The sequence below is a fragment of the Phalangium opilio genome, unplaced genomic scaffold, assembly GCF_054372755.1.
Source record: "Phalangium opilio isolate 3A_F unplaced genomic scaffold, DU_Popi_V2 ptg000090l_1, whole genome shotgun sequence".
Lineage (NCBI taxonomy): Eukaryota > Metazoa > Arthropoda > Arachnida > Opiliones > Phalangiidae > Phalangium > Phalangium opilio.
Genome location: NW_028324195.1, coordinates 3858066 through 3930154, shown reverse-complemented (window position 1 = coordinate 3930154; position 72089 = coordinate 3858066). Strand labels below are relative to the sequence as shown.

Here is a 72089-nt window from a genome sequence, read left to right as displayed (position 1 = left end):
ATGAAGGCTCTCCAAAATTCAATGAATGAATATTTATTCAGTTTTCACATAGGTGAATCCCTTTAAATCAGGGAGGAGCAAGTAATTGCTCACAAGTTGTACAATTGACAGCTTTTAACAAAATTATATAATTATTCAATTGAAATACATTTTATTTCCTCTGCACAACAACATGAATAATTACCCTTTTATAGGAGTAGAGAGACGTCTTATATTAATAAATTCTTTGCTTTGTTGCGTCAATTAAAACTGATTATAAACAGATTAAAATAGTGTGGGAATTTCAAATAAATGTTCGTTGTCATAATTACAATTTTTAATTTTTATTTTTCTATACCGATGTAAAAAGTTTTTTTCGAATAGGTCTAAATGGCTAAAAATTTTCGTTTACACGTTAACGGTATTTTGCATTCGAATCAACGGATTCATTTGCAACTTGTGTGAATTACCTGAATTAAAGATTTCTGGATTTCGGAAATTCTTATATGGTACCTTAAATGTAACATTGTTCATCAATTGCTTACAGTCCATATGATTTGATATTATTTTAAAAATAAAGCTCACATCTAAATAGGTAAAACGATTTTTTATGGTTGTTAGAAATTGTTCTTTCAAAATTTTCATGTAGTCATAATGCCTATTCTTTAAGAACTTGTCGCATAATAGCTGAACAAATTTTCTTTGCACACGTTCTATTATTAATAACAAGTAAGTACTATACGCTGTCCATATTTGGGCTGCATATTCAATTTTTGAGCGAATTAAGGATACGAATAATTTTCTTAAAACGATTTTTGACTTTAAGCGCATAGAAATTTTAAAGATAGCATAGAGACTTCTATGGCAATTACTTTTAAGATTAGAAACATGGAGGACAAAGCGTAGTTTTTGATCTAGTATTACTCCCAAATCTGACACGGATGTCTCACGGGATGCAGAGACTCTATTTATTTTATAATCGTATCTTATAGTCAAATTTTCCATTTATTATTGTTCGCTATACTATGCACTGTTTAATATTTAATTGTTTCCATAATTTATTGTAATTAGTTCCTAATACATGTATATACCCCCTTTCCTGTGTATAATCCCGTGAATCCTACGTGATTCTTTTTATGCACAATAAACCTCTATTCTATTCTATTCTATTATAAAGTTATTCTTCCGTGTGAACGTAATTGCACTAGTCTTTTTCGCGTTTAGGGGTAAACCATTTCTCTCGCTCCACTTATATACTTCAATAAGGTCGTCCTGTAGTAATACACAGTCAGCGGTGGTCCTGATTCGTCGATAGAGTTTATTATCGTCGGCATATGTGCATATCTCCGAATTTCTTATCAAAGAACTCGGTAAGTCATTGATAAAGATCGTGAATAATAATGGCCCTAGCGCCGAGCCTTGGGGGACACCTACGTTTTTTCTATAACAAACCTTTGTGATTGTTCTGTTAACCTTGACCACATTTAATCTGTTGCATAAATAGCTTGCCAATAGTTTAAGCATTGAGCCACCTAGACTGTAACGTTTTAGATGGCCAATAGTAATCCATGATCCATACGATCGAACGACTTCGAATAGTCCAGCATAATTGCGTCTATCTGCCCCTGAGTGGCGACAACTGGGGCTGTATAATCCATAAAGAAAGCCAAAGCCGTAACGGTAGATCTGCCTTTACAGACCCCATGTTGACTATCCACCAGAAATGGCCTGAACCAGATCTTTGAGTATATAGTTATTATTGAGACTGGTCTGTAGTTGCTAATATCTCCCTTGTACCGGTAAAAAATGGAGGTTTTCCATGATGAAGGGAAAACCCCATTTCTAAGAGCTAAGTTGTAAATTCCACGCAAGACAGGCGCAAATATGTCGCTACAGCCCTTGATAACATACGGCGGAACAAAGTCAATACCGGCCGATTTCTTTGGTTTAATTAATTTTATGGCTTTCATCACCATCGCTTCCGAAACTTGTAACTGAGATATACTATCGGTGCTATCCCATAGGAAGTCTTCTAGGCCGTAGTCAATGCCTTTGGCAACTAAGGGTTCAGTAAATTTATCTTTGAACAGTTTGGCTATCTCTAATGTATCCGTGATTAACGTATTATTGTTGCCAATGATAATTTGTGATTCTCTGGGCTTCAGACGAGATTTCGTATAATCCCATAATTTCACCGGATTTTGACCGAGATCTGAAATTATTGTTTCACTGTAGGCTCTTCGATAGCGCTCAAGCAGCTTCAGGCATTGTTTACGTAGATTTTTAAAATTGTCCAAGTCGGCTTTATTTTTACGTTTCTTGAATTTGCGATGAAAGTATCGTTTCCGAGAAAGGGCTTTCCTAAGTTCGCGAGAGAACCAAGCGGGATATTTGTAACTGGCTCTGCCTAGGGATATGGGCGTCCATGCACTTATGCATAGTTTTTGTTAGGAAATTCGCGGCGTCGTCGACATTTTTCGTATGATCTAAATAGGTCCAATCTGTGCTCCGTAGTTCTAGGTATAAATCGCGAAAGTGTCCCTTTGAGAAATTGTACTGCGGGTAAGTGGTGCCGTTGTCCATAAGTTTTGGTATTTCTATTTCTTCCATTATTGTTATAATTATGGGTGGATGAAAAATGTCGATAGGAACGAGTATCATCTGCGGAAACTACCACGTTGGGGTTCCCTGTGAGTACTAGATCTAGTACGTTCCCTTTGGCATTAGCAAAACTATTAATTTGCGCTAGGCCCAGATCAGAGGAGAAGTCAATAACGGCTGACGCAATTGGTTTTCTTGCCGCTGTACTGATATTCCCTAGCTCCCAATTTACTCCAGGCAGATTGTAATCGCCTACCATTATTATATCATTATTACTCAACTTTAACTTTTGGGACACCGCCACAAGATATGCGTTAACTGTATCAACATTGCTGCGTGGTGAGAAGTAGTGGTTTCCCACCATTAGTCTGCGCCAATCAAACCAAAGAGATTTCCAGCCATACGCACTCATCGACCAGTTCAAAGTCTTGTCGCCGAATCGCCTTAAGTCCACTATTTTTATTCACAAGTATTAAGGACCCACCGCCCCTCTTACAATCATTTGTTTGGGGTCGGTCCGCTCTAAAGCAATAGAAATTGTCAGGAACAAAGTCCAGGTCAAAAAGTACAGGACTTAGCCATGTTTCTGTTTTGCAAACAACATCTGAATTGGTTGTCAGTAACCCCGAATGCAAGAGATCCAATTTAGTCCTTAGTCCTCTTGCATTCTGGTACTTAATGGTTATTTTTCTGCTAATTTGTTTGTCTATCATTAATGTAATATTTTTAATGTAATATTTTCTGATCAATTTCATTTACACTTTGGCAAATTAAATTAAAATAGAATATAAAATAAAACCCCTATTTTATGATGTAGTTTGATCAATAGATGTCCTGCTGTTCTAAATCATTTATTTCAGTATTTAGAAGTTCGCTCACCTTACCAGGTGGGTTTGCAGGGTTTGTGGTGGAGCTTTCAAGATTCATAATTTCATCGGGTTCACGCCATATCTGTGAACTATACAATCTACCTCGAAATTCCTTAACTATAATATTAGTTGGCCAAGTGCTAGCTTTTAGCAGGGTTGGGAACTCTGAACTGTTAGCGGATATATAAAACGAAGAACACGAATTATGTTTATCTTTCATTTTCAAACAGTTTATCGATTTAAATCCATGTTCGTTAGTAAGCCAGGTTTGCAGCTGAGATGCTTTAGGATCTGTTTGGAAGCGAGTCACGAAGACCGCTTTTTTCGTTAAGAAAGTGGTCTTCGATTTCTCTACTGTGAGAAATGGCGCACTTTTAAAAGTGCCAATTAAAGCTGTTGGTTTACGCTTAACGATTGTTTTGTCATTACTCCCTACTCTATTTTGGTTTTTAGCATGCTCCAATTTTTTCCGAGGCTTACTGGACTTGCCTGCAATTGCCCAATCATTATTCTTATGGTAATGATCAGGGATACTAGCTTGATGATTCTGTACGGGGAATAAGCGCATAACACTGGTTTGGGAGCTGGTAGGAACGATAATTTCTACCTTAGAGGTTTTTGCTTTCGCTGTCTATAGACTGCGGAAGCATTGCAATTACCCCTTACGGCTGGGCGCCTTCTCCCCCCCCCTTCTGCCCCCAATTTTTCATGTGACCTGGGAGAATCCATCATAAATAAAGTTACTTTCATTTCAAACTTCCCGCTAGAAATACGAACTTCAGCGACATCTATACAAAGTCCCATAAATATTTTACTATTGAAGAATTAATTTTTTGGCACGACCGGGATTTGAACCCGCCACGTTTGTATCCACACAGGCACCAGAGTACAACGCCTTACAGACTGAGCTATTGAGGCTTAGTACCTCTCTGCGATTTTCACCAACAGTATCTCACTCTTCCCTCGACGGGCTAGCTATTTTTTTTTGCCAGAGAGAAAGAGAGAGAGAGAGGAGGGGGACCACGTGACTCTCGTTACTAGAGTTTAGAACGGTCGACGACTGCCGCGCCCGCGTCTCAATTTCTTTTTAGTGCAAGGGTGTTTTATTTATCGGCGGCACATAGCTGTTACTAGAACTACAAAGTTTGTATGAGGCGTTAATATTTAATTTCGGTTTAGGGTTAGGCTGTTTTCGGTGTTGCTAGAACGGTTGTATGCGGCGTTAATATTGAATTTCGGTTTAGATTAAGTTAACGTACTGAAACAACAACTAATGATATAATTGCGTTCACTATTATGGTTTTAATTAGATTTATATTAACGAACTCCAACAACAACTAATATTATAATTACGTTCACTATTATGAACGTATCAGTAAGTTTATCACGCTCACGTTGGTAAACTTATTCAAACTTCAAATGATATAATTACCTTCACTATTATGATTTCAATTCGATCGCTTAAAGGGGCTTTACGACCCCTCTCCCACGTTCCGAACAGCCCCTTTAAGTTAAAGTACTCAAACGAAAAAAAAAACGACTTAAGTTGATCACACTCACTTGAACAAAAAACTAATGAAATAATTACGTTAAGGTACTATTTAAGTTACGCGATTGGTATTCAAGTTAACATACTTTTTAAGTTACGCGATTTCAGATTAGTTTAACGATTACTTAAATCCAATTAGAACTAGAACGGAGCTATTTATGTTAACATAATCATAAGGTTAAGCGATTGCAGATTAATTCATATCTGCCTAAAATTTAAACTCTTCTGAGTAATACATAAGTCGACTGTTTTAACAATAAGCTTTATATCAAAAGGTGTTAAACAATTTTATTTCAAAAAATAACCCTTAATAATGATTTTGACCATGCACTTTCTAAGGTTATTTTCAGTTACAATTTTTCTTTTACAAAAATTATCATTTGAAGTTTAGATTTGCCTTTAAAATCTAATTATAAATTATTTAATTAACTTTTATTAATTTAATTTTAACTTTTAAGAGTAATCAATTACTAATCATCACTTATCTTAAGAAAAAAATTCAACATTATTTTTAATATTGAAATACTTATCTCAATCAAAATAAATTAAGAACTGGTAATATAATAATTACAAACCCTAGTTTAAAAATAAATGTCCTTGATTTCTATCACCAGAAGGATAAACAATTACCTAGAAGGCTAGAAATCAATTAAACCATGATAAAATTAATTTATCAATATCATCGCATCCCATTCTTACAACTACAAGTTCACTAACTTACCAGATCGAAATCTGACGCCTACCACGTTGTTTTAATTAATATAAAATTTAATTTAATCATATCATCATCTACTCGGATTCGATACACAAAAGACCGAGGCTTAACGTAGCTCGCGGCCATCTTTCTTGTTTACATGCGCTCGTCCAATGAGATAGAATATATATATATTAAACCTAGAGTCACAACGTGAGATCACGAGATCGACGTTTCGCGATCCACCTTTTGTCGAGAATGAATCTTTATCAAATACGGGTGGCGCCACCCTAAGAACATTTTTATTACCGTCTGCTGCTATAATCTGTGTAACAACTAATAAGCTGTCAAGATAGTTTTTAAACGTGTTAAATAAAATACGCGAGTTAAATAATAAAAACTCTAGTCCTTTTTAATCTAATAAATAGATGAAATAAAATCATAACGATGTTTCTGATTGCAAATAAACGAGTAAAAGTTGTAATTAGTTCCGCGAGAGGGTGACAGGTGGCGCTGTCATGTTTTGATAAATGTGCTTGATAAACACAATGTGTTTCGCGGTAAGCCGATTTGAATTGTAACTCTATCTATCTCATTGGGCTCGTCTAGGTTTGGAAGGAGGCTCAAAATTCATACCCCCTTTTTATGGACAAATAAGGTCTAGCTTTTTTTTAGTAGAGTGGAAGCTACGAGTCTCTACTCCTACAATACACATCCGTGCCTTCAGGCTAGGAAATAAGACTGGTATACTGGTTAAAAACCAGTTTATTAATAGCTTGGACCAGTTATTTTTTATTCATAACGTGAGACTCACTGGTCCCAATGACTAGTTTATTAATTCCTACTTTTATTAAAAGTTGATATAGGGACCACTATAATTATTGTAATTTTAACATAAATTTCGACTCCAGTTGTGCATTTTTGTATACACTCCTAGGTTGAGACTGGAGAGAGATTTTTTTTAGAACAGAACAGTGATGCCAGATTGAGGAAAATTTCCCATATCTAGGGAAATTTTGACTCCTAAAAACGGCAAAAAGGGAAATTCCACCAAAAATTTGATAAATCTAGGAAAATTCTATGCTACGAAATATTTTATTGAAAGCCAACCATCTCAACATAAAAAATTAAATAACTTCATCAAATTGACTTATTAATTACGTTGGATTCACACTAGATGGAACCAGAAGAAATATAAATAGGGAAAAGTGACTTTTCCCGGGACCAGTTTAATATTTAAGACACCAGGGGTCACTGCTCACTGGTACGGAGGACTAGTTTCGAAAAATACCTTATTCCCAAGCCTCCTAGCCTTGCGTGTAATCATAGCCCACTCGATCACGCGCATCACGACGCAAGCCGCTCGCGTTAAAAATTGTTGACTGGGATCCTAGAGTAAGAGACCCAAATGTAGCTTGGGATCCTTGAGAAAGACACCCATATTAGGTTTAGGATCCTAAATAATGAAGCCCACATATATATTACAAGATGAACGGTAACCCAAATCGAACTACTTGATCTACAATATCCAGATTGAGCCACCTACAACTGTCAAGTTCAACCAATGCCGACTCAATTTATAAAGGCCCATGCATGGTGCCTCGGGAGTAGGGGACCGGACCTTTTATCGGCCGCCTCTCCCAGAAGCTAGGTGGCGCTTTCTGTTGTATAAATATTTGAATGAATTTAAAGTTCGCGCCAAAGATATTTTGGCGCCAAAATGCATGATACCTAAAATATCGGTTTTTGCTAGCATAATTTTTAAAATTAAGTGGAAATACGACAAAATGATGATAAGAAAAATTTTTACCCTAGAAATTAACATATATCATTACAAAAATTATAGTATCTTATTAATAACCAGAATTAACTTTTGTAACAAAGTGGTTTTATCGCAATGAAAAATATCACACTCTTCCCCTTTAGTTTACATTCATTTTAACTTTTTAAATCCCGTCCCTAATTATATTTCATAATATAAGAAACTTAAACATAAACTAGTTAAATTTACTAACATTTGCGAAAATTATTTCCTCCACATCAAAAACAGTTGAGAACTCCGTTTCCAAAGAGTCTCTAACAGGCTAACAGTCGTATACTCCTCCCCCCCCCCTCAACTGCATAGCCGTAGTTTCCCTCACTCTTATTGGCTCTTACACGGCGCGAAAACATTTTGAATCCTCTGTATCGGAGAGCGCCAAGTCGCTGTGCGGCACTTTTTGGCGAATTCGAAAAAGCGAAAATAAATTAAAAAACCGAGGCATGCATGGGCCTTTATAAATTGAGTCGGCATTGGTTCAACAGTGGGCTTGGGAACCTAGAGTAAGAAACCCATATAAGGCTTGGAATCCAAGACAAATATTTTTTGTGCAACAAAAATGATAATATAAGCTTCAAATTTTTTTGTTTTTGCTTTTGCGATTCGAGTAGCAAAAGCATTTGTCTGACCCTTGCTTTCTGGGTGCCTTTTCCCCTTTTTATTCGCGTGCGGAATCGCATTGAAATTTATAAATAGTACCTAGAACCATACCTAGGTGACTTTGCAACCTCCACTGTATTTTAGTTATTTAAGAAACTATTAAGATAAGTGATGATTAGTAATTGATTACTCTTAATTTAAGTTAAAATTAAGAGGTAAACCAATTATTTTTATCGTTTTGAGGCAAATTTAAACTACCAATGATCATTTTTCTTTGTCAAAAATTGTAACTGAAAATAACCTTAAAAAGTGCTTGGTAAAATTTGTTATCATGGGTTATTTGGGTAATTAAACGATAATAGAAATATTTTATAGCGTATACTTATAATTATCTTTTTGTTTATCCAAAATTGTAACTGAAAATAATCTTGGAAAGTGTTTGGTCAAAATTATCATTAAGTTTTTCAAACGGCAATAAAATATAATGCGAATATAAAAACAAATTACTGTACTTAATTAGTTTTCTTAAAACATTTGTTTTAAAAACAAAGTTATCATTAGTGTTTATGTGAAAAAAAATCACAATAAATTAATTTCATTCATAATCGAAAGGATATTTAATAAATAAGAAAAGAATAACGGAAAATAAAATTTCCGGGGTCGTAGAAGTTTTAGCCGCTAGAGGGCGCAGCGAAAGCATAATCTGGCCGGGGCCATCTTGTTTGATTTTACACCATTTCTATAGTGAGATCGGTTAGTCATGAATTTTCTATCCTTAGTTCATTTAACTGCTTCGATAAATTGTTAATTGTGGCGTGCATTTCATCTAGAGCTTTACACATTACATCCAGAATTGAGTTAGAATGATAATGCCATGATAATTAATAGTATCGGCAAACAGAACGCCGTAATATTTAAACCTTCAGTTTAATTAATAATTACCAATATAATTGTTTTAATAAATAAGATTTCTTTTTGTGTTGTTCCATCAAGTCATGAAAAAAAGGCCTTGGTTCCTCCTTTTAAGTTAAAGGTTCTAGTTATTACAAGAAAAAACACAACAAACAAATATGTAATCTTGCTTATTCCTATTTAATATTGTAATACAAATGTTTTTTCTTGGGGTATTCCCTCGTGTTTTTCTGTGTTTATATCGATTTAGAAATTTCAGTCGGGTCGATGGTATCTTATTTATTTCTCTTCATTACCTTTTTTGTGTTCTTTCATAAATTCATGGAACATCCCCTATTCATGTTTGTATTAAACGCAACAACAAACACACAACGTTCTCTTCACTCCTTTTTGTGATTTACCATGTCTCTCGGACTCCTAGGTTTGGGGGTATTTTCCTTTTGTTTTTACCTCTCCGAGTGACGTATGTCACGGAGAGGTTGTAATTTCGACATCTCTGTCTGTCTGTCTGTCTGTTTTTACACCCCACGTGACTGCCTTCGCAGTTTGAAAATCGGAGCAAACGTAATCTCAATTTCCGGACGGCATTTCCCGGAAATTTGGAAAATTGTATTCCACTCCATTGCCTGTCTAAAACCACCAGCCTTTGCTCTTTGCCCATCCCATATGGACACCAGTCTGTACACACTGGCTTCTAATCACCATCATGTTCTGGTCATTGTCTATCACACATGGACATCAGTCTGTACACCTGGCTTCTAACACCACCATCTTCTGGTCTTTGTTTTTGTCCATCCCACATGGACACCAGTCTGTACACCTGGCTTCAAACACCACCATTTTCTGGTCTTTGTTTTTGTCCATCCCACATGGACACCAGTCTGTACACCTGGCTTCTAACACCACCATCTTCTGGTCTTTGGTTTTGTACATCCCACATGGACACCAGTCTGTACTGTACTCCAAGAAACTCTCCCAAAAAGCTAAATAAATTTTATCACTTCGATGGTTGGAAACAACCTAAAGCTTGGTCGCATTTTTGCAATTATCGTAAAGGTAGAACGTGGGAATTCACGACATGTGGAAAGTATCGCATTTGCACTTCTAGACGTTATATTGATTAGGCAAAATAATAATAGGCAGGTTTTAATTTTTACAATTTAGACTTTAGTGCAATTTATTCTCCAAGAACTTGAATAATTTATTAGCATATTACACTTGAAAATGAAATAATGTTTGTATCTATCGTTACCAAGAAATTGAAATTGAGTTTGTGTCATTTTCCAAGTTTCAAGCGGTAACTACAACGTAATTTTGCCGTACGAGTAAAAAACTTCTATTAAGTGCGTTGATTAAAAGAAAACCATAACAATATCATTGACAATATAATTAAAGCAATCCAATTAATTAAGTCTTATTTCGAATGCTAAAAAAGTTCACAATAGAGTGAAAATGTTTGACATCATAAATGCACTACTAACGTCTATAAATTAGGGTGGATTATAAGTAATGTAACACGTGTATTACAATTTGATGCTCAAAATTTATCTATTGCGTTGTGGCAAAATTAGATTTCGTATGATTCATTGCTAGATTTTGCTTCTTTAAGCAAAGAGGTTGAAGATTATTTCGGTGGTGACAGCGGCTACTGTTCCTGACAATAGTATGAAAAGAAAGTAGAAAAGAACCGTGACGCTACTCAGGTTCAAATCAGCCGTGCTTTTTGACTGTTTCTTCCACTTGACTTGTTCAATTAATTAAATGATGCCTTTCAAAATCCTGGTAATTCAATGCTTGCGTTTCAAACATCGGTTCCACGCTGTAATGAAAACATTTGTCTAGCCTCTTAATCAGTTTAATATAAAAACAGTATCGACCACAAGTGGAGGTTTTCTTGTAATTGCGGACTGCTTCTTAGCCAAGAGTTGTTGAAAACGAAGTGTAAATACTCGAAACTAATTTCGTGCTCCGAAAAGTAAAATCCTTCATTGTCCGAAAAGAACTTTTTACTCTCGGGATCTAGTTTGAGGAATTCTCCCGCTATCCAAGTCAGATAGATGTCCTCTAGGATGATAGCATTCTCCCCAAAAAGAATAGGCAGGTATCCATCACGAGTCAGGTAATCCAAAACACTTGTGACCATTTTCTCCTGATCGAGTGCGTAGAGCCATTTCTTAACATCTGGGTCCTGGGCAGCCTGTAGATACGAAACCAGTGAAGTCAGAAAAATAGAAGAACTTCTCATTTAACGCCTATTCACCAAATATTTCAGATTGTCGAAAGCTCCGCCATTTTTCACAATTATTATTGGAATTTCTGATTTGATCAAGTCCGAGAGGGTGTCGATGAATTTATAGCTTTCCGTCGTGAACTCCGTCCGTAAGAAACAACCCAAGAAAAACAGAATGAAAGTCACTCCGATCAGCCAGGACGCAGAGAGCAACCGACAAGTAATGTGGGTCAAAACAGAGTTAATCGCTGTTGGGAACATAATTATGTCTGATTATTTAAATTTAAGCAAGCGCTTAATCGCGTACGTTTCATAGGGGTAACTGGGCTCGGTTAGAGATTTAATTTTAATTAAATTGTTTTGAGGTCGCAGCCGGGAATCGAACCCGGATCGCTCACGCAGTAGACAGACATTCTACCACTGAGCCATAGACTTGATAGAAACTCCGAGTTTTTTATTATATATTTTTATCTCTAAAATGTCGGGGTGCTGTGGGGTGGGGTCGGAAACTTTTGAATTTTATCTGTGTGGTCGGATACTTATGAATTTAAATGTTTGGGGTTTCTATATTTATTTCCTTTTTATTTATGTGCTAATTAAAAAGATAACGATTTTCCCCGTTTCCTACCGCGCTCCTCATGTGTTTCGTTCTCGTTCCGTAGCTATCGCCATCTATGTTATTTTTGACTGGAACGTTTTGGCGGTCAATTCAAATGTGGGTTTAGATAGAGCTACCTTAGTGTTAAATGAGCGTTGTGCGTTTGATCATTTTAGCCTTGCTAAAGGTAATTCGAGGGGTTTATCATTATAACTAAACTTTCTCTTTCAAACGTTTCTGGGCATAAGTCCTTGTTAGAAATTGATGCGATAAGTGTGCATCGGCATAAGTCTATTTTGTAAACTCATCCAGGGGATTATCACTAAAACTATCTGTTCTTCGATTCGCCGGAATATTAGAATTACAGCATAAGTAAATTTATACGGTTATAATTTTATCACTGTTTAGAGTAGGGGATCGAGGGGCTATTAACTTTGATTTTATGCACGGTAAATCATTTAAGCATTGAAAAAGATAGCGCAACAAAGCAAGCAGTATAGCTTTATACCGGGTGTTTAAAAAAGGGTTGAAGAACAGTGGGTTCTATCATAAGTTCACAAGTGATACGTTCCTTCCATAAGTATGACACTTCCTATACTTCGAAATGCTACTGAGAGACTTACAGCTCGAGCTAGTTCTAGCAGAACGATGGAAGCGAGAATTATAGACTACACTTTCAACACGCTTATAGATAGTTTTCACACATGGAGAATTCATACTATTTACACCAAGAGGGCGGGCTACCTGGAGGACAAAAACCCGTCTGCTTTTGATCTCCAGGTTGCCCGGCCTCCTGCAGCGTAAATGCTATGAATTCTCCATGCGTGAAAACTATCTATATATGTTTCGTATCATAAACCAATAGGCATAGTCTCAATTATCATTATTATAAATCTTTCTAATAATAATAAAAATATATTATAAATATTAGTATAATTACGCATTATTAATAGCATTGAAACGCTGGAAAATAATAATTTTTCATTAAATAATTTCGCCCATCACATTTATACACGCTCCCTTTCATTTTCAAATAAATGGAAGATCCCTTAAAATGGGATTGCTACGAGCGCCATCCTCGAAAAGAAAAGAGCAAAAAGCAACGTGTCGCGTTCCTTAAACGCCCCCCTCCCAGCCAGAAGAGCGTACTCGGACCTTGATATGACGTATTATTATTATTAGTTTATTTTTGGTGAATTGAATGGCTGAAGGAATTCTTTATTATTTTTTTGACGAAGGGAGGAACGATAGTGAATGGAATAGCCGAAGCACTAGCAACGAGATCTCGTCGGTAGAGGGCACCCTACACGCTCAATAATTTGCGGCAAAAAACGTGGGGCCCGTTACTAAAGTTACAAAGTATAAATAAAACGTTATCCGGACTAATATTTGTATGGAAATTTCAAATATAACGCTACAAAACGTTTTAGGAAATGGAAATACATTCGCGATAAATTTTGGACAATGTTCGCGTAAAAAACTGAACGTAATTATATATTGAGTGAGTTTTTATTGCTCAAAATGTTATTCAAACAATTGAACAATATTTCGCATTCGATTAAAACTAAAGCCTGTGTATTTAAGATTTATACGTTACGTTTGGTCAGTAAAATTGTACACTGTCCATGGACTCAACATCAACTTTTTTATCGTGATAATCGCGCGCAATATGATCAATATATTTGTCCAATAAAATTTTAAGATAAATTTATAAGATGATGAGTTTTATAAATGTCCCCCACTTGAGCGTGTAAAGGCCGCTTATTGGCCGAAGGAATCTTTTCGGGGGAGGGAGGAACGATACTAAATGGAAAGGCTAGGTAAAAAACTTTTGCCAAGTATATAAAAGCTCCCGCTTTCTAATCTTATTTCAGATACTCCGCGATTGTCGCCTCGAGCCACAATGTCTAGTTTCGAGGAAGAAATTCTCACGCCTTCGTCTTATGAAGAAATCGCGGTAGAAAACAAACTTCTTCCATTCATGGAAGATACGGTGGTAAGTAAAAATAATCCACTTTAAGATGATTTTGAGTTTGTAGTAGTAGGCCAACGTCCACGTGTTTCAACTGATTTTCCCTAATATTTAGTATTCTATAAACGGACTTAATAACTTAAAATTAGACGTAATCTCCTAAACCAGAACAAATTAACCGTTTTTGCCGGTACTCTTTTAAGATAAAATTCGCGAGTTTTAACATCGAGTTAACTCAAAAAGGTTGGCAAATTGAGGGAGGGACGAGATTAGAGTAAGTCGTCACGGGAAGGGGTAGGCCTATTACCAAAAGGGTAAGGCTCGTAATATTTTTGAACTCGCGGGTAGCGGGCATGTTCCTATTTCCTAAACTGCTTAAAGTTAAAAGTATATATTCGTATTTAACCTTTCAGAATTTATCGGACAGCTCGAGCCCCAGCGCCAGCCAGAGCCCGAGCCAGAGCCAGCCAGAGCCCGAGCCCCAGAGCCAGAGCCAGCCAGAGCCCGAGCCCCAGAGCCAGCGCCAGACAGAGCCAGAGCCCCAGAGCCAGCGCCCCAGAGCCCCAGAGCCAGCGCCCCAGAGCCCCAGAGCCAGCGCCAGCTTCGTCCAAAACTCGAGCCCCAGTTCCGGCGCCAGCTCCGGCTCCAGCCTCCACCCAAGAGGAAGAGGAGGGTCCTGACTTGGCGCGAGGAGCGGGCATTAATGAGCCCAGAGAGGCGGCCCAAGATCCCGCTTTTTTCTTGGGAAAAAGCCAAAGTAAGTTAGCTTAACGGGGGTCCCTCGGAAGCGTTGGCATTGTGCCAATTACATCAGTTAAAATGTTTTCGTCTCTCTTATGATTAGTTGAAAAAAGGCGGAAAGGAGTTGAGGTATACGGGAAAATTTCCCACGTCGGACCCCAAGGTACATTTCACGTGGAATTTTCAGAGAATTTACTTCTTTATTAATTTCATTAATGTTTTCGTTAATCTGGCAGCCCCATTTTACGCGGATTGGGACGCTATCAAGAAGCACGAGCTTCTCGTAAGCTCGTCTCCCCCCAAGACGAGCGTCAAGCCAAGTTAATTTATTTTTTTATTTTGTTGTATCAATTAAAATTATAATTTGTTTTATTTATTTTTTTGTTTTTGTATTGTTTTTTTTCTTTCTGTATAAAGAAATATAATACAAATTGTAAATAAAACATAAAAATTGTCATAAAATATGGTGGTGCCTTTTTAGCCACATCGTAGTATACGACGAGGCTCTTAGTTTGACCCGAACCGTAGTAGTAGTAGTAGTACTTGTGGCCGGAGTTTTCGCTTTCGTTATCGTTATTTTTTAGCTTAAAAGTAACTCCATATTACTACAACCCACCCATAGGGGTAACTGGGCTCGGTTAGATTTAATATTAATTAAAATTTTCTGAACCTGTATCTTTGGGGTCGGAAACTTCTGAACTTGTATCTCTGGGGTCGGATACTTCTTAAATTGTATCTTTGGGGTCGGATACTTCTGAACTTGTATCTTTGGGGTCGGATACTTCTGAACTTGTATCTTTGGAGTCGGATACTTCTGAACTTGTATCTTTGGAGTCGGATACTTCTGAACTTGTATCTTTAGGGGTCGGGTAGTAGTAGTATTTCACCGGTTTACCCCAGCGGCGCGGTTCCTGCCCCAGTGGCGCCATATGGCTCCAGTTGGCGTGCGATCTCATGATGACTCCCCTCTTCTCTTGTCTGTCATTTGATGCAAAATTCCTCAGCGCCACGATTGTTGGAGTTTGCACCTTCTCATCAACAGGTCTTTATAAGCTACTCAGCTATCACTCATATCTTCTGCGTTTAAAGTAGGTCTCTTATCGCAGGAGACAATTCCGTACCCTTATCTTATCAGCACAAAATGTTGACTGTTAACACTAAATTTGACCTTATATGCTTATTTTTCTTAAATGTATCTAAAATATTACACTTGTGTATTATTTATCAAATAGTTAAGAGGAAGAAATTGAAGTAACTATATTTAGGCGCAAAGATATTGTGGTACAAATACCTACGACATTGTTTGATCACTGATTAGCTAAAAAATTAATTCGACTCGTATCTTACAAGCTACTTAATTCAGGGTGTAAATATTTCTTGAACGTCACTTAAATAAACATGAAGGAGCAAAGGCTAATATAGATTGTCGGCTAAGATCCAATCAGTGTTGTTGTGTTACATATAAAGTGCATATTGAACCTATAAAAGAACCATACCTAAAACTGTAACTGAAACTATAACGGGCACCAACTAAGATAAGATAAGAGATCATATAAATTTGGGAGAAGATAGTTCGAGTATCATTGTCTATACTCCTCTTAAAGAGTAAAGATTGATTTTTATAACTAGTTAAAATGTTTATTTGTGATATTTGAAATGCGAAATTCTCCAGGAATCGTGACGTCAATAGGCATAAGCAGGCAAAACACGCGAAAGTTGGTGTCCCATGTTCGGTTTGCAAACAAAGTTTTCTCCAGACGTGACACGTTAAAGCGCCATACTAAGAGTCACGACTCACGAAAATCTCCGAGCAAACGTCCTGCACCCCAAGAACTACCGTCAACGTCCACCCCGCACAAAGTTCCACGTCTTTCGCCAGTATGTGATCCGACGAATTTAGCGACCTGGAATGAGATGACCCCTTATATCCAGAATAAATTAGAGGATTCGGTTTTTGATCTGGAAAACCCCATGTATACGATGTTCAACCAGGGATTTCAGGACATACATAACTTAACGGACCGAGCGGAAGAGGTTGAAGACGCAGTTCTACCCGAAATCAGACCACCTGAATCAGAAGCCACCGACACACTCGAGGAAATGGCGGCATTAAATCACGCCATTTTTTCCGCTCGAATTACGCCAACGTTGAAAGAAACTGACCCGGAAGTGTACATTATTCGCCCTAGAACTGTAGTCAAAAAGTACTTACGTGAAAAACTAATTAAACTAATTGCGAACTAGCAAATACTGACCAGGACGTTGAGTGCTTGGCCTACCACCGGAGTCTTACACACCGAACTCTAACAGCGGAATATCCCACGTCAAGTAGATTTGTGTGTTGAAACCATAAAGCGATAAGTGGAAGATTTCCAGAAACGTGCAAGCGGATGGGCTTTAGATAAAATCCTATTCCTACAAGTGAATATTATAACGTATCTACCACTTGTAAGCGAATCATACATGGAACTTCCCAAAGAACTGGCTGCCAAGAAAGTCATTTTAAATATTAAGAACACAGACAACCGGTGATTTCTATGGTCCATTCTCGCTCATTTGCATCCGCTATCTTGTATTCATCATCCGGAACGCGTTCAGAAATATCTCCAATGCCAAGATGAACTAAATTTAACTGGCATATCTTTCCTCTTTCAACTGAATGTCAAACGTTTACAGGATTTTGAAGCTGAAAATAACCTGTCAATAAACATTTTCTGCTATGAGAAAGGTATCTTTCCGCGCTACATTAGCTCAAACAAGGTGGAAAAGGCCCGACAAGTAGATCTTATGCTACTAACACGAGGGGAAAAACGACACTACGGTCTGATTTGTAGTTTAAGCCGCCTTCTGAACAACTTTTCAAAATATGATCATGCCACCCACCATTGTCGATTATGCCTGCATCGTTTCGTGGGGCCTAATTTTGAAGCAAATCGCGATAAGCATATCAAAGACTGCAGCCTACACGGCCCACAAAAAGTAGCTATGCCCGTGGAGGAACCAGTGTGCGAATTCAAGAAATATGGGTGGTACCAAAAAGTGAAATACGTTATCTACGCCGATTTCGAAACTATCCCTCCCAAAGTGCTGACATGTACTCCCGACTCGAATCTCACGATTACAACTAAACTCTCGCACCATATCTCTTGCGGCTTTAGTTACGTAATAGTCGGTCCAGACGGTGTAACTTCTAAACCCGTGACTTACAGGAATTCGTCGGTCTTAGACCGAAAATGTACAGCATATTGTCCGCGAAGTGGGAAAAGAAAACGGCAAAGGGCATTTGCCGCAGAGTTGTGAAGAAAAAAGTACGCCACGCCCAATACCGAGAATGTCTACTGAAGCGAAAGCTGACGGTAGAAGAAATGAAGAGAATCATCAGCAGCAAACATGAACTTTTTACCGTGAGGCAGAGCAAACTCTGCCTCAATCCATGCGATGACAAGCGGTACATAATTGACGGGATTACCACTTTGACTCACGGCCACTACAAAATATCAAATTAATTTAAAATTTATGTAAAATTAAAAAGTTGAAATTTTCTTCCTTCACTACAAAATTTTATCTTTCGTGTAAATTTGTATATGTAAATATGTATAAACTTGCTAACTTTTTTTCTTTTCTATAAATTTTTGAATGTTGTTGAAAATAAAATAAATATAATTATGTTAAAGTATTCTTCTCCAAATTTTTCCTACTCTTTTCCATTTTTCATGTACGAGGAGGGGAGATGGGCCCGGCCTCCCCTTTCGTTCAAAGTTTCACAGTTTTCGTTCAAAGTTTCACAGTTTTCGTTCAAAGTTTCACAGTTTCCGTTCAAAGTTTCACAGTTTCTGTTCAAAGTTTCACAAGTTGCGTTCAAAGTTTCACTATTTCTGTTCAAAGTTTCACTAAGGGATAGATTACATCACTTCACATACAGTTTACGAAAAATGCACTTATTCTCCTAAACAATTAATTATCGTACCATCAATGATTGATAAGTCACAACTCTTACAAGGAATTGACTGATTTCCGAATTCCAAGAGCTTTATTTGTTTACATCCTTATCAGCATGATAAGGAACTGTCGGCGGGAAATTCAAAAATCGTACCTTATATAATCAGTTCAGATCCGAGTTTAATTTTTATTCAGTAGTTGAGCAGTTAGTTTCATTTTTCGTTGTTTTATGACACACAGATACATTAGGTTCTCTTTGCCCCGACCACGTCAGTGAAATAAGTCTGCCAGGGAATAAAACAAAAAGACCTCTCTCCATCCCTAAGAATTAGCCACATTACAAAATTGGTACCAAAGCCTGCTAAATGACAATTATACATTTAATAACCAACATTCTAATACGACTGACCCGAGGCAAATGCAGGTAAATAAATTAAGTGCTTTCATTTTAGAAATGGAATACCAGTACCGAGAAACCCGTCAAGGGTCGTCCCTCTTGTTTATCAGTAATGACTGGTTTAACATCAAGAGAAAAGTCGGATCAGTAATTTACTGGTTCTTGCGAGAGCCTTCACGGTTCGTGAAAGAACATTCAGGTTCTCGATAGATCCTTGAGGGTTCATGAAAAAATACGGGTTCTTGAAAGATCCTTAAAGGTTCGTGAAAGAACACTGTTAGAAAAGGGTGTTTTGTAACTGAGATGGTGTTTTCTCCGTAAAAAGGTGATAATTGACTCTTTTTAGGTATTTTTTAAAGGAACTGGCGATTCACTGTATACGTAGAAACACCTTTAGGTTTTATTAACTCTTCCAGGTGTGCTTTAATCTGAAGGGTGTTTTTGTTTCAGTTGGAAGGTGTTCTATCAATGGGTTCTTAGGAAAACGGCACGGTGTTAATTGACCCTTATTGAAATGTTTTTAAACGGAAATACAAGCCGCGTTTACACGAGCTTACACGAACCGTTGCCAACGCATTGAAAACGATTTGAAAACACGTGTAAACACAACCGTTTATAATCGAACCAATTCCGAATCGCATTGTTGTTTAATATAAAACTGTTTGAATGGTGCGGATAAAAACCTTAGGCCTTTACATAACACTCTTTTTACCTCGTATGGTGTGTTTTAAGTTAAAGGTTTTTCGATATGAGCTTAGAGCCTGAAGGGTGAAGAGAGAAATCATCTACTAATTGTACCTGCATAGTGAAACATCCTAAAAAATCCCAAAGATTTTAAAAATCAAAATTAATTTATAATTCTTCGGACTACCTTATACTAAATTTTTGAAGGAATTCATACTTATTTTGATTTTTCAATCATTGGCAAATAATTCTCGGAGAGTTCAAAATGCTGAAATGTCTTGGAATTACAGGAATTCATAAAATGACTTGAATTTTCCCTTAACACAGGTTTATACCTCTCCGAGTGACGATGACGTCACGAAGAGGTATAAAACTGGACTTGTCTGTGTGTGTGTCTGTCTATCACCACGTTCGCAGTTGGCAAATCGGAGCTACCGTGTTCGCAATTTCCGAACCGCGATCGCAGTTAACAGAAATTAGGAAAATTCTACATTACGCTATCTCCACACTTGTCTTTCGTATGGTATATACCACATACACGCAAATCTGCAACATTGGCTTCTACTACATTATCATCGTTGGGGTTAAGATGTACGCGCGATCGGCTACGGTTACGAGAAACGTTTAGCCTCCCAATGACAGGGCATCCACCAAATGCTCACGCAATTGCGCTTATTCTTATCATTTGTGAATGAATCGCCTTATATACCCTAAATTTTCAAAAATTGTGAAAACGGTGTACGCTAGAAGTCAAACGTCAAAAGTAGCTATGTATAAATTCATTTTAAGAATAACGTTTCTTAAAACGGCTTAACTAGAATTAAGGAAAAATACTGACGATTAAAAAAATTTATATCAGTTATATTTATTTAATTATTTAAGATAATCTTCTTTTCTACGGAACGACACAAGTGCAAGTTTATATAGAACGAGTAATGAAGATTGCATATGAATAGAAACACAAGGTTAATATAAAGCGAGTAGGATGAAATGATCTATTACAAAATCAAAACATTTTTTTATTGCTGAATATTAAATGAAAATATGTTAAATATGTTTTGGCATTACGATTCCTTTTGTAGTTTTGTAGCTACAAAGTTCTGTTTCATTTCAATATTCCAAGAAATTATTTTTATATTAATATTTCAAATTTGGTGTTTACTCTTTAATTCAGCTTTACTACATTTATATATAGTGTAAACTTATACTTCACGGTGAAGAGTTTTAAAAAAGTCACCAAGAGAGAAAAATTAAAAATCATTGTTATGATTGCAACCTAACACTGTTGAAATAAGAACCTCCATAAGGTGGTCATATGATATGACATAATTCCAACGGAGTTGAAACAAACGAGGGCTCTGAGACAAAATAAATCAGTGTCTGATTTGAACTAAACCGGGTTCAGAGTCGAGCTACACTGGTTCTGGGTTGATTGCAACGCGGTTCTTAGGCGATCTCAACACGGTTCAGAGTCAAACTACATGGAGTTCTGGGTCTAACTCAATACGGTTCTTAGCCGTACGAAACAGGGTTCTTAGGCTAACTCGACAGGATTCTGAGCCAAACTCGGCATGATTCAGAGTCAAACTACACAGCGTTCGGATTATAACTAAACAGGGTTCTGGGTCGAACTAAACCGGGTTCTGGGTCGAACTAAACAGGGTTCTGGGTCGAACTAAACAGGTTTCTGGGTCGAACAAAACAGGGTTCTGAGTCGAATAAACCGGGTTCTGGGTTTAACGCAATACGGTTCTTAACCGTACGAAGTGGGGTTCAGAGTCGAACTAAACCAGGTTCAGAGTCGAACTCAACACGGTTCTCAGTCAAACTACACATGGTTCCGATTACAACTGAACAAGGTTTTGAAGCACACGCCACATGATTCAGGTAGGAACCTAATACGGTTCCAAAAGAAACTAACTTGGTTCAAAGAAAAACCCCAGCTCGGATCGTAGATGAACTCCTTAAGGCTTTATAGAGAACTCATATCAAAGGGTTCTATGTAGATCAAAAAAGGGTTTAAAATAGGGGACAAGCGTTAAGAACCCTTTTCTCGGCAAAGTAGAACCTTTTTTTCTTAGAGTGTATGTCCATCCTTCACATTTATACTTATAATTCTTAAGAGTGAAACTTCGGAGTCTCCTACTGATCGAGACTGAATTATATCAAAGTATACGAATAAGGAGTGCATTCCAGCATCCATATCGCCACTAAATGGGGCTGTCATAGAATTGACCACGGTAACGTCTTTCTTTGATTTCCTAGTGAACCCTAATATAATTGAAATATAAAGTTGGTTCGTCCCTTTTAACTCAACCATCACCCGTCAACTCTATATTTTATTTTTTCAGTAGCATCAGCATCGTCGATTGACAATATTTCGAGTAATTCCTCTACGGAACCGTAATATCCGGGAGGTATAACTATGGCTATATCCCGGTTTACATTCACTCCGCTAATTATCTGTTCGGATTCACCTAAGCCGGAACCTTCCTCTGGGAATTCCTCCATTGCATCCGAAACAACACCTTCGAACGATTTATCCCAAATGCGAACTATGCACTCCCTTTTTACATTATTCCATGTTCTGGGATAGCTTATTTCAGCCAGAGCAACCTCGTGAGACCCCTCTAGTATTTGTAGTATTATCGATTTTGGTAGATACGTTCTGAACTTTCTTATAGTATTTCCTTTGAAATATTGCGTTGACAAATCAGAGGGTAATGTTATGTAGAAACTCATTTTACGTCGATTTCTTGCACCCAGGAATCAAATTCGGAACTATACCCTCTCCACCGTACGAGGAGTTCCTTGGTACTGTCAGGTTTTTTACGTTTTCGTAACACTCTTTCAATTTTAAATTTATAGTTATCACTAGGTTCAACTTTTGGTTGCGAGTTTAATCGACGGTAAACCTCTTCAGCTACCAAAATCATCTTTCTAGCCATTTATAATTGCTCTGCTTATAGCCGCACCAGCAGCACTGCTAACAAGTGATAAGAGGGGGCTAACAAAAGCATATGTTGCATAGCGTACTTAGGAGTGGGCTTCATGAAACCTAGCATTCCTTCTCAAGGTCACACACTACTAACTTGTTCAAGAAAGGGTTGAAAGGCTCGTGATTGGCCTACACTGATTACGAGGTACCACCAAAAGAAATAGCTGAGAAAAATTTTAAGAAGAAATTTTTGTTCTTAACCTCGGAACCGAATGGATGACCGCTAATAAAACTAAAGAAAATTTGAGAAAAAACCAAAAGTTTTTTTTCTGGACCCTTTTACTTAAGGTGCCATAACTTCTGTTCTATTAATTGTTTCCTAACTCAATTTAGCAGGAAAGCAAGGGCTACTCATCGGTGAAATCAACGATGCTCTATCACGAAGCATTGTCAAGTTATTAAAAATATAAAATGAAAATTATTTTTTTGGGGGGTTCCATTCCAGGCGGGTTTTGGTCATGTGGACAAGTGATATATTGGAATATTTTACCATCGTTAGATACCTCTTGGAGAGATCTTTAAAATGAGTACTTAAAAAAATATGGTTTTTCTTAGTTTTGATTTTAAAGACCAAAATAAAATTTCTTGATTTTGATACATTTTGAGATTTTATTTTTTTAACATTGGCAACAATGGCAATAAAAATATCTGAAATTGAGGTAGTTAGAAGAGCGCACGAGACACGCAATTCGCGAGAAAAAATACTTTCACCCCCCCCCCCTTTCAAACGAAAGGCATTTGAACTTTAAGAAGAAATATTTGGCTCTGAGGTCGAAATATTGAATTAAGGGCCTCGTGGAAAATATAGTCTCTTTTCACAGGGAAATTATTTTATTTCTAAAAAGGGTGCAGTACCAAGCCGAACTACTAGTTTATGGTTTCGGTCATAAATGCCTCCAGCATAATGAGCAATTGATATGCCAAAATTAGAGAGTTCTTCCTTACAAACGAAGGTGCTCTACCAGCACAAATTGAGCTTGCAAGAAAAACACATGAGGAAGCGAGCTCTCACATCGCGAGGAAAAAGTTTAGTACTTTCCTTTCATTTATCACCGAAATACAAATGGACAATAATGGTATCTCATACATACTACGCCACATACCTATCTAACCAAAACTAGCACTATCCGTAATAAGAACAAAGTAAATGTTTTAATGATAACGCCATTTATTTCTAATGTGCTGAAGTTAATTAAAGGGCAGTTTCACTCTAGATTTTTATTTTCATTCGAAATACCACATAATAGGATGTTATACAGGATGTATCTGAAATGGACGTAGGAGCGGAAGTATTTGGGTTCCTTAGGCCAATATAAGGCGAAACTGTTCTATGACATTTTGTCGTACGCCAACCCATTTGGAAGTTACTTGAACCTAACACTTGCTGGTTTGCATAAATCACAGCATGTTGACTTCGTCTAAAACAGTAGGAATTAAGATCAAGATAGGATGGTTATTGCAAATTAGTGGTTGCTAGCTAAAAGAAAAAAAGCCTCATAGCCATAGAGTTTACAGTAAATTTTTAAGGAGTAGAAAGTTGTACAGTTGGTGACTCATAAAGAACATCAATGTAAAACAACATGTTACGATTTAGTGTGTTGAAACAACAGACCGATACTAACGGGAAACTGACAGCGATAAGTAGCGCAAACTAATAAGGAACACCGACATTTTGCTTCATTCTTCAAACAATCGAAAGGTTGCATTTAGTTTAAAGATTAGGTTAATGTTGCAACTTATCGAAATCGGTATTCGTGAATAAATGTTAGTGGGCGAATGTTTGGGATGCAGTAAAATGCATAATTTGTAAAATTTAATCCTTATAAAAATCAACAAATAATGATGAAACCTAAATGTTGAAAATGAATTAAAATTTTTTATGGTTCAAAGTGACCAAAATAGGAAACAGACCTACTAGCAATGCGAGATGCAATGTAATGTACAAATAAGGAAATGTACATTCTTACTCATTAGAATTATTCTATGAAAATTGATATTAAAAACGGTAAAAAAAACACTTCTTTTAAAGGTTCAAAGTGTTTTAAAGCATGTAAAAAATAATTTACTAATTAAATGGAAGCAAGACGTCGCCGGATATGTAGTCTTGTACACAAACAAAAAAGAACGCATTTACAACCTTTCTATTGTTTGAAGAATGAAGCAAAATGTCGGTGTTCCTTATTAGTGTGCGCTACTTATCGCTGTCAGTTTCCCGTTAGTATCGGTCAGTTGTTTCAACAAACTAATCGTAACATGTTGTTTTACAATGATGTTCGTTATGAGTCACCAACTGTACAACTTTCTACTCCTTAAAAATGTACTCTATGGCTATGAGGCTTTTTTGTTTTAGCTGGACGTGATAATGGCAGGAGATAAGGGTTGGCGCCTAGTTGGGATGGACAGGTCGGGGTTGTATCCTTCCTCTGATCTGTAGATTCTTACTTAAAAAGAAATAGTCGTGGTAGCTTTTACCTTAATCCTTTAGGAGACTCATGAGTGAACAAACAGTTTTCTTTCCTCCCTCTATCGAGGAACTCTTTTTTATGAATATAATGGCAGTAGTGGCCCCGTAACCTGGGTGGCTTACCCCCTCTACCGCTAAAATGTCCTATTGCCGGAGCGTATGACATCATTGGTTTTTCTCTGGTTTTTGGAGTGTTTTATGGAAAAGTACCTTTTTCTATGCCCTTTCTAAACCCCCACCCTCATGTCCATTTTTAGTTTTGCCGCTGTTTAGAGCTGGAAAACTATTGTTTCGACTTTTGGCTGGTCGGCTGGCTGGAAATGTTGTGACCTGATGAATTTTGTCATAAATGAACATTTCGAATTTTAAATTTCCCGCGAATTTCAACTCGAAATTCACCCGTAGTTAACGTTACACCTCATAGGTGGCGTAACGTATTTTATTTCAATTGAAATTATTTTCTGTCGGTGTCGGGAGGCGAACCAGAGACGTTCCAATCCATATTAGACGTCAGTAAAGACGCCAGATACTGTACCAATCGACTCACGCTCGCTTAGTATGAAACCCGAGTTAAGTTAGACTCTGGAGTAGAGAGAGGTAGAAGGATGTGGATCCCCCCTCCCCGACGCCCGCAACTTGCTGCAGCTTAAGCCTGACTGCCGGTGACGAGAGAGGGAGAGGGTAGAGAGAATTTTCTCTAGGGAGGGTGGCGGGCGCTTAATACTTTTTAGCAATGTAATTTAAATCAATGAAACATACTCATTTAAAGTTAAATAATTATAATTAGCTAATATGATTATTATATTTAAAAAAAATTATATTATTTAAGTAATAAATTTAAAGATAGTTGTGTTGAGATCCAATAGAGGGCAAAATGAGATGTCATAAATAGACTGCAAATTCCGTCTAGAGGGTCGCCTGCTTCTGCTTATGGCAAAGTCTAAGGCTTAACGGATGATAGTTTAATCAGGTGTTTAAATGCAACTTAATTCCGGCGATACCATTAATGACAAACGCAATCAACATAATTATAGTTTAATTAAAGTTAATATGAAAAATTTAAGGCTCCATTTGAATTGCTGAAAGATAATTATAAAAATAAATCAACAACTCAACGATAACAGGAGTAAGAAATGCGGAACTCCACTTCAGTAAAACGAAAATAACGTATTCAAGGATTGATTACGTTAATATCAAGGTATCAAACAAAAAGCATTTTATTATAATTTGGAATTTCAATTTAAATGTATCCCAGTTTCTTAAAAACCCGTTAAGAGTCTGCTGCTCAACGTTGCCACCTCCAGTCTCTGCCAAGTGATTTAAAATTCACACCTCTAATGAGGAACTCAATTAACGAGATTTACAAACTGACATCATCCTTAAATTAAGTTATCATTCTAAAAACTGTGCTACTCAAGTATAAATAAAAAGGTATTGAAGGTTAAAATAACGTTACTCTGAATGTATCAAATGAAAATCTACAACTTAAGCTTTTCTCCATAAAATGAACATTAAGATAATTAGGAATAATACATTGTTTACAGACTAAGAGGATTCATTGCATTTACGCTGGGAGGCCTGGGCTTCAAGTGTAACACAAGGAGGCCTGACTCACTGGGTGAGTCTATTAAAGCGTTTAATCTAACGTTACCTAAGAAAACAATAAAATATGGCCAGTTTGCCAACGATAAAAGCTACAGAGATTATATCTGGTGCAACTGACCAACGGAAACCACTACGTAGATCATTTTGTTTGTTGTAAAATAATAATTGATAGATTGAATCACACGATAACTAAACCCTGTCAACAAACCAACCAATATTTTTTATTCCTGCTCTTGCAATCATTTCTATTAGGTAACAGTTAGATTTTAGTTACTATTTATTAGCCAACGATAACTGCTATTTAGAACAAACCTTTTTCTTAAAATTAGATACATTTTTGAAGTTTAATGTAGATTAATTCAAACTACGCAGAAGGTTACTAGACTGGCTCCACCAGCCAACGGTAACCGCTATGAAGACCAGTTTGTTGTTTAAATTGCTGGTAAAATAAATTCTGGATTGTGGCTCTTCCAATCATTTTTATTAGGTAATAATTAAATTTTTAATTATTTATATAATGGTCATTTTAGTGCATATTCTAAAGTTACTTGAGAAAAGTTAAAGGGATTTACAGTGTGTTAATATAAATTTTAGGATCAATTTGTAACACACTATCGTTATTAAATTTCTCAAGAGATCAAAAAATAGGTTGAAATTAGTTTTTTTTTTAAATTTAAAAAACTAATTTGGATCAGAAAAAAACCCAGCGCCAGAAGCCTGTCTTATAAAATGTTCACAAGATGTTTCGTTCAAGAATCTCTAGAATTAAGTCGCATAGAAGTGATATATACTTGACCTAAGCCAGCTGACTTGGCCAGGCAGGGCATAGCCCACTTGATCCATGCTCACGGACACCGCTCTGCATCTTGCGTCGTGTTACGCGTGGGCTATGGGCAGGGACCACAAATTATATTTGTGCAGTGTGCACTGCCTTCTATAATACTAGGCCTTGCAATATGAATAAAAGGGGGTGGCAGGTAGGATTTCACAAATGGCGCTAGATGTCGCTTTTCTAAGGTTTTAAACTGGTGGAAAATTCAAAACTATGGGAAATTGTTGAACGCTTGCAAGGAAACGGTTAAAATAAAGGTATTGAGTATAATATAGCAGCTGGGCTCTCGAAGTTGGGGACGCAAGCTAGATGTGGTGTTCTCTCCCCCCCTTGCTTTGGCTTCCCGCTCGCGTTTTTAACTTTACACACGCTAGCTTGGGTCCTCATCAATGCGAAGTATCACACCTCCTCGGTGGTGAGAGCTGGTAACCACTACGTTGTGTGGGCTAAGCGGACACGCGTCCTTCCCAAACCAAGGTGTTGAGGCATCGTGCCGAGGGCTGCATGGTACTGGGGAAGTAAAACTACGGTATCGCTAACGATCCCCTCGGGGCACCAGGCGACACCCCGTTGTATCTAGCCTTCCACCCGGGTGGGGGACTACCGGGTTTACTACCTTTTTACTTGCCCCCTTACTCGTGGGATTCTTATGGAAACCTCTATTAAAACAAACTCTAACACTACCAAACCTACGGTGCAGGGGTCTGCTCAGTGCAGAACCCACACTGATACCACTACACTAGTATCCAGCGATACTCGTGCCGATTTATCGGTGCGTGTGACTGGTAAGGCTTCGAAACGTACCGCGCGACGTCGTCTCAAACGACAGATCACAAAGGAAAAGGCCAAATCGGGGTCTGGAACGGTCTCCACCCCCGCTGGGGGTGCGGCGACACGTGACACCCAGTTGAAGAGGCCTAAAACGGAGGACTCGACTCCCTCGCCCAGTACCTCGCAGACGGCGTCGAAAAAGGCTAAGTCCTATAGAGACGCCGCCAGCGCCGAAAAGATGGCCATTGTTAAAAAAGGCTATCCGAAGGCGGTCATTACGGAGGAAGACGTGGGCCCAATCCAGAAGGCGATTCTAAGGGTGCTGGACGGGATACCTTCGGGGATCCATCTACCGCGCCTTGCGAATTTTAGCCTGACGGCCGGGGCCCTGGTATACTCCTGCGAGGATACGTTCACTGGTCAATGGCTGAAGGATAATTTAGCCTACTCGGTGGTGGGGGATGCGGTGCTCTCAGTAATGAGAGCTAGCGAACTCCCTAAGCCGTTTAAGGTAATGTTCTGCACCAGAGACCAGATCACTAAAGAGCCGGCGGTGCTGTTCCGGCGCCTCAAGGCCCTTAACGATGGCTTTGCTACCGAATACTGGAAATGCATTCGGACATACGTGGACAGGGCAGTGCGATACTGGGTACTGTCCATTGATGGCCCCTCGCTGGAAGCCATTAAGAATGCTGGCTACGTGGGCTTCACTGGAGTGGACAAGGGTTCCTTCAAACTCCTACAGCACACGGAAACCACCAAAACCACTGCAGCCGAGGCTACGGCAGGGGGTGGGACTAGCGAGATGGGGGATCTCGCTGTGGAGCTCGCTGGTGTCGCTCTAGGCACAGAGGGGGAGGGGGTGGCTCATTCGGAAGCTTGTTCTTCCATGGATGAGTCCGTCCTACTGGAAGAATCGGATGGGACCCTTCGGGGTTCTGCCGATGAGCGTTCCAGTGGTCCTGGTGAGGGGGAGGATCTTGGGACTGGGAGCTTGCCTGTCAGGGGGGGAGGTGCCACTAGCCCTCTCGGGACTGATGAGGTGTAGCTAGGTCCCTTCTGAACCCCTCTCTTAAGGACCATGGGGACGCTACGTGCGATTCAAATCAATCTGCACCATAGTAAGGCGGCCTATGCGGTACTCTGCAGGAGGTTTGCTATAGAGGGTCTTGATCTGGCCCTCATACAAGAACCGTGGATTTGCCATGGCAAAATCCTAGGTCTTGACGCGGCAGGGTCACTATTTTATGACCATACTGCTGCTAGACCTAGGGCGTGTATTCTGGTTCGGAGGGATCTTTGCTGTATCTCTCTACCGCTGTACACGTCCCAGGACCCGGCGGCCGTGAAGCTAGTCCTGGCCACTGGGCATGCCAAGTTGACTATCACGGCTGCCTCTGCTTACTTTGCCCACGACGCGGACTCTCTCCCGACAATTGAGGCGATCAATTTGGTCGATTAATGTGAAAAGAGAGGGGACAAACTAATCATTGGCTGCGACGCCAACGCTCATCACATCACGTGGGGCAGTTCTGACTGCAACAGGAGAGGTGATGATTTACTAGAATATTTAGTTGGTTGTAAACTCCATATTCTTAATCAAAACAATGAACCTACTTTTGTTACTTCTAATAGAAGGGAGGTCATTGACCTCACGATAGCCACGGAAAACCTCGTGTCTTCCGTGTCTAACTGGCATGTGTCTAATGAGCCGTCTCTGTCGGATCATAGGCACATCTGCTTTACTGTCGCGACTACCTCTGTCCCGGTGGGGACGGAGATACGCAATCCAAAACGGACCAATTGGGCCGGCTATAAGGAAGACCTAATCCTACGCTACGGAGATGGTCACACCCCTAAATTTACTTCAACTAACGATCTTGATAGGGCTGCTGGTGACTTACAGTGCTCTATCATTGAGTCGTTTCACCAGAACTGCCCACTCAAGACTGTTAACCGCTCGAGGCTTGTTCCTTGGTGGAATGCGGATCTCAGCCGGATCCGGAAATACACGCGCAGGCTCTTTAACAAAGCCAAGCGCACGGGAGACTGGACTGGATACAGACAGTCCCTTAATACCTACAATGGCGCCATTAGAGCTGCTAAGAAGGACTCTTGGCGGACCTTCTGTGAGCAAGTCTCCAATGTCCCTGCCACGGCTAGGGTCATGAAGATCCTAGCGCACGACAACACACACCGACTTAATACTATTAAGTTGCAGGAGGGTGTGTACACTAAGTCTGGGGCTGAGACTCTCAAGCATAAGCTGGAGGTCCACTTTCCTGACTCCACTTCAATCAATCCAACAAACCCTGACTCTCGATACCCTGTCCTGCACAGGGCGAAGAGGGAGGACTGGCTTGTAGCCAGGCAGGTTGTTACGATTCCCAAGCTTCGATGGTCTGTCAACTGTTTTGAGCCCTACAAGTCTCCGGGACCCGATGGGGTCTTCCCTCGGCTTTTGCAGGAGGGCTTAGACCACATCGCCTCTCCATTATGCAAAATCTATAGACTTTGCATTGCTCTCGGCCACATACCTCGTGACTGGAAGCGCTCTAGGGTCATCTTTATTCCCAAGTCCGGGAAGGTTTCCTATCTCGAGGCGAAGGCATTTAGGCCCATATGCCTGACCTCCTTCTTCCTCAAAATCCTGGAGAAACTGGTGGACAGGTACATTAGAGACGAGGTACTTTCGGTAACTCCACTCTCTTCTTCACAATTTGCTTACCAAAAAGGTAAATCAACTGAGACGGCCCTTCACGGCCTTACGAATTGCCTGGATAGGGCATTCGAGTTTCAGGAATTTTCACTGGCCATTTTCCTCGATATCGAGGGGGCCTTTGATAAGGTCTCTAGCTCGGTTATTACTGAAGCTGTCAAGAGATTTGGCATCAGCGACACTCTTGGCCGCTGGATCAAGTCCATGCTGACCGACCGAGAGGTGACGGCGTCTCTCCTTGGGGACTCTCTAGGGGTGACTACCAGTAGGGGCTGCCCTCAGGGTGGAGTGCTCTCCCCCCTGTTGTGGTGCCTGGTGGTGGATGAACTCTTGGAGAGGCTCAGGGGTTCTGGGGGCTGTCACTGTTTCGGGTATGCGGACGATGTGGCGATAGTCTTTACCGGGAAGTTCCCGGATACTGTCACCGCACTTATGAGATCTGCTCTCTCTAACGTGGAGCAATGGTGTCAGGCGGTCAACCTCACTGTTAATCCTAACAAAACTGTCCTTGTTCCATTTACGAGGAAGAACACTAAGGATCTGTTCAATAGTATCTCTTTCTTTGGCCAGGTCCTGACAAAGTCCACCGAGGTGAAATACCTGGGGGTGACTTTTGATTGTAGACTCACATGGAAGCCGCATCTTGATCGGTGCATCAAGAAGGCCAAAATGCTTTTCTGGAGGACCAGGAGCTCTGTCGACCAGACTTGGGGCCTTAACCCCAAGGCTGTACACTGGCTCTATACTGGGATCATCAGACCCATATTATCCTACGGGGCACTTGTCTGGTGGACAAGGGTCCGGCTTAAAACGGTGCAGGTTGCCCTGCGCAAGCTTCAAAGGCTTGTTTGCATCGGTGTTACGGGGGCCATGAGATCAACCCCAACTACTTCCCTGGAGGTGCTCCTTGACATGCTTCCTCTTCATCTTTTTATTGAGGAGGAGGCTGTCATGGGGGCCTACAGGCTTCATATAAATGGCTCTTGGGTCCCAAGACTCTGGGATTACAGTCATACGAAGCTCTTCCGGGAGTACGCCGCACTCGAGCCGTCGCTTACGATGTGCTCTGACAAAACCGTTACCAGTTTTGACTTCACTAAGCCATTCAGCATCCACTTTCCCAGTCGGGCCGAGTGGACTAACCTGCTGCCTCTTGGCACTGGAGGTGAAACTATTTGGTTCACCGATGGTTCTAAGACTGACTTCAGCGCTGGCGCCGGCTATTACTGCCAAACCACAAGGGTCGGTTTTTCTGCATGCCTGGGCACCTTTGCTAGTGTGTTCCAGGCGGAAAATGCCGCGATCTGTTATTGCGCAGATTACTGTATTAACAAAGGGTATACCGGACGGACTGTGAGAATTTACTCTGACAGTCAGGCCGCCTTGAATGCGCTGAACCAGTGTGAGATTACCTCTCAACTGGTGCGCAGCTGCCTTGATCTGCTAGCGCGACTGGCGTCCTGCAACAGGGTTCTGTTGTATTGGGTGCCAGGGCATAGCGGGTATTATGGCAATGAGCAAGCCGATAGTTTTGCGAAAAGGTGCTCGGAGGCCAAGCTCTTGGGGCCGGAGCCGGCCGTCCCCATCCCCTACGGGCACGTCAAACAGAGTCTGCATGACAGGTTGACTGTCATACAAAAACAGCTCTGGCATAACATGGAGGGCCAGAGACAGACAAAACAGTTAGTCAATGGTCCCTGCAGGTTTCGCGCTAGAGACCTAATTTTGCTCAGCAGATGGGATATTAGGCTGGCCACCGGTCTTCTGACCGGACACTGTCGGCTTAATAGACACCTCCATCTGATGGGTTTTGCTGACGACCCTCTCTGCAGGTCGTGCCGGGAGAAGGATGAAACATCCGCTCACGTACTTGGCGAGTGCGACTGCTTCGCCTCGCTTAGACTAGAACATTTTGATTCACACACTGTGGAGCCCTCAAGGGTCTCCTCTATTACGGTGGAGCGAATTCTTCGCTACGCTGTAGCTACGGGCCTATTCAAGGCCTGAATACGAGGATGCACAATATGCCTTTGGCATCGGTGCTAGGGCGCGAACCCTCCTCAACAACAATAATAATAGTAATAATATAGCAGCTGACTTAAATAAAAGGACACATTAAAATGCAAAAGACAAGTTTGTTTTTAAAAAGGCATTTATCACAGTGTGGGTAAAATGTAATTACATTTTAAAGCCTTCGCAAAATATGGTAGAATAAAATGTTTAAGTATCATCAATGAACAACGTTTCAAAATGAAGTGCATTGCTTCTTTACAAAATCTTAAATATCAATTAAAATGTTCGTCAAATAATTTCTGGGATACCTATATCCCCACGATCTAGCCAATGTATTAAACTCAAAGCTTTTGCGTTGGATCTAGGTTGAGAGACACGTTCCAAACACATTGATCTATTCATTGTAGTTGGGCTTCATATTTAACTTAATTTGACGAAAAATACAATCATACATACACGAGTATAATTTTAGCGACGAATTGAACCCATAGTCCGCCAGAGCGTGGGAAATAAGGCTTTGGCACAGGGCAAATGACCAGTTTAAAAATTTACTAGTCCAGTTTAAAAATTAAATCGGAGGGGGTCAGTGGTCCTCGGGACCACTAAGATAATTCAATGAGGGATAAAGTCCTTACATTAATTCCAATATTTTAATGATCCACTTCTCTAGTTTAGCAGACGACGTGCCCTGGTCAATGACCGTCATGGACCAGGTAATTTAGTCCAGATTAGAAAAAATTCATATTTCCCACCCTCGTCCGACATAAGCGAAGGACGTGACGGCATGCGAAACTGCGTAGTACGAATTTACTTTCGTCATCGCAAAAATACATAAATTTGTTTTTAAACTAACTTTTTTGTCACAAATATTAAGAGATTTTTCGGTTCCGGCTTCTCTGATTAATTAGCGCTTAGTACGTCATAACAAAAAGAAACGAGGTTGTATTTAGCGGTAATATATATCGGGCCTGCCTATTATTCAGAACGATTTTCTCTGTACTTTATCTCCACCATCCGTTTCCGTGTCATGTCTAGCGTTGTTCTTTAGGGCTTATGCAAATTACTTCATTTCTATTGTGTCAAGTTTCAAGAGAACATGACTCGGGGCTAATTCTAAGCGCTTGTTGCATATTGCTATAAGCATGCAATCAATGAATAATTTTAGTACCCAAACGCATCAATTATCCCACAAATATTAGGTTTGCATCATCAATATCTACAAAATTGTTCCAGTTCATAGAACAGAAGTTGGTTATTTACTTGTTTCATAATCTATAACCCAAAATCAAGATAGATTATTTTTATTCATAATTGGAATGATATTTGATTATTAAAAGAAAAAAATAAATAACCGTAAAGTATATAGGCCGGGGTCACCTTACAATAAATTTAGCTAGCCAAGGCAAAACTTTGTATGGGTTTCCTGTTCCACGATTTCCATACTTTTCTACGTGACTAGCTATAAAAGGGGTCAAACTTCGCAATAAGTTCCATAGATGCAAGATAATTTCCGTTATGTAGGGAACCAAATTTTTCATCATCTCCTCTAAAAGCTAATCCACGCTCCGCTAAAGAACATATGACAGCCACTACTCGTTCAAGTACACTTCTCCAGTATTTTTGTTCAACTATTATTTCTTGCATCAAACTTGAATTTTAAGATGTACCACGCTTTCTCGATAGATATATTATTAACGCCCTTCTATGAACTTCCGAGTTTTCATGTCCTTGGATTAGTAATGTATTGCGCCAGTCACTAAACCCTTTTGTGAATGCTGTCTCTGAGGTTGAAAACATCTTACATACAAAACAGAAGACACATCCAGTAGCTGGTGAATAAACTAGCCATTCTCTTTCATATTTTTCGCCATTAGCTTTCGTTGATTGAAAGACGCTTTTTGTGCAAAACCTCGATTGGTTTTTATATGTTCTTTGGGAATTAGTAAAGGGTTTATCCCAGTTTTGGCATTCTGATACTCCTTTTTCTACCCAAAATTGAATTTCACTATCCGTTATTTTTTGACCCCAAAGACCAAGGTCATTAGATCGAGGATGAGAATTAACTTGCGCCTCCGAATAGTGAAAAGATGAAGGTATTGGTTGGATTTCATGAGACTTATTAGTAACATCTTCAACAACATTATTATCGGCTGTATGGTCCAAAATTACTTCAATTGCAACACCTTTTACTTCTGGCAAATTTTGCTGATCATCCCTTGTATCATCTTTTATTTGTGGCGAGTTTTACTGATCCCCAGATAAGGTTTTTTTGAAAAACCGGTTGACTTTTGTCAAGTCGTTAATTTGAGCATCGAGAACTTGCTTCTTTTTTCTCTTTTTTTTTTGAGATCCGCTCTCAAAACTTCTCTTCATAATGGAAATACCCACTAATAAACAGTCTACTAATAATTTTTTTGTTAGGCCTAAGAAACATAGCTGTGTTGTAAGGTATTGTACACAAATTGTAGAGAAAAATTTACTGTTCCGTAAATACTAGCCACTCGCCTACGCTCGCACGCGGTACGCCGCCTTCCCGCCTATTACTCGAGTCTCAACGCGTTTCCCCCTCAGCTCAACGGAATTTCCAAAGGGGCCTAGCAAATATAGGCCAGTATCCGTTTCATTGGCCCAATCCATCATGTACTTGGGCCCTTCTATTTCGTAGTATGGCTTCACGGAATCTTTTGGCCCCGACCCTTCTATAAAATCGTTTTTGAAACGCTCTGGTTGCTTTTCATTCGCTTTGAAGAAAGTAAAGGCTTTGGACGTTAATGATGTTAAAATTGAATAGGTATCCGCGTTGTTAAATTCATTTAAATCGAGCCCTATTTTCAAATTCTTCGCTTCCTCGAAAAACTTCTCAGTTAACTTAGCCATAAATTTGTTTGTTCTGACCACATTAGGCTGATCTTCTTTAACTCCTTCTCCTTCAAATTCTTCTAGTCCGTCGTTAAGATCTTTTTGCCTTGCTTTACCATTTTTAGCCACATCGTAGTATACGATGAGGCTCTTAGTTTGACCCGAGCAGTAGTAACAGTAGTAGTAGTAACCGGAGTTTTCGCTATCGTTATCGTTATATTTTAGCTTAAAAGGAACTCGATAGTACCTAAACCCACCAATAGGTTTAGCTGAGCTCTGTTAGAGATTTTATTTAAGTTAAAATTTTTTTTGGTCGCAGCCGGGATTCGAACCCGGGTCGTTCACGCAGCAGTAACACACTCTAACCACTGTACCACGAGGGCTTGACAATAAGAGCGAGTTTTCTTCCTTTAATTTATCTCTAAATGTTCGGGAATGAGGGAGGGCCCTATTTATTTCTGGGGTCGGATACTTATGTATTTTTGGGGTCGGATACTTCTGAATTTGTGTCTTTCGGTCTTTATATTTCTTTTCTTTATACTTTCTGAATTTGTATCTTTGGGGTTTCTGCATTGGTATCTTTCGGGTCGGATACTTTCGAATTTGTATCTTTCGGGTCGGATACTTTCGAATTTGTATCTTTCGGGTCGGATACTTTTGAATTTGTATCTTTCGGGTCGGATACTTTCGAATTTGTATCTTTCGGGTCGGATACTTTCGAATTTGTATCTTTCGGGTCGGATACTTTCGAATTTGTATCTTTCGGGTCGGATACTTTCGAATTTGTATCTTTCGGGTCGGATACTTTCGAATTTGTATCTTTCGGGTCGGATACTTTCGAATTTGTATCTTTCGGGTCGAATACTTTCGAATTTGTATCTTTCGGGTCGGATACTTTCGAATTTGTATCTTTCGGGTCGGATACTTTCGAATTTGTATCTTTCGGGTCGGATACTTTCGAATTTGTATCTTTCGGGTCGGATACTTTCGAATTTGTATCTTTCGGGTCGGATGCTTTCGAATTTGTATCTTTCGGGTCGGATGCTTTCGAATTGGTATCTTTCGGGTCGGATACTTCTGAATTGGTATCTTTCGGGTCGGATACTTTCGAATTTGTATCTTTCGGGTCGGATACTTTCGAATTTGTATCTTTCGGGTCGGATACTTTCGAATTTGTATCTTTCGGGTCGGATACTTTCGAATTTGTATCTTTCGGGTCGGATACTTTCGAATTTGTATCTTTCGGGTCGGATACTTTCGAATTTGTATCTTTCGGGTCGGATACTTTCGAATTTGTATCTTTCGGGTCGGATACTTTCGAATTTGTATCTTTCGGGTCGGATACTTTCGAATTTGTATCTTTCGGGTCGGATACTTTCGAATTTGTATCTTTCGGGTCGGATACTTTCGAATTTGTATCTTTCGGGTCGGATACTTCTGAATTGGTATCTTTGGGGTCGGATACTTCTGAATTTGTATCTTTCGGGTCGGATACTTCTGAATTTGTATCTTTCGGGTCGGATACTTCTGAATTTGTATCTTTCGGGTCGGATACTTCTGAATTTGTATCTTTCGGGTCGGATACTTCTGAATTTGTATCTTTGGGGTCGTATACTCCACCAGACTTCATTAAAATGGAAGTGGCGACTTTAATTCTTAAAATAACCATTAATAATCTAAATTTTTTAAAGGTAAATGGAAAGAAAGGTATAGCTTGTTATATTTCCCCTACCCGCGGGCGCCGGCCTTGACTGCCTCTACCGGTATTACGGTTATCACTGTTTAGGGTAGGGCATCGAGGGGCTATTCACTCTGATTTAATGCACTGTAAATCATTTAAGCATTGTAAAAGATAGCGCTATTCACTCATTAGAGTAAGGTATAGAGATGTTATCCACTCATAAGGGTAGGGTATAGAGGGCTATTCACTCGTACGATGTGGCTACTATTACGAGCCCTTGGGCCGTCTTGTTAATCCTATTTCGCTTGATTTTAATCTTTGGCTCTTCAGGCTTGCACTGTACCTTTAACTTTTCAAACATGTCTAAAAGAGACTGAAAATATTGCTGAACTTTATTGGAACTTAAACGTTGGGCCACCAACGCTACTCTAGTTTCAAAGGAAGTCACAAAATAGCTGAGTTAATTTTTTAATTGTTCTATTAACTTCTTAATAATGGGAAAGTCCGCGTTTCCCGTCGATTGTTCCATTTCTAACTATAAACGACTCTTGACTGAGTAAGCCTTGTACATCATACACTAAAGCAGACGCTATTTTCAATCCGTTAGGTGGCGATATCGTTACCCTGCTATCCTCGCGAACTCTCTCTCATTTTGGGGGGGGGAACTTAAAAATGAAGAGTAGCTCAAACGTTCCCTCATCGCTTTTATAAAGCATTTGCCCATCCAGAAATTCGGCCTTTTTCGTAATTTCCCCTAATCCACCTCTGCTTAATAGAAGTAGAAGCCAATGTACCAGATTGGTGTCTATGTGGTATAGACGAAAGACCCGTAGATGGTGGTTGTTAGAAGCCAATAAGGATAGATTAGTGAGTATGTGGGATACACAAAAGACTAGTGCATGGTGTTGTTGTTAGAAGCCAATAAATACCAGTAGCGTCGCTAGGGTTTGAAATTTGGGGGGGCTAAATCTGGCCAAACTATTTTAAAGTTATTATAAGAACTTAATATAAACAAGATGGCCCAATGGCTGGGACTTAATAGTAGCCACATCGTTATCTATTTAATTTGCACATAAATAAAAAGATAAAAATTCAAAGCCCTAAACAAAAAATCAGAAGTGTCCGACCCCACAGTGGTAGCGTATCTTGCTGCTGCGCCAGCCAGTCGGATTCAATTACCGGGTCCGGTGTAAAATTTTTTTAATTAAAATAAAATCTCTAACTGAGCTCAGCTACCACTATTGGTTCCATTTAAACTAAAATCTGACGATAACGATAGCGAAAACCCCGGCCAGTACTACTACGGCTCGGGTCAAACCAAGAGCCTATCGTATACTACGATGTGGCTAAAAATTGCATAATGGGTTCTTTGGAAAATGTGTAGACCTTTAAAACTATCCGTAAATTTGTGTCAACAAGAAATTTTTCGTGTTTTAAAGATGTATAACCTTTTATTGATAAGGACTGCGGAACCGATTATGAAGGATTTTCACTCGTCTTAGGTTTATTTTTAGTTTTGGTTAGCTTTTAGTCCACACTATTGGGACTCCCTTCGAAAGAACATGAGACATTTTACTTGTCTCCATCTGTTTTTTCTTCAAAATTTTACTGTTTGATATTGAATTTTTTTTATATATTGCTACAGAATTTTAGGTTGCTAACAGCAATTTTTTGGTAGGGTTTACGGATTATTTTGGGGGGGCTAAGTTTGGAATTTGGGGGGGGCTATAGCCCCCCCAAAAAAGGCCTAGCCACGCCACTGATAAATACTGAAGGTATTGAGTGAAAGATTTGGCGGTTAGTCAGCAGATGAAGGTGTATCGACTAGTTAATGATTGGCGTTAAATAAGATAGATAGAGCAATGAATAAAGTTTTCGGAATTTCTGTGTACTGCGAACGCGGTCCGGAAATTGGGAACACGTATGCTCCGATTTGCCAACTGCGAACGCGGTGACAGAAAGACAGACACAGAGACACGTCCAGTGTAAAACCTCTCCGTGACGTCATCGTCACTCGGAGAAGTAACAAATCAGCTGTTTAAAATTTGTACAAAAATAGACTATTCCATTATATACTTGTAGAGAAACCAGCGAACAGGGGCGGCGCCGTCATATTAGTCTTGTTCAACCTCTCCCAAAGGCAAAGCCAGACATAGCCCGCGTTCGCTACATGCAGTAAGATAGACAATTTACAAAGCGCCGTCACCAGCTAAAAATTTTAGGTTGGGCCACGGAGGGGCCAAAGTAGGGCTGTGCGAATACTCGCATTTTCGAATAGTATTCGTTTAATTCGAATCGATTGGAAATGGGAGGGACTGTGGTCACATGAAATATATGAAGCTCTTTTGTTTATGGAATTTCAACGCGATTGCGCAATTCGCGATGTTTTTTTTTCTCTCACGAATTACACAGTCTAACGAAAATTCTATTCTATGGGGAAGTACAATATTTTTAGACTGCTACGTGTATTTAGGAAACGATTAATCGTTTTGAAAAGAATATTCGTCTGATAAAACCGAGTATTAAAATTTTCTAGTACTCTTTTTAAAAACTAGTACTGCTAGGTGTATTTTGAAAACGATTAATCGCTTTGAAACGAATATTCGTTCGGTAAAACCGATTAATCGGAAAAGAACGAGTACTCGAACCTGATTTTTTGATAAACGAGTAATATTCTTTTGAACGAGTACTCGATTCGGATTTCGAATAGCAGATTTACTATTCGATTCGAATTCGATTCGGTTTGAAAAACCACTATTCGCACAGCCCTGGGCCAAAGAAAATGGACTTTATTTGCATGCGCGGCTAGAGCCTTTATACCATTTTCCATAAAAATTGAAAATTCGGTGGTAAATTACCACGGTAATTACATTTTCGTAATTTACTCGAGAAATTTGTAAGCTAGAGTTACGCAGGTAAATTACCATGGTAATTTAAGGATTTAGAACCATCGTTTTTCTATTAAACCCCTGTGAAAGTGTTACTACAGAGCCCAGATTGTAGAATTGCACTTTGAGATACCCCATCAACTAACACTGACTAATTAGACCATGGGGAGTTCATAAAAAGTACTGAAACAATTCCTAGCTTTCCATTTTTGAAAATAGTAAACTTCATATGCTTAACACTATTGAAACTAATGGCATTCTGCACTCAATATTGCAATAAAAGTAGGGGAACTTAACAAATTGAAGAACTCGCGACGGTAGTATAACTATGAAATTTTATAGACCTACTTAAACATATGAAAAGATATTTTGAAAAAGGGGGTCAAATTCTTGGTGGAAGAAACAAAATGTAAGCAAAATATTTAGGAAAGGTGTCATTTATTGCTTTAAGTAACGATATGTAAGCAACAATATTTTGGAAAAGGTGTCAACCTAACCTAACTTATTTTTGCCTACACATCATTGCTTAATCCAATAATTTGACACCCTTTCCAAAATATTTTTCTTACATATCGTTTGTAAAAGGTGTCAAATTATTGGTTTGAGTAACGATATGTAAGCAAAAATAAGTAAGATTAGGTTGAAACCTTTTCGAAAATATTGTTGCTTACATATCGTAACTTAAAGCAATAAATGACACATTTCCTAAATATCATTGCACATAAAACTTCAATTAGTGCTTTCATTTTGTTCCGTCACTCAAGAGTTTGACCCCTTTTTCAAAATATTTTTCTATTGTTTAAGTAGGTCTTTAATATTTCATGGTTATACTACCGTCGCGAGTACTTCAATTAGTTGAAGTAAGTCCCCTCTACTTATAGTATTGCCTTTAGTTTCAACATGCAATTTAAAATGTTCAAAAATACTTGCGACGTGATAGGAATTTTTTCAGTATTTTTTATAAACTCCCCGTGATCTAATTAGTCAGAAACAATTGTTAGTTGATGGGGTACCGCAAAGTGAAATCCTACCGTAGTTAACCTTTTCAATCGAATAATTCGATCGAATACCGTACCAAATAACTCGATCCGGAATATTGAATACCGAAGAGACTATTAAAAACTACCAGCAAGTGCCTAGGAAAATTTTAAGAAATACTTGGCCACCAATGAGGAGTGGTATTTTGAAATTTAGGAGCTTCTAAATGATTTTCTCCTTGCATTGAATTAACTATTCGCAAATATTAGGGTTACTACCTGATTAGTCGCGAATAGTTAGACCTAGTATTCCCGAGTATTAGGGTTAACTATTCGCGAATACCAGGCTTAACTATTCGCGATTAATCAGGAAGTAAAAAAAATACCAAGGCCTAACTATTCGGTATTCGATTTGGAATAAACTGTTCGTTTCAGTATTGGGTATTCAGTAACCGGTTCGATACCCAAAAAGTGGCACCCCTACAAATATGGCATCAACGATAAGAAGGCGTGGCAATAGCTGGAAACTCCATCTCTCGCATTCCGGAAGTGATGCGGTCAAATATTCCTTCTATCACTGATTGATCATTCCGTGGAATAATCTACCTGAGGATGTCGTCAATGCGGGTTCTACAACCATTTTTATACTCAAACGCTTGCACTTCATGCATATGGCTAACCAGCCCCAGCCTGTCCCTGGTTACCATCATTTGTACTGCATATCGAGCTTGAAATAGGGGATTCACCATCATGGCTCAATTCTTTTTCGGGTTTAGGTTTAGGCGGAAAGAAACTTGAGGCTGCTTTCTGTTAAGATCTTAAAGCGGGTTGCGGTTTTAATTGGGTTTTACAACTATTAAGGATCATGTCTAAAATTGACGGTTATCCACGCAACTATTCAATTTGACCGCATAATCCAGATATTTACTCACTGCCACGATTCACTAACAGTTGTATCCCCCGAATTTCGGATTCGGAGTATTTCTTTTTCGAAGGGATGATGACGACGATAATACGATTCTGATTTTAAGACTTAGAGACTTCTTTAAAATTGACCTCCCGTTTTGTCTGTTTTGATATTTTAGCCTTTTAAAGTGCACATAGATCAGCTAACCACATATTGTCAAGAAAATATAATTTGACCTTAATTATAAAAGCCTGATTTTGAAGGTTAAAAATGTTAAGTGACCAGCTTTTAAATTAAACTACCTTGGCTCTACTGGCCACAACTCCAGTTTAAAAAAAATTGCTTTTTTCACAGCCTGACCCTGATATAGCTGCTTTTCACACATGGAGGATTCATATCATTCACACGAGGAAGAAAAACTGCCTGGAGGTCAAAAAGCAGATTTTTTGTGCCCTCCTCCATCCAGGTAAATGGCTCGTTCTCTTAGTGAAACTGGTATTTTGGTAAGAATTTTCTAAGCATCTAAATCGGAATTGCAATTACTTTTAAAAATTCCAAGACGTCACATCACATTTAACATTTTATCGCAGAAATTAGATGTTCTGTCTTCTACCAAAAGTATATTTAGGGCCAGCTATTCCGTATTTTTCCCCCATGAATTTCATAGGGAGGGTCAAACCAACTGCAGAGTGGGCCTGACCCACCTGTACCCCCTGATTATGCTACACTCTTAAAGGTGTTATGCTACACTCTGAAAGGTGCTATGTGACACTGAAAGGTGTTAAATAAATAGTTCTAGGTTAATTAATAGAGTCATGGGACGTTACCACAACATTTTCGCTGTAGTGAAAGGTTTGATCAAGCAATACTTTTATTCTTTTATTCATATTCTCCTTTTTTGCGGCAAGAGATATTGCAGCTGAAGTATTTAGAAAAATTGGCAATTATTCTGTCTGTTATTAAGGTATATTGAGAGGAAAGCGTTTTCATAGCATCCGAGACTTTAATAACTTGTTTTTTTAGCTATAGCGCAAGCAAATACTTTTACATATATCAGTTGGGTAGATAAGTAAGAAGATAGTTCTCATTTTTACTCGGTGAGGTAAAATGTTCGTTTCCCTAACTTGTTTTTCTTCTACTAGAAGGGTTTAGAAAATCGATCCAATTTGTAATGTATTCGTTTCCTCTACTAGGTAATGTTTTGGAAATCGCTTGAGGACTCCGTGTTTTAAAATGATCATTAGCAAAAGCTTAAATAACGAGTAGAATAACACGAGTTCAGATACGATTCATTTGTTGAGTAATGAATAAATTCATTTACATCATGAATATTGATTGTTCTGGTTTTCATCTTTTAGCCCTGCACAAGTGAGAATACCAGAGAACAAAAACGCCGAACCCAGAAAACATTCATGAGATGCGAACCAGCTTGAAGGTGGCAATGTTAAATCGCGTGTTGTATAGCACTTAAAAGCTGATTGCTATCTTTCCGACACTTTATATTTTAACGCGTACGTGTAACTACGCATTTCGAGTTTAAGTCGCGAATAGGAATATTTTGCAGTCGAGTGTAACAGTTCAGAACTTACCCATAGAAGTGAAACCTGATAAATTTTTATTTCGTCGATATATTATAAAATATGGAATTTCGATTATAAATTTTTATCAAAGCAAACTTTCTGTGAGAGATCTTGGTACCACTTTTTGTCGACCAAATTTTACCACCATAATTTCAGTAAGTGGAACTATCTTTCATTTAAAAATTGTAAGATTGCGTTAGTTCTATTAGATTAGATTTCATACTAAATTTAATGTATAAAAAAGGTTTTCTGATTGGATGTAGCATTATTTATTTTATTAACTGTTTTGAAAAATTTCCACAGATGTTTAACTCGGGTCCTCACTATGTGTTTAAGATTTCAAAGAGATCTATTTAATAGTTTATTTTATGAAAATTAATGTTGCTAAGGGTGGTTTCCATTGCAATAAAAATAATCTATCCTTTCGACAAAAAACACGAAATTCTTCCATAGAAATAACATGGCAAAATATTTTACAAATAGCCATTATGTGGAAACCGTTATGCAATAACAATACGTTTGTTTGACTTGAAAACGGTTGTAAACGAAAGCCACATACTAATGTTCCGCTTTCTAATTTTCATTGATTAAATTTAAGTTTTAGTTAGCTTAATTTTAAATTTTCAAAAGCATTCCAATCTGCGATATTTTAGCATCGATACTTCATGTTAAGAGTCAGTTTATGATGATAGCACGTTTAAAACTATTTGGCCCAATTTTCGTGGTGGTTGAAAAACTAAAGGTACCTAGCCTTGGATGAGCTAACAAGTTAAGTTTGAAAAGGACCCCCACACTAATATATTAAGTTACCAATGAAGCTAGATGACCGATTACTAGTAGTAATGAAGCTAGATGACAGATTACTAGTAGTAATGATTCTAGATGACAGATTACTGGTAATGCACAAGTCTATGACATCTGTTGATGCACAGATCTACAGAATCTCTTTGAGACCAAGTTTACGGAATCTGTTTGTGAATAGGTCTACGGAATCTTTTTTTGCACAGGTCTACCGCTTCCTCTGTGATTTGCATGTGAAAATGACGTGGAAGCAATTTGACTTTGATTGGGCGTAGACTGCCAAGCAGAGCAGACAGAATTGACAGAAAACTGAAGTAACAGATATTCAAATTTTCACTTTTGACAAGATGACTTTAAAACATCAATTATTTTTAAAAAACTCGTATCTTACTTTTTTTTTCACCATAATTTCATTTGCCAAAAATATTTTCAACATTATTTACCCAGAATGGATTTTGCACATAAGGAGTGGATGACGAAGCCTTTGACAGTGCATTTGAAAAATTTGGCTATTTTTTGGAGGTTTCTAGTTCCGGCTGCCAGTGTCGAAATGATCTGTAGATTATCGTGATCTTTTGAGAGCTTTACAACACGATAATGTTTAAAACTTCGAAAACTTTACAATTAACGAATGCGTTTTGTTAATTTTTCATACGGGTTTTCTTTTATTCTATTTCTAACGATTTTCTGTCCATTTTATTCTCCTTATGGGGCCGAATTCTCAACCTAATTGTATATTTTTTGAGAGAAAATAAAATGCAAACGCCTACTATTATTTAAAATAATGCGAATGTTTCATGTTAAAATATTTTACTGGTGTAATTTTGGTGAGAAAAAGAAAGATAAGAATTTTTAAAATGGTACTCATGTTTCATGCTAAAATATTTTACTGAAGTGATTTTGGTCGAAAAAACTGAGATAAGAATTTTATCAAATAAATGATTTTTCATAATCATGTCCTCAAAAGTGATAATTTGTATATTTGTTACTTCAGGCAATTAATTTTCTACACTTATCTTTTACACTTTCCAGTCTGTGCCTACAATGACAGTTTTTATTTATAGATTATTGATTATCTTCATCGCCTTTTCTTACCTAAATACTAGTGTAATAGTTAAGTCACTTTGACCTTAATATAATTTGAAACTTAGCTATTATTGGCATTTGACCCCTAACCTCTGACTCTTTCCCGATTTTTTGAAAATTGGGGTCAATAACGCGACCGATTCCCATTATTGATAAGAACAAGATGACTATGGCACATTAACGTTTTGCGCGACCACTATTGACTAGAATTATTATTATTAAACTTATTATAAGGTGACTCAGGCTTATTTTTACTTTGCGGTGATATTCCAACGTTGCATTGTTCCAAACTTGCCTAATAGTAGGGTACAACGATTATTTAATTATGAAATTGTCTACGGAACCATGAAAATAATCTTTGTTTTTCTTTCACTTTTCCATTTCCAAATTTAGACATTTAGTGTGTCCTTCATAGACCAATTGCGTCTTGTACATTTCAAGACATCTTTGATATATATATATAAATGATATAAAATATCCTACGTCATGGATCCCAGAACTGTAATGAAAGTCTTGGTGTTTATGGTAAGTGCTCTGTATGATATTATTCAGCTTGTGTAGATTGACCAGAGTTAGAAGTTGCGCTATATTTCATTGAAAACGTAATTACGTAAATTGTTTGGTCATACTACTGATCATAAATAGCCAATTTCGTATCTCTGAATTAAAGATTCCAGAATATAGTAATAGACGGAAACGAGAAAATGGAAGTGTAAATGACGTGTGCAAAACTAATCAAAACCAATATTAAAGTTTTCAGTTTTAATGACTTGATTGTAAAATATGAATCATTTGAAAATATTAGGCTACTGAACACTTTTTCCATCAAAATTTCATTACGAAAAATATTTTATGATGAATTTTTATGCATTATTTTAATGACAGTACCCATAACTTGTTAGGTTGATCTTATATACATTTTATGTTTAAAATTAACAGTGACACGTTTTCTGTCCTCAAAGAGAGAATGAAATGGAATAAAAACGGTTTTACTCCAATTGGATTGAATTCCTTTGGATCAAATTCAGATTTGTACAATTGTAGCCAAATTTAAAACAATTTATAGCCCGAAGGACGATTTTATGTTGAATGGGAATATTTATATTCAAGAGCTATCGACTGAATGCTAGAATAAATTCATATTAAAGACAGTTTAAAATATTTGTTAGATATATCTTATTTCAACTTCAAAAGTACTATTTAATAATATTCATTTTAAGACAATTTTTTTATTGAGCAGTAACTTTTGAACGACAAATTTTACCATGAACGCAACCGCTAAAGTGAAAAAACTCAAAAAAAAACCGCAAATATCGATTAAAACCCGGTGGGTTGTGTTTTTTTTTTTGAACCCTGCTAATTGGGCCCTAATATACTCTTCAGACGAGGTGTAAAATCTTTGTTTTATAAGACATGAGTTGTTCAATACTGTTGTTACTTTTGGAAAGAAAACGGATTGTAAAACGATTTTAGTGCAATGGATTTCAGGTTTTCTGAAAGAAATGTTTCGTCTGAAGAGCGTGTAAAGCTTTGGCTGCCCATCAGCAAAGGCAGACTTTAAAGGCGAGACAGAGAATTTGTAGAAACGTCTTAATTTGGCAATCACAGATGAAATCTCGTATAAAACCTTTCTGTACCTCTAGTTAAATACAACCTCTTCAGACAACAAGTTGAAACCAAAGCGTGTTTGGAAAAGGTACTGAGAGGCAATGTACCTTTTCCTTCAGAAAACTTGTATTCCGTTAAACTAAAATCGGTTTACTGTCCGTTTTCTTTTCAGAAGTATTAAATAAACTATGTCAAATTAATCGAAGATTTTACGCCTCGTCTGAAGAGAGTATTATAGTCGAAACGGGCACGGAGTTTAAGGGCTTGTAACTCTGAAACGGTTTTGTTTAGACAAATACGGCTCAGGAAATTTCGACTTCAAAGTTTGCCAAGAATCCAATGTTATGAGGAACGAATATTTCTGATCCACCCTGTATAAAGCTTAATTAATTCATTAGAATAATTTTAAAGCCAGTTTCTTATTATTTAATAGCAGAAAATATTGCATATTCCGGTAAAATAAATGGAAAGACAGTATTTGACTTGGCTTGGAGAGGTAAACTTTTGGTTTCCCAACTTGTTGTCTGTCGTTTCGTTTTTTCTAGAAAAACTTCAACTTTATTACGAAAACCTACGATTTCAGCAGTTTCGGACCCGGAGAGACCCTTTGCTATGATTTCCTTTTGTATCCGAGAGGCCGGTAAATATTTTCAGCGTTATCCAAAACAATGTTACCATAAGAGATAAATTATTCGTCTTTTCAGGGTTAACATAACGTACTTTCCTCTCTTCAATGAATACGACTTATTGGCAAGTATTGTATTTCTCCTTGTGTCCCATTCGACCGAATGCGTTTCCCATTCAACCGAAAACAGCTTAAATGTGCGGTTTTGGGAAAATATATATCAAAATTTAAAAACCAAACGTTTTCAATTTTTTTGAGGAATTTTTTTACCATACAGTTTTCGTTGTATATATATATTGAAGTTTGAAATGCAAAATTTAATTTTAAGAGTGATTGATATTGGAGAGAATTGCATTGTTTTGGAAAAGGTGGGAGCAAACTATTAGGAGAATATTTTGGAAAAGGTGGCAGCTAATTAGTAGGAGAATGTTTTGGAAAAGGTGGCAGCTAATTATTAGGAGAATATTTTGGAACAGGTGGCAGCTAATTAGTAGGATAATGTTTAGGAAAAGGTGGCAGCTAATTAGTAAGAGAATGTTTAGGAAAAGGTGGCAGCTAATTAGTAAGAGAATGTTTAGGAAAAGGTGGCAGCTAATTAGTAGGATAATAACCTAACCTAACCTAACCAAACTTACAATTTCCTTCTCTGGGTTTGAACCAGAGCCTCTGAATTAAAAGCCTGATATTCTATCATGCTGCTGCGGTGATTCGAAATCCTCACAGACACTAATTCTTTCAAATAAACTCCCATTCAGCAGAAACCTGCCATTGGGCTGGAAATTTAAATATATTCTCCATAAAAAACCAAAAAGCGGTTTCGGTCCAATGGGACTATAGCGTATTCCTTCATGTCTCGCAGAAAATTATATTGGTTTCATGGTTTTTTATTTTTTTTATTTTTAGTATGGCGATTTAAGCCATACACCTTGGCTTCATTCAGTGTACTATAAATCTACGATTCCCCAGAACAAAACTTACACTCATCCATTTGAGCTCTACGAACGCAACATTCTGTCAAATTATCGCGAAGCTGAATACCAAATATCATTAACCGGGCTAGTTGAAGTTTTCCATCCTCAGGTATGTCTCTTTCCTAGAATTTTTTGCCGGTCAGAGGCTGGATGCATTATCTAAAGTTCAGTCGAAAAAAGGCGGCTCGGCTTGACTCGGTATCTATTTGTCCAGCTCGCTAAGCAACATACGTTTTTCTTAAATATTTTGCAACTTCCCACGTAGTTTCAAAATTTTACTTTTACCAAGTAGGGATTTAGAAGAAGGGGGGGAAGAAGGCATCGTCGCGAGATTTTACGGTTCTACTCTTACGAAGGTAAGCAATATTTTGGAAAAGGTAACACCTTTTCCAAAATATAATTTCTTACATATCGATTGGAAAAGATGTCAAATTATTGGTTTAAGTAACGATATGTAAGCATAAATAAGTCAGGTTAGGTTAACATATTTTCCAAAATATTGTTGATTACATATCATTGCATACATATCGTTGCTTAAAGCAGTAAATGACACCTTTCCCAAAATATTATTGCTTACAAATTCCCTGACTAAATTGCACAAATTTCTCTGACCATTGGCAATAACTTAAATATATGAAAACCAATCTAAGTTCATTCGAATCATTTTTGCACGAGTCATTATTGTTATAAAAATAAGCGAACTATTTCGTTTAAATTTAACTTTACCTAAGTAGATCATACATAGCCGGAGCGAGCGATGCGAGCTCCGCGAATTTGGTTAAATCTCACCCTTATACTCTTTTCCAGACTTTAAATTTCCCTCCATCATATTTTTCCCAGACATTTCCCTGACTTTTAAGGTCCATTTTCAATTTCTCTGATTTTTCCCTGACCATTTAGGCCCATTTTCAATTTCCCTGACTTTTCGGGGTTTTCCAGAATTTACAGGTCGTGTATGAACCCTGTGTAAACATTCATTTGTACTGCATATCGAGCTTAAACTATTGGATTCACCATCATGACCATGGCTCAATCCATTTTTGGGTTTAGGTTTAGGCGGAAAGAATCTTTTCAAGTCTAAGGCCCGTGAGGGATAAGGGGCTGCTTTCTGTTTAAATCTTGAAGCGGGTTTCGGTTTTAATTGGGTTTTACAACTATTAGGGATCATGTCTAAAATTTACGGTTATCCACGCAACTATTCAATTTGACCGCATAATTCAGATATTTACTTACTGGCACGATTCACTAACAGCTGTATGCCCCGAATTACGGATTCGGAGTATTACTTTTTCGAAGGGATGATGACGACGATAATATGATTCTGATTTGTAGACTTAGAGACTTGTTTAAAAATTACCTCCAACTTTGTCTGTTTTGATATTTTAACCTTTCAAATTGCATATGGAACAGCTAAGCACATATTGTCAAGAAAATATAATTTGACCATTAAATATAAAAGATTGATTTTGAAGGTTAAAGATGGTAAGTGACCAGCTTTTAAATTAAACTACCTTGGCTCTACTGGCCACAACTCCAGTTTAAAAAAAATTGCTTTTTTCACAGCCTGACCCTGATATAGCTGCTTTTCACACATGGAGGATTCATACCATTCAGACAAGGTAGAAAAGCTGCCTGGAGGACAAAAGGCAGATTTTTTGTGCCCTCCTCTTTCCAGGTAATAGCTCATTCTCCTAGTGAAAATGATATTTTGGTAAGAATCTTCTAAGCTTCTATAGTAGAATAGCAATAACTTTTATAAATTCCATTTCCAAGACGTCACATCAAATTTAACATTTTATTGCAGAAATTAGTTGTTCTGTCTACCATAAGTATAATTAGGGCCATCTATTCAATATTTTCCCCCCATGAATTCCACAGGGAGGGCCAAACCAACTGCAGAGTGAGCCGGGCCCACCTGGACCCCCTCTTATGACGGCCCTGACCATTGACGACAATGGTCAAGCCAAACTGTATGAGGCCATTGGCCAACGTTCACTGAGCCGCTTCGTCACACTATCTTACATTATCACATATAATGATAACTCGGACATTCTGTTGAGATTGTTTAAAGTTGCTAACTCTCGATTTTGAAGTTATCTAATGTTTTCTGACAATTGAAGTTTCCACTTAATGCTATAAACAGACTATCTTCGTTAGCTTATATCGTAAATTAACCGTTGTCAATATCGAAGCTTAACTGAAATATCGTTACCAATATTTTTATCTCAATGAATCTAAAATAACAATATAATCTTTAATATTTAAAAAATATTCAGGTAATATTTATGAAATATTAATTAAAAGACGTAGTAATTGTCTCGATTATTAAAATCAATTTTCGGTAAGTTTACTCATACGAATGGCCAATTGATTTAAGTTCCTATTTAGAAACTAGTTCAAAAGAAACGAAAATTATATTTATATTTCTCCTTTAATATTACAAAAAGTTAAAATTTCTATTTTAGACGAGAGTTTGGCAATAATATAATAAAGGTTTCTGGTTGAGTCAGACAACATATTTGTTATCCGAAGGGCGTTTGTAAAGATCAAGCTGACACCTCTAAGGCATCCTAGTTTAAAGATGATTTGATGATTAATTTGACTACAATTCTAACTCTCCTTTTATTAGGGCACAAATGAAAGGCTCTTCAACGAATACGAGCGAAGATTCGAAAAGTTGCAGCTGAAGGGGTATTATGATTCACGTTTAGCTTTCAACGAAGTAAACGCGGTCTATATCAGCATGCTTTCTCAATTGGAAATGTTTTGTCATTTGTACTACACATCGAGAAAGACATTACATTACGGAAAAACAACTTTCTTGCCGACCTTTGGTTATTTGTTAATGTCAACTAATGCAACAACTTTCATGAAAAACGTCATAAACATAAGGTAACGTATTCTGCTAGTTTTAAAGAGACAAAAAGAACCTTTCATATCGATGGGCTCTCCAAAAACCTTTAATGAACTTCAAGCCCTTGAAAGAAGTAGAACATTCTCTGTCATTTTGCATAAAGTAGTCACGTTCTAGATAACTCAATCTCCCGAAGAAACCAGAATGTGGTTCGCCAGCTACCCCAATTAGATATAATAGATTTTGGGCGTTCTCGGATGAAACAAGGCTTAAGTTTTTATGCTGGTTTTATAATACATTTTTACAAAAAAAGAGAAAACTTTCACCGGGACAGCCGTAGTCAAGAGCCACAGGGCTCGGTTTTGCTCTCTCTCGTACGTGCTCGACCTGGACGGTCAGTACTTTAACCCCAGCAACATGCTAGAAATTAATTCGAATTAACCTCATTTTTATCTCTTTATAATTTTTTAAATGTCGGTATCTTTCCCTTGTAAATAGTTCTTAATTTGCTTAAACAAACGTGTCTTGCCTAATTCAATCGATGTCCGTATTTCATTATCGAGTTTTGCTTTAAATTCTTAATGCAGAATTCAGAACTTTTGGGAAACTGGACACCATAAACGACAGAACTATCTAAGGCGTGGTATTGCATGCTCAAAATATCTGAAGCAAAAACAAAGCATGGAATCCTCGAAGACGTCATTCCATGATATCAGCGTCATGTTCATACTGTTCGCGTTTTTAAACATGCTGTCCATTTTTATCTTTTTCGTTGAAATCTGGTATGCGCGAAAGAATACAAAGGTAGAGCAAGCTCTCAAAGATATGGAACTAGATATATACTTCAGTTGAATCATGGCCTATTATTTCCTTGAAACTGCATTGGGTTGCTTCAAATACATTGACGTTAGAACATATGAAAGAAGATTAAAATGTTGAAGACTTCTTCTCAAACTTTGCAACAACGATATTCTTTGTTAGACAGCATGACTGTTAATGTCAGTCCGTTCTAGAACTTGATTTATCTCTAGCCACTACTAAAAGAAAGAAAGCTTTGAAGCCATAACCCGATTACGATCAGACCTTTAACTACCACGAAATTGTTGTCGTTATGACAGTCGGTTCTAATAAAGAAGCCAAATGTTTTTATATCAATGTTTATTTACTTTTGGCTCACTCTGAACCGTTAAAGTAGCTTTACGGATTCTTCAGAGGGGCACGAAAAGAAAAATTCAATTTTTAATTCATCTCATCTTCCAAAACGCTATTTTCTACTACGTACGGTCTAGCAACATCTAGCGTTGAAGTAAGTTACTAGTATATCCAAATGGTTCACGGGTAGTTGAGCGGTTTTCAAAAGAGCGTTTTGGAATAAAGCGGTTCCTAAAACCGCGGTTTGCAAAACCGCGTGGAAGCAAAACCGCGATTGCTGTTTCCGCGTTTCTCAATACAGCGATATTTCCCAAACTGTGATTGATAGGGAGGGAAATATCTATTATATTAAGTATATAGGACAAAGAACAATATTATGCAAAAAGGAGTAATGTTATATCGGAGGTAAATATAAAATATATTTTTTTGGAAAAGGCATATTATTTTGGGACGTTAATGAAGATAAACAACAATATTTTGGAAAAGGCGTACTTTCGTACGCTCAAGATATAAACGCTGTAATCAAAATGCGCTAAAACGAGAAATGGCTATAATGGCAAACGCGTTTATGAAAAAGCCGTTTTGGACAATGCTGTTTTGATAACACGCCCAATCGATAACATACCTATCCGAATAGCACTATTATGAGTGTTTAAATTAATAAGATGTTTAATGCAAACAAGAGTCATTATTTATATGCGAGAAAAAAATCTACTATTCGTACTGTTTTCCTAAACAACTTAGTCTTACTAGTCGGTTATTCTACTATTCTGTTATGGTAATGAATATATTCAATACTTCTAAAAAATTCTACTTCTTAAACAATACCATAAACATATTAAATACATTTACCCCTCAAAATGTAACATTCAGCAATCACGATTAACCACTTACCGTATCGTCGAAATGGCCATAAAAGCAACAACAATTAATGTGTAACATCAGAAGGGGATAATAGATAATGCTAGGTTTAATTCGACAAAGGATGCGTTCGATTCTTGGTGCGAAACTCATCCATATTATCTCAACATAAACGCCCTAGACTCGAACAAAGAGGGGTTAGTGTAATATAAAAGGGTTAAGGTAAAGTGAAATAATATGTGAGGATCAACAACATACCTATTTACCTAGACATGCAATCATTTCTCTTCATTGATAAACAATTGCAGAAGATAAAACAAAACACAGACAGACACGTCAGGTACAAAGCCTGTCTCTCAGGAGAAGTAAACATCCACTCGTCCCTACCGCCTACTATATTTCAGAGAGTCACACTTGAAATATCCTTTGATCACTTAATTCAAAACTACTTCTCTATTCCGTTTTTATTTACTAACGAAAACAATACAAAGTCTCAATTTCTCGCTTTAAACAGACTTTTAAATGTATCCAGTCTATCGACTTCATACCCAATCTTTGTTACTCGTCGTATGTAAACTTTGACTACAGATTTTTCGGTTAAGAGAGGTTTTTCTCAAATAATTTATTAGAATTATTTGATATTAATTATTTTTACTGGAAGTTACTTATGATATACTAGTTTTATCGTTTTAAGAGACGTTTTTCCTATTATAATTTGAGCCTAGCAATTATTGACTTTTGACAACTAGAGTATGATTCTTTCGCGAGTCTCTGAAAGACCTTAAAATGGTGTAGTTAGATTGGTGATGATAGAAAATAGAATAGAGGTCAGTACAATTTTTCAGATATCCGTGAACTGTGAATACCATACGGAAATTGAGACCGCTTTTGTTCAGATTCGGAAGCTGTGAACGTGATCCCTTGGGGTGTAACAACAGGCAGACAGATGGATACGTCGAGAACAGAACCGCTCCATGACATTCATCACTCGGTGAAGTAAAACATCGAGCCTCTATATTGGCTTCTTATGAGTCCTATATTTTTCAATATTTGTCCAATGTCGGTTAGATATTACACCGATATGGGCTCGATATTAGTCCAATATGGGTTAGAAACTTGTCCAATATGGGCTCGATATTCGTCCAATATCGGCTAGAAATTTGTCCAATTCGGGCTTGATTTTAGTTCAATATCCGTTAGATATTAGTTTAATATGGGCTTGATATTAGAACGATATGGGTTAGAAATTTGTCCAATGTGGGCTTGATTGATGTGTGGATAATATCCTGACCACTTCTGGGTAATAATTGATCCCTTAATAGATAATTCTGGATCCAATTTTGGATGAGACTCCAAATCTGGCTTATCATTCGACCCCCCCTTTTTCAACACTAGTTACGTTATCCAAAAATATATGAAAAACTGTGCTGTCTCAGAGTCAGCCGTTTGAATCCATTTACGTCCAATTTTTGGACAACATTTTTAACAGTGCACGCCGTGGAAAATAGTCAAGCGCTAATTGAGTAATGATGATGGTACTATTTATCGTGTATGTGATTCCGTTTAGTTACGTTGCTCTCAATGTTCCCATGTTACCACGCTTTGTGGTACAATTCGCTCGAAGAGAAGTAATATATACTTCTGAAAATATTGAATATCACAATGTTTTTATTGAAAGTTAATAATAATAATAATAATCTAAGCTTTGCCTAGGAAGGGATTTCTACACTAAGCCGGTGGCTTGTTTACAGGTGGGTCCCTTTATATATCATTATCAGGTTTTTTAATACAATTTTTTTTCAATGATTAAAACTGTTTCGTTTTTTCGCTAATATAGAGCTACAACAATTTAAAAAAGATCAAAGTTTATCGTAAAAAAGACACTGACGGTTACTCGCCCAAATACTAATTGATAAATGAAACCAAAACCACATTTGTTTCAAGAAACGCATGGATCATAATTTTTTTATTCGAAAACGTATAAAACGTATCCCAAAAAATCTTTTCTTCTGATTATGTTGAAAATTTTAGATTTTCGGAAAAAGTACTTACGATCAATAATTGCATCAATCTACCTTTTCCGAATGTAGGACATAATCCCCCCTGGACATAATCCCCCGGACATACTCCTCCCTTTAGAGAAGAAAAGGACATAATCCCCTCAGGTAGGAGACAAAATCCCCCGGGCAATTTCCCACAGAATGGATGCTAAAGACAAAATACCCCTCCCTTAAGACAAATTCCCCCCAATAAATGTAAAAAATAATATTTTGGAAAAGGCGCACCTTTGTTGGTCGCTATGATTTCCATGGTTTAATGAGCAAATGCTAAAATATGCATTGTCTTTTATAGAAATCTTAAAAAATATTAAGCCTATAACTATAGGCCAGTCTCTAAAGGGAGGGAAATCTTAATATTTTTAAAAGTAATGTTACTTCAGAAGAAAATAAATGTAAACAAGTTGAGAAAACCAAAATATTACCTCTCCTTGTCGAGAAGATCATATAAACTTAAGTATACAATGAAAACGTCGACCTTTTTAACCTCATCCTTTCCTGCGCTTTGCGTTTACGCATTTAATCCTTACTCTCAACATTATCTTCCTCCATTTTACATACAAAAATCAAACACTCACAAAAAGAAGCGGCAAAAACCTGCTGGCTCTTTACAACCACTTAATTTGACTTAATATCCAACTTCCAAACACAAATATTTACTGGTAGATAAATTGACAACCTACAAGCAAAGAAAAATTCTCAAGAATGACTCCCGCAAATTTAAAAGGTTTATTTTCAACAAGGTGGGCGTATCTGATTAGATTTAAAATATATATTTTTGAAATTTTTGGTCTGGCTGTTATCTACACCTAGATGGTTTTCAGTGAAACAAACAAGGAGCGTAAACACAATAGTGGAAGCTTCAGTCTTATTTAAAACATGTAAAACAATTATCATCTCTGCAAATAGCTTACACATGTCTTTTTTACCAATGCCTAACCGTTTGGATTTTTCTAAAGCAATCTTAGCACCAAAAATATTTTTTGATACAAAATAAATGTTTTATATTCCTATTAAGAATAAAACAAGAGGATAAAAAAAGGTCTGTCCTCTCGTAATTTTTTAAGCTTTTATCATGATTACTCTATACAACAGTAACAAGGAGCATAAACCCATTAGTGGAAGCAGTATTTTTTTCCGAAACGATCTCGCTTATGTTTATCCTCTCTAGACTTCGCTAAAAACGTATTACTCCTACGTAAAATATTAATAGACAGGCAAGGATTCATACCATTAAAGAAGGAGCGCAATATTATCCATATTTTCATTTTATATACAGAGAAAAGAAATTATTATGTTTCTGAGAGGAGCTTCCCATTTTGGTTGTTGTTTTGAAAAATATATCGCAATGCACGGGCCTTGATAGATATAGGAGGCAATGAATGAAATATATCACAATGCACGGGCCTTGATAGATATAGGAGGCAATGAATGAAATATATCACAATGCACGGGCCTTGATAGATATAGGAGGCAATGAATGAAATATATCACAATGCACGGGCCTTGATAGAATAGGAGGCAGTGAAGGAAATATATCGCATGCACGGGCCTTGGTAGTTATAGGAGGCAATAATAATCTCTCTCTTTGCACGAGAGGTTTATCTTTAATATTTAAATAAATATAATTATTTCTAATTATTTTAGTATATATTTTTTTAGTATATTATTTTGGTATATATATAGAAATCGTTTCCCTTAAGGAAAAAGCGCAATTGCGGAAGCCTTTGGTGGCCGATCCCACCTTAGGGAGGCTTAACGTTTCTCGTAACCCTAGCTGATCGCCGCGTATGTCCTAAAACCAAACGATGATAATGGAGTAGAAGCCAATGATACAGATTGGTGTCTATGTGGAATAGACGGAAGACCAGTGGATGGTGGTGTTAGAAGCCAGTGTAAGTGCAGACTGGTGTCAATTTGGGATTGACAAAGAACAGAAGATGGTGGGTGGTGTTGGAAGCCAGAAAAGTACCAGACTTCTGTTCATGTGGGATGGACGAAGACCAGACTTCTGTTCATGTGGGATGGACGAAGACCAAACATGGTGGTGTGAGAACTCAAGTATAGAGTAGCTAACGCAGAGAAGTACAATTTTCCAAAGAATAAGGGCAACGGCCCATAGGATTTTGGGCGAGCTAATGTTAAAAAACTTTTGTTCGCTGCTGCGGTGTTTCTACATGCGTATTCTACGTGGCTTGGATCTCCATCGTTTTGTTGAAAAAAGAGGCAATAAATCTCAAGAATCTACGAGTTGAGGTCATTTTATGTTTCGCTCCATAATGCTAAAGATAGGAATAATAGGCCGATTAAACCTCGGAGTAGACTGTTTTCCCCTACCTGAAATGACTTGAAAGTCGGAACATATCTAAACTCTAAATCAATAATAATTCTGGGAAAGTTTCGTTTTGTAACTGCAAAGGGACACCGAGAAAAACGTCCCAGAAATCTGGCCTAATTCCAGCTCTTTTAGACCAAACGCCTGTAGAAATGTTTAACACGCACGGCACCAATGTATTGCGGATGAAGCAAAATCAAGGGGCTGCCCAAAGATCATATATATAGCTATATAGGCTGGGTTGTATAGTCTTTGTTTTCCCCCCATTAATAGTAGGTAAAAAATAACTAAGAGTAATAATACCAACAATGTTCCCAGAAGTGATATTTAACACGTAGGCAATATTATCATTAGACTTTTTATCATGGACATACTAAATATTGTGTACACTATAAGCATTGAATTTACATTATTTACAAGTTTAGGAATGAGTAAAATCCTTTTATTTATATATATTAAACCATATTAGGTAAGAGTTCCAAGTCAGTTGCGTTTATCTCAGATTAAGCGTGGCATTTCACCATGATTTGGTTTTGTCAGCAACTAAGAGAAGAGCACTTGGATGTTTGTTGGAAAGCGGTACTATAAATTAACTACTACACGGGTATATACATAACATCTTGATGAATTATATATTTTAACATCACAAAAATAGCACTAATACTGTGCTTTGTCGCCACCGTTATCAGACTGTTGTGTCTCTCGTATTCACATAAAATATATCAGTGTTGGGTGTGTTTTTTATAATTAAACGGCACAAAAAGGGCAATATATTTGGACAACCCTTTCTTATTTATCAAATAGCTTAACAGTTTTTTGGTGCAATGTAGACAATACTATCGCACTTAGAACCTATCCAAATGAAGTACACCTTCATCGACTATTTTTGTTGAAAGTGGTTGTATTGCACACAAAACTGTTAAACTATTTGGTAATTAAGAAACGTTTGAATAATAGTTTACCTATTTGTGGCGTTTAAATATAAAAAACACACCCAACAATGGAATTCGATAAAGATATGTTTTATGCGAATACGAGGGAAGCATTAATGAACACCACAGTTTGATAACGGTGGCGACATGGCACAGGATAAGTGCTATTCCTGTAATCATAAAATATCCAATTCATCAAGTCGCTATGTAAATACCCGTCGAGTAGTTAATTTCTTTATTGTACAGCGTTTCAACAAACATTTACCTGCTCTTCTTCTAGTTGCAAATAAGAGTAGAGCTTGCATGAAATGCTTAGCACAGTACATGAAGTTACAAGAATTTCGCTCGGCCAGCACGCCATCTGCAAGTAGTAGTGAAGCATCTGGGGAGTCTGATTCCGAACCCGAACCAGCACCAGTGACAGGTCCTAGACCGTCGGTAATGTCTATTGAGGTGAATATTAAGTGTCTCACACTGGGAAGCCATAAGTGCTTTGTTTGTGGATCGAAAGCACGCACTAGAGTTACGGAAAGTGTCCGTAATGCTGTGTGGTTGAACTCGTCTATCTTTGTCAAGACAGATAGCAGAATTTGTTCTACGCATTTGGTTGACGGCGAGCTTCCCGATGAAGTTATTGGAGGTCTCACCGCGAATAGTGAGTAGGGATTGTTTACGTCCAATGAAATAGGATGCCTACTTAAAAGTCTTGCCGAGAATGTTCGCACAACGAAGAGGCGTTGCTATGAAAACCTAGTGACATGTGACCACGACTGTTAAGTCCTTACCTCGCTATCTCAAGAACAGTTCCTTGCATTGCACTCTACAATAGAAGACAGCATAGGGGTAATCCACACCTGTTCATCAAAGACCGCATTAGTACTGTTACTTGCAAAGATGAGAATGGGTTTATCGAACACGATGTTGTCAGTACTGTTCCAAATTAATAAAAGAACGTGTATGAACATAATCCTAAAAGTCATTGCAGCGCTAACAGATCGGTTTGTTCCTCAACATTTCGGGCTCAACCACATTCCACGAGAAGACTTAATAACCAATCATCAGTCGGCCTCTGCGGTTAGACTCTTCGCCAAAAATACACCAGATTGTCTGATAACTATTGTTGATGGTACATACATTCGAGTTGGTCGATCGCAGGATTATACTGTTCTTCACAAGTCCTTCTGTGTTCACAAAGGTCAGCACATATTCAAACCTATGGTCCTCGTCTCCACAACAGGTTATATTATAGACATTATTGGCCCATACTTTTCCAACGGACGCAACAATAATGCCCGTATTCTAAACCACGCCTTACAAACTAGAGCGACTCTCAAATCGTTTTTCAAAGCCAATGATGTAGTTCTCACCGACCGTGGTTTTCGTGACTCTAATAACATGCTTTCGGAACTAGGAGTGTCGTTACAAATGCCGTCGTTTTTGCGAAAAGGAGAAAAACAAGTAAGCACAAATGAAGTAAACCGTTCCCTTTAGTTTTCAACAAGTTGGGAAAACCAAAATATTACCTCTCCGTGTCAAGAAGATTATATAAACTTAAAGTATCCAATGAAAACGTTATTATGTTTCTGAGTTGGGGTTTCCCATTTTTGTTGTTGTTTTGAAAAATATATCGCAATGCACGGGCCTTGATAGATATAGGAGGCAATGAATGAAATATATCACAATGCACGGGCCTTGATAGATATAAGAGGCAATGAAGGAAATATATCGCATGCACGGGCCTTGGTAGATATAGGAGGCAATGATAATCTCTCTCTTTGCACCAGAGGTTTATCTTTAATATTTAAATAAATATAATTATTTTTAATTATTTTAATCTTCAATAATTAACATTAATAATAGTTAAATCGTTTAAAATAAAGTTATACCTATTATCTTCTCAAACTTTGCTAATATTGACGTTTAAAGTTAAGGGTACCCCTCTTGCCCGCTTTTTTCAAATTTGGGGTATATATACGATTCGTTTCCATTATAATAGTAAGGAAAAAGCGCAATTGCGAAAACCTTTGGTGGCGATCCCACCTTAGGGAGGCTAGACGTTTCTCGTAACCCTAGCTGATCGCCGCGTATATCCTAAAACCAAACGATGATAATGGAGTAGAAGCCAATGATACAGATTGGTGTCTATGTGGAATAGACGGAAGACCAGTGGATGGTGGTGTTAGAAGCCAGTGTAAGTGCAGACTGGTGTCAATGTGGGATTGACAAAGAGCAGAAGATGGTGGTGATTAGAAGCCAGTAAGAACAGACTGGTGTCCGTGTGGGATGGACAAAGACCAGAAGATGGTGGTGTGAGAACTCAAGTAGAGGAGCCATTTCCGTGACTGTGAAAGCAGTTCGGAAATGGCGAACACGTTTGCTCCGATACGCAAACTGCGAACGCGGTCACGTGGGTGTAACAACGGACAGACAGACAGACACACAGACAGACACACACACAGACAGACACACACACAGACACGGCCGTTACAGAACCTCTCCTGGACTACGTCACACGGAGAGGTAAAAATACATCACTGCGAGCCTTGTTAATTTTTCTCTTGTAAAAATCTTGCAAAGCCTTAGCTCTACTATTGCACAAAGTATCGATGATGATATTGAGACATTTTTCTTTATCCTTATCATTACTATCCCCCCATAAATTATTCCATCTATCTAGAACCGATTTGGTTTTTAATGTATTAAAAACCATTGCCTTCCTGCTTGTGTTGTCTTTCAAAATTGACTGTTCAAAAACGGGGGCTACTAAGTTATTCATTAGTTTGAAAAGTTCAAATGCTTGTGGTTTCAAAATTATCAATCCTCCTCTTGATAACCTTTTACTCCAGCTTGAATAGAGATTAGACTTTCCCCCGTCTTCAGAGATGCATCTTTCCAAAAGTTTAGGTTGGTCGAACCTTCGCAAAATTTTCTTCAGAATATATCCACCTAAATGATGGACTATTTTTTCTTCTTTCTCCTTCAAGAGTTTGTTGCTTAGAAGTTGAGGTTCCTTAGATTCCTCCTTTTTTGACTCATTAGCGGCGGCTGGTTTAAGCTCTACCCATCTAATATGCAGCGTCACAAAAAACCTTCTCAGCCAATTGTTTAATATGAGTTGTTGTTTCACAAGGGGTAATTCTTTGAAACCCTTAACTACAAGAAATGACTTTGAAGTAGCATCTTTAAGTTCCATACTTTCACGGAGTTCATGTGTGAGAACAAAGAATGCGTATTGGTCACGTATATGTTTGCCATTTAAAACTGATAAAAGACTCATCTTATCATCACTTAGACTAATTTCATCAGGCTTCTTAATTATCTCTTCAATCACATCTTTCACTGGGTCACCAGGGATTGCCAGTTTACACGATTCCATACTTTTGGATGTTCTTTCAATCAACTCTTTAATGTTTTCAGAGAAAAATTCTTGGCTGAAATCTATAACCAGAATATTTAACAAAACCAAAAATTTCACAGTTTCTGTTCAATCGCAATTTCCAAATAAATAAAATTGAGGAAACAGCCTTGGAAATAGCTTTTGACAGACAATAAAAACTTATTCCCAGATACAAACTTACCATTCTTGTCAGAGTTCGCAAGGGAATACAAGTTATATTTGTTCCTTGGAAACACTGCATTTCGTGTCCACAACACTGAGACATTAGATGGCTTTGAGACAGTGAGATCAATAGGTTTATCTTTCAGTTTTGGTAAAATGACTGACTGAACCTATATAGAAAATGTTTTGAAAATTATATTTAAAGTGAAAAGTAAGGCAACATTAGTAATATACAAAACACTACAGCCAGAGCCTATAAAGGAATCTGGATCAGGGAACGTTTCTGTTGGCCCTAAGCCTCCCGGAAAGTGATTAAAACACACGTAATGGTTTTGATTAATTAAGTTGGTTGACAAATCGGTTCTTCCGCACGCCTTTATCCATTTAACACAATTATCATACTTCGTTTTTTGTTAAGGGAAGGTAAAAAAACCTATATTTCCGTCCCTACCGTTGCTCAGGCAACCACGATAGCAGCACTTTTTGTACCTTACCATATTAACAGTTAACTTATTCCCAGTTCTTAATTTTAAAAGCCCCTTAACGGAAGAAAATATTTAACTTTGAAACGAAGTTAAGCCTTGGTCTACAGACGACACGTTTAAAAATTCAGACTTAAAAATAATAGTAACAACAACACTCGAGACTACCCGAGATTAAATTTATAGTTCTTTCAGGCTTCACTAGTGGTGTCAACTAATAATGTTCATCCTCTCAAAAGAGGCGTGTTGCGCGCCGAAGTGCGCAGAGCCAACTTAGCGCGGGCTGTGAGGGGACACAATATTTTGACTTCCCCCGTCTCTCCCGTAGGCGTATATCTCGTGGCTGCTCTGCTATTCAGGATTCCGTTCCCTCTCCCTAGTTATTCCCAGATAAAGGGAGTAAGAAACGTCCCATTAAAATTGAGGCAGTACCATAACCCTCTTTCTCACTTTATTCTTTACTGGTAAAAAGAAAAAAAGGTAGCTCTGCCATTGACCCATTTGTTGCACATCGTATACTGTATTTTACCTTATAGTCAAAATACTTGAAACCCAAACAACAAAAATCTGACCTAAGTCAATGACATCTGTAATGAACTGTGGACCCGAAAAACTAGCTATTCCTTGAACAACCGGGGGGTGGGCTACCAACATCTTAGATAGAGGTATTGTTTTCATTTTTCGAAATGAGGGGATGACAATAGTAAGATAAGCATTGCATTTAATTGTAGTAGTAAGGTTATGCAATGCATTTAATTATAGTAGTAATTATAGTAGTAAGTTGCATTTAATTTTACTTGTGTTATGTTCATAACATCAAAGGAGCCACTGCCTCAATTTATACGTAGATAGGTTTCCCCCTCCTCCGCGCGTACTCCAGCAAGAGTGCAGGGACTCTCCGCGCGTACTCCAGCAAGAGCGCAGGGACTCTCCGCGCGTACTCCAGCAAGAGCGCAGGGACTCTCCGCGCGTACTCCAGCAAGAGCGCAGGGACTCTCCGCGCGTACTCCAGCAAGAGCGCAGGGACTCTCCGCGCGTACTCCAGCAAGAGCGCAGGGACTCTCCGCGCGTACTGCAGCAAGAGCGCAGGGACTCTCCGCGCGTACTCCAGCAAGAGCGCAGGGACTCTCCGCGCGTACTCCAGCAAGAGCGCAGGGACTCTCCGCGCGTACTCCAGCAAGAGCGCAGGGACTCTCCGCGCGTACTCCAGCAAGAGCGCAGGGACTCTCCGCGCGTACTCCAGCAAGAGCGCAGGGACTCTCCGCGCGTACTGCAGCAAGAGCGCAGGGACTCTCCGCGCGTACTCCAGCAAGAGCGCAGGGACTCTCCGCGCGTACTCCAGCAAGAGCGCAGGGACTCTCCGCGCGTACTCCAGCAAGAGCGCAGGGACTCTCCGCGCGTACTCCAGCAAGAGCGCAGGGACTCTCCGCGCGTACTCCAGCAAGAGCGCAGGGACTCTCCGCGCGTACTCCAGCAAGAGCGCAGGGACTCTCCGCGCGTACTCCAGCAAGAGCGCAGGGACTATCCGCGCGTACTCCAGCAAGAGCGCAGGGACTCTCCGCGCGTAAGTAGTATAAAGCCGCACTTCCTACCTCCGTAGGTGTAGAATGTAGGTGTAGAGTGTAGGTGTAGAATTTCAAGGTCACCCTCTGCCACGCCCCCAACAGCGCCCCCTGGAAAACTCGCGCGCGCCCCCTGGGAAACTCGCGCGCGCCCCCTGGCGCGCCCCCTCGCGGGAAAACTCGCGCGCGCCCCCTGGCGGCTGCGCCCCCTCGCGGGAAAACTCGCGCGCCCCCTCGCGGGAAAACATTGCGCGGGAATCTGGCAGTCCTGTCTACAACTGTCTCTGTGACGTCATTGGCGGGAAAACACCTGTCAGTCTCTTCTCTTCTACAATTGTGACGTCATTCGAAGAATTGTTGTATTGCGTAACGTATATTAAGGGGTTGCGGTAAAGTTTTATCATTGTTAAATGAAGATGTGTCAAGTTCATAGCGTAGCGGATAAAGTAGAGGTTTGGATCGGTAACGTCTTATCCCCGGAGGTTTACTGGAAAAGGACTGATACGGGTGTAGAGTTATGCTTGCAAAAGGAACTATGGTGTAATATCTTTGAGTATACCAACGAGATTGATACCTTCTTCGAGGGTAATTCGCCGCGTTTTTCCGTCTGGTTATATCCTACTACTTCAAATTTGAAATTGGAATGTTTTACCCGTGGAAAGAAACGTATATTGGACATTAGAAAATACACTAGAGGAAAATGTGAAAAATATAACGTCATGTACGCTACTGGCGAGGGAATTTCCCTTAATCATACTTCTTGGGAACACTTAAAAAAAATTAGAGGACTGCTTGACAATGAGTTGGTAGAGAAAACTAGAGCCGTGGAATCCATGAGAGAAGCTGTTCTTAAGAATCTGACTGAAATATTATTGGAAATAACCAAATATTGTCAAAACGAGGCCTGTCAAAACCAGATTGCTCACGATGTACAATGTGAATTAGAGGAAAGTGATTGGAATGAAAGAGTGCAAAAAAACCTCATTAAAGCCTTGAAAAAAATTGATTATGAAAAAGTTTTGGAAAATTATAGAAATGATTTTGGTTCTAACCAACCAATTGACGAGCCATTTCTTTTTAATTGTATCATAAACGATATTGACTTTTTCAAAACTAAGTTAATCTATACTTGATATTCAAGTAATCTCAATGTTATTTGTTTATGATCTGTATAATTGCTGATTTAAATAAAAAAAACCACAATAAAATACACTAAAAGTAAATAAAATACACTAAGGTACAATAAATCTATAATAAAACACAATAGAACACTCTAAAACTACACTAAACCAAGATAAATTATCACTATGCAGCCAAAGGTAGAAAAAACTAGTTGGTTTATATTGAACTGGTATTGGGTGAAAAGCGTTTCAAAAATGGTACACCTACTGTTTCCGTTTTGTCGTGACAGATGTTCGTGGAATGGTTAGTTGATTCAAACGAAAAATATCATAATAATTTTGGAGTGATATTTGGGCTGTAGGTAAGGAAATTTATTTCGTTTTACTTTTAATGTTATAAATGCACAATATATAAATAAACTAATAATAAACTAAATACACTAATAATAAACTAAATACTTTGTTTCACGTGTTATTATGATCAATATGATATTGAGTCTTACAGAAACTTTGTGAAAATACGCATGTACCCCACGTATTACGTGATATAGGAAATATAATACAAAAGTAACAGAAATTAAACAATATTTTACAAGGATTTTTTTAAATTACACGGGAACTGGGGGGTAAAGTTTAAATTTTTAAATTAAAACTAATATTACAAGCGGGGGTATTTTAAGATTTTGAATTCGACGTCTGTTTCATCGAATATTAGGGAACGTTTAACGGCGTGGTAAATATTTTTAAATGTTTCTTTACAAATGGTTTCCGGAAAAATAGTGAATAAGGGGGTAGTGTAACAATTGTTACACCAATTGTTACCCTTATCCAGAACGATATTGTCGTAAATATCGTTTCTATCTATAATTGAATGATATTTTACACGGGTCACTTGATCAAAGTCTTTCTCAATATTCATATCGATATCGTAATAACACGTGGAACAAAGTTTTAATATACGTTTTGATTCGTTTTCGTGACACCTTAAGCAATATGGGTTTTTGTTGGGGCACGCAAAAACATTTTCTAATTTAAAATAGTCTTTTACAACGTGATTACCGTGACGCCAATCAGGAATATTGTGAGGTAATTCCGAGGGGCGCGTCATAACATAGTTGTACTGAAGAAATGAAAGTTTATAATGCGCTTTAACTCGAGTGTCGAAAACATCTTGCGCCGAAAGATAGTTTAAAATGTTTGAATCGAGGCACTGACCGGCGGTAGCGAGTGTTTCTTCAAGTTCAGTAGCGATATGAGTTGGTAAACAACCCGAATAAAGATCATGTCGAGAAGCGAGTTCATACTCGTATAGTATATTAAAAGTTTCGCGCGACGCTTCTTTAGCCAAGGTAAAAAGAGAAGGTATATTCGATAAAGACATGACTATTATTATGGCGGAGAGAATTTGATAGATCTGAATACAGTAACTTATGGCTAGTAGCGAACTTGATTATCCAGCAGATATACTTTTTGTAACGGGGGGAATCCAGCAGATATACTTTTCGTCACGGGGGGGGGAAAGAATCATATTATATTAATAAATCCACGGTACTATAGTCATCAACCGCATACACCCTCAAGTAACATTGGCTCGCTCGTTAACGTATCTGCCTTTAAACTCGTTGTTCACGAGTTCGAATCCCCTTAGCGAGAGTCCTTAACAAGCGAACCAAGGTTACTTTTGTAAAGGATATATTTTTATAATAAACAGTTGTTTTTATGAAGCGAAAACAAGGTTGGTTGACGTCAAAGATAATTGGAAATATATTTTACTCTCTTATAACAAACAGTTGTTGGTTATAGACTTCGTTCCATAAAATACTATTAAGCTAGCTAGGATCCGAGACTTCGTTATACCTGAAGGTGAATAATATAGCGCCTATACCGTGTTATATTTTGCTCCTTTAACAGTTGTTGGTTATAGACTTCGTTCCATAAAATAACTTAATCTAGCTAGGATCCGAGGCTTCGTTATACCTGAAGGTGAATAATATAGCGCCTATACCGTGTTATATTTTGCTCCGTTATAACTAACAGGTGTTTTTATAAAGCGAAAACAAGGTTGGCGTCAAAGGTAATTTGAAATATACGTGTGACGTCAAGGTTATAGACTTTGTTCTACAAAAATCTATGAACCTCGGCTCAGCATACCTTAAAGGACGAGAATCATTCGGACCGAAAAATACTTTACTAACAACTTGCTATAACAAATTTCTATAAAAAGGTGAGTACTTTATACTTTTCAAATGGACTAGAAAATTTAGTAAGAGGGAAATAGTTATTTTATACAGCGAATCAGAGTAAGAGACACGCTCTTGTGACCGAAATGGAAGAAGAAAATATAATAGAATCTCCTAGAAAAAAACAAAAAATAGAAGACGTTAAAGTAACGTCTTTACAAGATATCGCTATAAAAAATTTGATGCATGTTTTTAAATATAAGTTGCATAATGAAAGATATTTTAATTTTAACGATGTAAAAAATTTTATACCGAAAACTTTTTGGGGGCAAATAGAATCAGTCTTTTTTAAAGCCGCCGAAGTAGAGAAACATCGACCACCTGGAACTTTCGAAGATTTGGATATAAGTATATCAAAATCGTCTATAGAGAGAAAAATAGTGTTCGACGAATTCATTCCCTTAACGTTTGAAGAATTTGAACTAGTGCATCGCAATCGGATAGAAACGCCACCATTTATCTTAACAAATGAACAAAATCATTTACATTACCAATATTTTGCAAAAATTTGCTATTGTGGTTGCCCTCAAAATTATAGACGAATATGTCCCGGTTGCTATTTTCATCATAGTTTAAACGATTGTTTAAACGCTAAATATGAACAGTTAACTGATCACTATCAGGTTAATAGTAAAGATGCGTTACACTATTATATCTGGAACTATAACAAAAGTTGGTGTTCCAACTGCATTTTACAACCATTATTCTCATTAAAAGATGCTGACGATTGCGAACAAACTACTGATTGGCATAGTCCGTCAAATAATTATCCCTTCGAACACGGTTTTATGGGGGAAGACATTAACCGTAACACTACTCCAAGACCTACAATAGAAGACGCGTTCTAACAGTTAATTACGTACAGGCGCCGCTCCAACTGAATTTTACCATAAACTCTAAATTTCCCTGAATTTTTGAAAGTTTTCCCAGTTACGAAGGTTTGTACGAACCCTGAATTCATCCTCGTAGAAATAGGCAGTTCAACTATATTATGAAAAATACAGAAATAATATCCTAATAACTTAATTGATTGGTTAAGAAAATTAAAATTAATAATAAAACAGTTCACCACAATGTTTAATAGTGTCATTTATTTTATGTTTTTCTTTACAAACAAGAGATGCTTCATTACGAGTTTGTTTTTAAAATGAAGAGCTATTGTTGTTATTTATTTGTCTTTGATATTTCCTTTTTCGTTCCTTTTATTTTTTAATAAAATGAAGGGGCAGGGACTGAAGAAACGATTTCATCTGTTTCTGAGGTTTATTTCAAGTAACGTACTCTAGTCCCTAGATGCACACACGCGCTGCTGTTTTTCAATTAATAGCAATTTTTGACAATTACTTCTTAACTTCTTCAACGTAATTCGCGGGGAAATAGTAACCATTTTGAAACACTCAGCCTCAAACTATACTCCTAATCTAACCTCAAATCCCAACCCGTAACTCGAACTCAAACCCCGCCCGTAACCCAAACCCTAACCGTAACCAACCTCGAACCCTATACCTTACCCGAACTCAACCCTAAGAGATGTTTCATTAAGAGTTTGTTTTTTAAATGAAGAGCTATTGTTGTTGTTTATTTGTCTTTGATATTTCGTTTTTCGTTCCTTTTATTTTTTAATAAAATGAAGGGGCAGGGACTGAAGAAACGATTTCATCTGTTTCTGAGGTTTATTTCAAGTAACGTACTCTAGTCCCTAGATGCACACACGCGCTGCTGTTTTTCAATTAATCGCAATTTTTGACAATTACTTCTTAACTTCTTCAACGTAATTCGCGGGATATATATCCACGATGTCGTCTTGACGACTTTTGCATCAACCTTGCTCGTACGTATATATTAACGTTTTTTCTAAAAAAAGGTTTTATTCACTTATTATAAATTATGGCATGCAGATTAAAATTTATTCATCCTTATCAAATGGTTTGCTCCGGACCAACTATGTCGGGAAAATCGACATTTGTATTTAAATTGTTGGAAAATAGTCGATTAATGATTGAGCCACCTCCAGATCGTATAGTTTATTGTTATTCTATGTATCAACCAAAATTTGACGAATTAAAAAGAAAAATTGGAAATATCGATTTTATAAAAGGTTTACCGCCTAATGACGAAGATTTCTTCGATAGGACTAAAAATAATCTGTTGATTTTCGACGACTTATCATCCGAGTGTAATAGTAGCAGTCAAATTTCTGATTGGTTTGTCAAGGGGTCTCATCATCTCAATACCTCGTTGATTTTAATTACGCAGAACCTCTTCGCTAAGGGGAAAGAGGCCAGGACAATAAGTCTTAATTGTTCTTATATAATTATCTATAAGTCTCCGAGAGATTCGTCCGCTGTTGAATACCTAGGACGGCAAACGTTTCCCAAAAAGAAACATTTTTTAGCTAAAGCCTATGAAATGGCTACGGAGAAACCTCATAGTTATATATTAATTGATTGTAAACAGGACCAAGATGATAAACTACGTTTAAGGAGCAATGTCCTTCCTTCTGATGGTCCTATGATAGTTTTTGTCGAGGATTAAATTAACGCGAACTCTCCAAAATAAATTATTTACCATAACGATGGTACCCCGATCACTTCGTCCACACTATCCCTTCTTACACGTTTTAAAACATAGTAAACAAAGAAAAAAAATTCTTAAAAATAGTAGCAATGCTCAGATAAAAGCTATTTGCAATATTTGTCATAATATTACAACTGGAGGCTTGCCAATCACCAAGGCTCAAAAGGCAAAACTTAGGAGTCATAAAAGGGTTATAAGAAGATTAGCTCTGAAATCTTTGTCATTAAAAAAGAAACGTCGTTTGATGACTAATCAAACAGGAGGATTCTGGCCTTTACTACTAGGAACATTGGTCCCTAGTGTAATTTCGGCGATTAACGCTGTACGATGAAAAAAATGATACTAGTTCCGGCTTCTACAGTTTTGTCGGCCGTAGACAGAGAATTATCCGATTTAGACAAAGAAATGAGTGAAATTCTTGAAAAACCAGGAACATCCGAAACAAAATTGAGAGAATATTTGACAACGCTACAAAAGTTTCTAAACGTTAAGAAATTTGTTGAACCACCGACCGTAAAATTAAGTCAACCCCCTATTGTACAACCATTGCCAGTTCCAATGGTTCCGACATCGACACCTAATCTAATACCTACACTGCCTCCAAATATAATGCCATCAACACCTGCAAATGTGATGTCAACGCAGTCACCAGCAGCAACAGCACCAGCTCCGCCATTTACATTTACTGCTCCAGTATCTACTGTATTACCAAATCCTGAAAGGCTTAAAAAGAATAGGAAAAACAGTATGGCCCAAGTAATTCACGAATATCAAGAACTGAAAAAATTGTACTCTCCGCTTGAACTAAGAAGGAAACCTAAAAAAAATTCCAAACCAAAAGAAGAAGAATCAAACATAACTGTAAGACGACAAAACAAAAGACGAAAGACGGAAAATAAATGGATCGATTTATACGAATAAAGTTTATTGATTACAATACATGTCTTTATGATTTAATAAATGATTGCACATAAACAAAAGTACCATTGCTTCGTTATACATTAAATCATGAGGATTATATAAGTCTTGAATAATCATATCTAGGGTATAGCCGTTACACATGTTAAATAAATAGAAAATACAATGTAGTCCACACGTTTCGGACAAAGGATATTGTATAGGTACGTTGTTAAAATACCATTTACTAGCGTAAAGGTTAAGGTCTACAAGATTGTAGTAAAAAGGATCATTTCCGTAAGAATCAAAAAAGGTACCTATTCCATTATCTACGTAGATTGCTAACCAGTGAATGCCTCGGCTTGATTTTGGTTCCGTATTAAAACAAAAACAATATTTTTTCTGTCTGGGTGGTAATGGTTTTTGATCAAAGGCAAAAACACCGAGAAAAAATGGTTTTGTTACGGATTCACACGTTAAAAATTCGTTTA

At 37.9% G+C, this 72089-nt stretch overlaps 3 protein-coding genes and 3 long non-coding RNA genes across 7 annotated transcripts; 4 read left to right on the top strand and 2 right to left on the bottom strand.

Moving 5' to 3' along the window:
* Positions 1-1526: 1526 nt before the first annotated feature.
* Positions 1527-3293, bottom strand: LOC149645058 (uncharacterized). The gene is made up of 4 exons (XM_089850416.1): positions 3077-3293; positions 2690-2832; positions 2387-2640; positions 1527-2340 (listed from the first exon to the last, which is right to left on the bottom strand). Exons 1-4 carry the CDS (start codon positions 3291-3293, stop codon positions 1527-1529), a joined length of 1428 nt encoding a protein of 475 aa, XP_089706542.1.
* Positions 3294-4529: 1236 nt separating this feature from the next.
* LOC149645057 (uncharacterized) lies at positions 4530-5861 on the bottom strand. The gene is made up of 2 exons (XR_016372020.1): positions 5720-5861; positions 4530-5636 (listed from the first exon to the last, which is right to left on the bottom strand). It is a non-coding gene; the product is annotated as an uncharacterized LOC149645057 (long non-coding RNA).
* A 7893-nt stretch (positions 5862-13754) lies between these two features.
* LOC149645056 (uncharacterized) lies at positions 13755-14551 on the top strand. Its single transcript, XM_089850415.1, has 2 exons — positions 13755-13847; positions 14237-14551. The coding sequence occupies exons 1-2, from the start codon at positions 13755-13757 to the stop codon at positions 14501-14503; spliced, it is 360 nt and encodes a 119-aa protein (XP_089706541.1). The 3' UTR covers positions 14504-14551.
* Positions 14552-43844: 29293 nt separating this feature from the next.
* On the top strand, positions 43845-45484 carry LOC149645055 (uncharacterized). Its single transcript, XR_016371986.1, has 3 exons — positions 43845-44033; positions 44886-44993; positions 45127-45484. It is a non-coding gene; the product is annotated as an uncharacterized LOC149645055 (long non-coding RNA).
* Positions 45485-47889: 2405 nt separating this feature from the next.
* On the top strand, positions 47890-49432 carry LOC149645054 (uncharacterized). The gene is made up of 3 exons (XR_016371985.1): positions 47890-48013; positions 48078-48123; positions 48902-49432. It is a non-coding gene; the product is annotated as an uncharacterized LOC149645054 (long non-coding RNA).
* Positions 49433-49599: 167 nt separating this feature from the next.
* Positions 49600-52763, top strand: LOC149645053 (uncharacterized). Of its 2 annotated transcripts, XM_089850364.1 has the most exons (4): positions 49600-50451; positions 50533-50644; positions 51599-51861; positions 52411-52763. In XM_089850364.1, exons 3-4 carry the CDS (start codon positions 51713-51715, stop codon positions 52673-52675), a joined length of 414 nt encoding a protein of 137 aa, XP_089706490.1. In that variant the 5' UTR covers positions 49600-50451; positions 50533-50644; positions 51599-51712; the 3' UTR covers positions 52676-52763. The 2 variants fall into 2 exon arrangements, with proteins under 2 accessions (XP_089706490.1, XP_089706491.1); XM_089850365.1 differs by lacking the exons at positions 49600-50451; positions 50533-50644 and having other exon boundaries at positions 51536-51861.
* The last annotated feature ends 19326 nt before the right edge of the window (positions 52764-72089 follow it).

Excerpts from the sequence above, each read along its gene's own strand:
- LOC149645053 (XM_089850364.1), top strand. The coding sequence starts at position 51,713 with ATGCTTTCTCAATTGGAAATGTTTTGTCATTTGTACTACACATCGAGA. Across the intron at positions 51,862-52,410 it reads AAAAACGTCATAAACATAAG|AATTCAGAACTTTTGGGAAA; the intron begins GTAACGTATTCT and ends TTCTTAATGCAG.
- LOC149645058 (XM_089850416.1), bottom strand. The coding sequence starts at position 3,293 with ATGATAGACAAACAAATTAGCAGAAAAATAACCATTAAGTACCAGAAT. Across the intron at positions 2,833-3,076 it reads CCGACCCCAAACAAATGATT|GCGATTACAATCTGCCTGGA; the intron begins GTAAGAGGGGCG and ends TAATAATGGTAG. Across the intron at positions 2,341-2,386 it reads ATGGACGCCCATATCCCTAG|GAAAGCCCTTTCTCGGAAAC; the intron begins GCAGAGCCAGTT and ends TCGCGAACTTAG.
- LOC149645056 (XM_089850415.1), top strand. The coding sequence starts at position 13,755 with ATGTCTAGTTTCGAGGAAGAAATTCTCACGCCTTCGTCTTATGAAGAA. Across the intron at positions 13,848-14,236 it reads CATTCATGGAAGATACGGTG|AATTTATCGGACAGCTCGAG; the intron begins GTAAGTAAAAAT and ends TTAACCTTTCAG.